This window comes from Homalodisca vitripennis, chromosome 4 (assembly GCF_021130785.1).
Source record: "Homalodisca vitripennis isolate AUS2020 chromosome 4, UT_GWSS_2.1, whole genome shotgun sequence".
Lineage (NCBI taxonomy): Eukaryota > Metazoa > Arthropoda > Insecta > Hemiptera > Cicadellidae > Homalodisca > Homalodisca vitripennis.
In genome coordinates this window covers 130,879,349-130,951,437 of record NC_060210.1, presented here as the reverse complement: position 1 = coordinate 130,951,437, position 72,089 = coordinate 130,879,349, and the positions used below count along the sequence as shown (strand labels likewise).

The window sequence follows — 72,089 nt, the reverse complement described above, 5'->3', positions numbered from 1 at the left end:
TTTATTTTTGTTTCATTCATCACTTTCTTTTTGTTATATTTTTTGTAAATATTTATACAATTTATATTTATCTTGAGAAATGTACTTAGATACATGAAACTTCATAAATGTTTTGAACCATTATACCATAGTTTATTTGTTAAGACAATAATCTGTTTCTGTGGAGATATACATATATGTATATGTAAAGTGAGAGATCCGGGTTCGAGTCCCGGCGGAGCAAGTACTTTTTGCGATTCAATGTTTATTGAAATTAAATAAGACTATTGCCATTTATACAAATTTAATGTGTATATATATATATATATATATATATATATATATATATATATATATATATATATAGGCTTCACAAGAGTTTGATAATAATAGCTTTAGTCAAATGATTGTTTATGAAAAGGCTAAGTCCCTCAGGTGGGCCAGCCCATGCCCATAAGTCATCTCAAATATCTATGTGCTCTGCAGGTATTAATATTAGTATATATGAAGATCACTGATTTATTGAGAATACAAACAATATTTATAAGATTTAAATTAAACATAGCCTCGAGTTGTAACTCGTTAAAACGCAACAGAAATTGCAGTCAGAATACCAATACCTAATGGCTGCACTAACTGCGAAGTATCCCGAAAGTTTCACAAGTTTCAGGGCGAGTTTACAAAGTGTACGATTAAATGTAACTAAATTTTAAAGAAATAAACCATAAGAAAACCGTAATAATAATAACTACATGCTAAGTCTAATGTTTTACCTTAAATTTGCAGTTTACAGTGGACAAGTGACCCGACCCTACTACTTCAGATAGACGTAAGATGAAGAACGATAATGGCTGCCACTCTTATACTACAGACTGCAAGCAACACAGCGGATATCCACAAAGCTTCAAATGACTAACAGGCGCCAAATAATCAAGATGAGACCAAAGAGACAAATTAAGATGTATAAAAATAAGAATACAGAATCGGAATATTTATTGGCATAATCATTTATACAAATGTAAGACATCTTCAAATGTAATATATATATATATATATATATATATATATATATATATTACAGGTAATCTTAACTAGGGACCTAATATAGTACACAATGCTTTGCATGAGTAAAATTATTGATAATGTAATTTATATGATGACATGCATCGATTAATACGTATTAAAATTTTGACTTACATTTATTGTAGGTAAGTAATATGGGTTTGTAACAAAACGTATACTTTCTTGCTTATAGAAAGTTTGGTTGTGATGTAAAATATTTTAAATTGCGTGTTAAAAGATTGTTAGTCTGCCTGCATTTTCAGTCGGAGAGCTCAAATGGTTCAGATCTGAAACCAATTTTCCAAACCAATTCAACAGACTTATGGAGTTCTCGAGGGCTTAAATACTCAGTTCGATCCATTTCTTGATGTACGTCAATGATGCACATTCATCGCTGCTGGATGATAAAATCGTGCAGTATGCTGATAATACGACTCTCTTTTTCAGAGAAAGCTCACAAGAAGTTTTGAAGCAACAAAACTTTAACGATATAGAAAGATAGTATATCTAGTAAATTTTTATATGACAAGAGCCAAAATCGAAACAAATCTGTGAACAGTGTAATATACAGTTGAATGCCCAAAAACTCATTTTTACAATTGGCCACCCTAAAACATGTTGTGTTTATTAAGATATAGGTATGACCTTTAATAATGATAATTTTGTAAAATTCAACACATTAGAGACTGCTGGGATCCATCCAGAAAAATGTAGCGCGAAAGCGACAAGGACATTTAAAAGTGAAGCCAAAGAATTGTTTAAAAAGTGGCCGAAATCTGAAATTGCTAAGAGAACGTTTGAGGAATAATTAAAAAAATTAATGACAGTGAGAATAAACCTTACTACAAAGCAAGTCTGTATAAAAAAGTTGTTTCTTAAAAATACTTGTTTTCCAAAACTTTACATTTTTAATAAATCTCAATAAGTTTTCAGAGGAATCGGTATTAAAATTAAAGTTCCATTAAAAAATTTATGTGCGAGGTAGTTTCTGAGGTAGGGTACATCCAATTAGTTTAATTTAACATGGACAAGATAGGGATGTACAAAACCCACTTAAGCAAGTTGTTTGTAGTATCTTGTATAACTTTACGTATGGAAAGATATATTTCTTGTTTTATAACATTTAATTTTTAAAGTAATATTCTTTTCGTTATATAATTCACACTTTACAAGAATGGTATCTAATATACCCCGAAAACGTATGGAATCTATTTAGGTGTTAGAGCACTGTAACGTGGATAGTAAGATGTGTCTTTGTACACGTAAAGTCTGTAATAGTTATTGGGAGAACCCATACCTAAACCATATAAAATGTTGCATGCTCTGAACTCAAGATCGATACGCCAATAATAACATATGTCCAAATAATTTGATAAGTATAGAATATTTTGAGTAATTCCTATCTTAACAACATAATCCATTTTGCTGAAAATGCCTGTAAGATTAGAACGGCACCAACATTAACTCTTTACAGTGGCAACATCTATCCATCAATTTGACTTAAATACGTACCCGGTGTCATGTGGCGCGCACACACACACACACACACACACACACACACACACACACACACACACACACACATTTTGTAATGAGGTTGGATTCAAAACAGTATATTTTTCTAAATTGTGTGGATATTGTTATTGAAAATTAAAAAATAAATCGACATCAATAATATAACACGTTGCAATACTTACATTATGACAGTTGCCATCAACATGTAAAGATAATACATGATAAAGCAAAGTTCTTGCTTCCCAATCCATGTTCAATACATATCATACATTGCCTCAGTCCAGTTTAGGAGTTATATCAGTATTTATATACTTAATAAGTATCGTATAACTCGTTAACGAAAAATAAATGCTATGTCACCTCGACGGTTATTTGACATACAAATTGTATTTAGTGTCTCGTGTACTGTTTTGTGACCGATATTAAATAAATAGGTCAGCCTAAAATGTTAAAATAATAAGTGTTGTTATTTGTGTTATGCTTTCATTCCATAATATTGTAAACAAATTGAAAATATTGGTTAAAATAATGAAACATATGGTCGTGCTGTCATAATACAATGTTTACACATTAGTTGAATACATTTAACTGGCTCTTTGAATTCACATTAGACAACTTTAGAGACCAAAAAAGGATATGAATCCCTAAGTATCTTGTACTATGCTACTGAAGGAGTTATACATTGTTAAGAGTTGCAGGCGGGCAATTCCCTTATTTAAGGGTAAGATATATGTGGACAATTTTTGTTAATTCAACTTAAATCTCCAACTCTTAAGCCAACCAGATAATGTGTTGTAAAAAATAAGCATAGTAGTTTGAAGTATTTCTGAGGTTTGAACTAGATCAGGATAAGAGGCTAGCATTGTTGTATCATCAGCAAAAGATGCAGTATGTTTCTAAATGAGTTGATATATCAGCCGTGTACAAAATGTACATAAAAGGGCCTAATATGCAACACTGTGGAGCACATGTTTGGATATAATTTCATTTTTAAATGGCATCACGAAATTTGATCTAAAAAGTGTATCTTTTGTATGTACAATTTGTTTACGTTATAACCTTTATAACATGAGGTTTATTACTAAAGCACACTGGTCTGAATATGGAGGTGATAAAAATATACAACGTATTAATTACCTAAATATATCATAATCCTTGTATATTGTTATGAGAATTAATTTTTTTCAAATGAACCGTTAGTTGACTTTTTAAAGGATAAATTAAATTTAACAATTTTAAAGAATAAGAATGCAAGTACGACGGGATATGAAACAACAATAGATGCTGTGCTTACAAAATATTTGGCAAAATTGTTTCCAGAATTTTATTTCTTATTTCAGTTCTTATAAACCCATAATTTTAGTTTTAAAATATAATGACAATAAAAATGAAGTAATTATTTCGGAAATACTAGACCGTAGAGAAAATTATACTGTCCAAATTGTAGAAACTAATATAAATGATAATAATGAGAATGTATAAATATGAATTAATTTAATATTTATTAGTTAGTGATCATCGAAATGTATGAAATGTAAAACATGTTACATGTAAATGTGGATAAAACTAATAGAAAATATAAAACCGTTTATGTCAAAGAATTAATTCTCTCATATTATTTTTAAATATAAAAGAATATAATTAAAATATTTAAAAAAATAAAAATAAATATTTAATAATAAATATTAAATAGCAAACGTACTTTTTCAAGATATATATTCATAGCCAGCTACACGTCTGTCGTTCAGTCCAACGACTGCCCTTTTATTTTTATTGTTTATCCATTAAACAATATTTGCTTCCGCAAGCAGTTCGTTATTTTATTAAGTTCAAATTTATTATGGAAAGTTAAAAGAAAGTAAATTCTATTTTCCATTTAACCCGTTATTTATACAGCAACTATATTCTTAATTAATTTTAACTTGTTATATATCACTCTCAACCACCAACTAAGGGTGCATGTTATTGAAAGTAACATGTTAATTAACATGGCAAGCAAATCCAAAGTGATTTTATAAACCCTTTAAACACGTTTGCACAGTACTAGCGTTTTAAAAATAAAAATGTATATATATATATATATATATATATATTATATATATGTGTGTGTGTGTGTGTGTGTGTGTGTGTGTGTGTGTGTGTGTGTGTGTGTGTGTGTGTGTTTTAAAATAATATGTATGTATACAGGGTGAGTCAGAAATATGGTAAAATATTTAAGACGTGATTCCAGAGCTAAAAATAAGAAAAAAATGTTATATAAAGGTAGGTCCGGAAACGCTCCATTACTGAGTAATGGCTGCCGAAAGATTTTGCTTTGTTTTCAGTTCACCTGGTGAAATTAAGCGATTCTGAAATGTTTTGTTCTTACTTTTTAACTCAAATAAGATGGATTTATAAGGAAAAGCACCTGAAAAATCAAATGAAACTACTCTAGAGGTTGTAGTGTGAACAGTTTTTGAGAAAAAGTATGAAATTTGCCAAAAATCTAATAACAAAAATACCGTCTTAAATGTTTGATGTCCAATAACATTGTTAAATGACATCATAAACAAATTGTTTTTCCTAATACAGATTGTAGAGAATTTAATTCTGAAAACAACCATAATAAGCAAAGTTAGCTAAATGTGTAAAAAAGTTATGAAATTGACTCCTCACGTATTACACTACACAGCAATGTTTCGCTGTTTTATAATAAGGAATGAGTATCTGATTGGTAACAGCTGGTTCAAAATTTTATTTTTAAATACAATAAACATCTACAATCGGTTTAAGTCTCTCCGGAAGATTAAAATGATGCTCTAAATGACCTCCATTGTTCAAAATGCACGCGTCCAGGCGTCTTCTCATCAAGTTTCGGACCCGTTCAAACACTCCAGGTGTCTGCTTAATGGTTTCTATTCCATTAAAAATGTTTAATCGGAGTTCTTCAATTGTATCTATTGGGGAAGAGTAGACTAATGTTTTTAAATGCCCCCAAAGGTAAAAGTCCAAAGGATTTAAGTCAGGTGATCTTGCTGGCCATGAAACTGGTCCACCTCGGCCTATCGATTGATTTGTGAAACTCTCATTTAGGTGTCCACGAACAGCCAGAGAGTAGTGCGCAGGTGCCCCGTCATGCATAAACCACATGTTTTGGCGAAAATGCAGAGGTACATCATCAAGCAGGTTAGGTAGCTCGTCTCTTAAAAGGTTCAAGTACACCACGCCATTAAGCCTGGGAGGAAGCACGAATACGACTAAATGATCTGCTAAGATTCCAGGCCAAACATTTACTGAAAACTGATGTTGTGGGCGATTAGGTTTGATAGCATGAGGATTTCTGTCTGCCCAAATGTGGTTGTTATGTAAGTTAATGATAGCTGTTCTTGTAAAGTGAGCCTCATTGGTAAACAAAATTGTATTTAAAAAGTTTGGATCAGCACATTTTAACAGAAGAACAACAACAACAAATCGACAAAAACAACATGGGGAGCGTAGTCTTGTGGCAAAAGAGTTTGGACATGCTGGAAGTGGTATCGGTTTAACTGGTACTCGTGTAGTATTCTCCGAATACTAGATTGGCTGAAATTGAACTGTAGTAACAATTCTCTAGTGCTCTTTTCAGGATAATCAGAAATTTCATTAAGAACCAACTCTTCTAATTCAACAGTCCTACATGATCGGGCGATGCCTGCATTACTATGCTCCGAAGACTTCAAGGAACCTGTTTCAGATAGGCGTTGATGAATAGTGGCAAAACTCTTGCGCTTGGACACCTGCGGTTAGGAAAGTTCTCTTGATACAGACGTCTTGCTGAAGTAATATTGCAGTGTCCCAAACCATACATTAAAATACATGTCTGCTAATTCAGAGTTTGAATACACATGAATATTACCGTCCATTTTTAATAAATGGAACACACAACACAAAATCACTAATAAGATGGATGGAAATAACTGGTTAAAATACTTAACACAAGCACATAGTACCTTTACAGTTTGTTGTTTTGTTCAACAATGAGGTGACATATGTCATCTAATAATAAATTCCCAGCTGATTATTTATTATTTAAAAATTTTTAAACAGTTGTTGCTTAAATGATTAATTATTGCCAGCTGTTACCAATCAGATACTCATTCCTTATTATAAAACAGCAAAACATTGCTGTGTAGTGTAATACGTGAGGAGTCAATTTCATAACTTTTTTACACATTTAGTTAACTTTGCTTATTATGGTTGTTTTCAGAATTAAATTCTCTACAATCTGTATTAGGAAAAACAATTTGTTTATGATGTCATTTAACAATGTTATTGGACATCAAACATTTAAGACGGTATTTTTGTTATTAGATTTTTGGCAAATTTCATACTTTTTCTCAAAAACTGTTCACACTACAACCTCTAGAGTGGTTTTATTTGATTTTTCAGGTGATTTTCCATATAAATCCATCTTATTTGAGTTAAAAAGTAAGAACAAAACCTTTCAGAATCACTTAATTTCACCAGGTGAACTGAAAACAAAGCAAAATCTTTCGGCAGCCATTACTCAGTAATGGAGCGTTTCCGGACCTACCTTTATATAACATTTTTTTTTTCTTATTTTTAGCTCTGGAATCACGTCTTAAAATATTTTACCATATTTCTGACTCACCCTGTATATAGTTTGTTATGTGTGTGTGTTTTAACAATTAAAATTGAGTTAGATTTTACCATTGTTAACATTAACATAAATAAATTCAAGAACCTAAGAGGTAGATCCAGGATAGCAGTTCGGTAGAATCTATACACAGTTTTAGAGTTATCAAGTATATTTTCCGCAAGGTGGTTTGGATGATCTAATCTTGAAAGATAAATGCGACTGAATTAGATAATTTCTTCTTTGACTGTTGGGATGTTTAAATCTTGATGTAAAGTTTTATTGGATACATACCATGGCGCTTTTGTAATTTTTCTTAACAATTTTGACTGATACCGTTGAAGTATCTACAGATTTGAGTTGCTTACTGTGCCCCACAACTGCACACAGTATGTCCATACAGGTTTTAGGATAGTTTTTATACAATATTATCTTGTTCTTCAAACTGAGTTTTGATTTATATCCGAGTAGCCAATTAATTTTATTTGTTTTTATATTTAGTTGTTGTCTCTTTGTCCAAATGTATGATTTCCATGTAAGCCTCCTATCTAAGCGCATACCCAGATAATTTACTTTAGTTACTTGGGGTGAATGAACGTCATTCGATGTAACTGGAGGACAAGGATTTTGATTTAATTTAAACATTATGTGAACTGATTTATTTTCGTTAATTTTTGATTCTCTTTGTCTTAAACCAATTAGTAATTGCATCTAAGCTTTGTGGTAAGTAATGAAATGCTCGAACACAATCTTTATAGACTGACATAAATACAGTATCATCTGCGAAAGTCGCAAATTGAGTTTGTTCATCGATATATAGTACGTATAAAAATGGACCAAGCACACTTCCTTGAGGAACTCTGGATACTATTGAACGTATCTGTTAGAACATCTTGGTATTTTATTTGAAAAGATACGATTACACGACGGGTGAGGTAATTAAATCTATCATTTGAATAGGAACTTCTCCGGATACACCGCAGAATTTCTCTGTAAGACCTTACGATTAATTTGTTAAGCGCTTTTATCAGTGTATCGCTGTGAGTTCGAATAATTGTAGACTGTAGTTAATTTTAGGTTTTTAATATGATATGTTCTAATTTTCTGATTGAATTATTTCTCTAGAATATGAAAATAAATAGTTTTACTAAGCCAAAAATACTGTTGTTTTTTTTTTTGCTGTTTTTAAACTATAGTTATTCATAATGCCACCATTTTGTTTCAACAATTGCTAGAGAGCTGAAATTTTCACAGAGTATTTTTAAAAACTATGTAATGAACTGTGTAGAGTATGAAAATGTCCGGTGTATAAATGGGCAAGTAATATAAAATCAAACGTTTAAACCTCTTCATGGGACACCCGGTATATACAACATAAATGAATTCAAACTAGTAATTAAATGATTTTTCCAGAGAAAGATGAATGTGTATGTATTGCTACTCTCGCAACAATCGAATCCCCTACTGATTTAGAGCACAGTATCTTCAAAACGGTTTTTTTTCTAGCAGGAATGGATGTTTAATGTTTTTTTTTTATTTCAAATAGGGAATGACTGTTCCATCAATGGTTATGATTATTGAATTACAATTCTCAAGGCCTTTAACACCGACACTTTTACCTCAATTCAGTATATCTTCCTGTATTTGGACGATAAATAAGTTTCATGTTTATTGTTTATATAATCGAATCACATTGACTATAATTTTAATTTAAATTACAAACATAGAAAAGCCATTCTTCCTGTGTATGACCGATCGTTCTTCCCTTGTTTAGACTAGAAGATGAAAACCGTTAAACACATATCTTTAGAAACAGAAAAAAATGTTTTTTTTTAATATGTAGATGTGTAGAATAGGTTGAAAATGTTTCGAAATTGTAGTCGTATTGTATTTATATATTGCAAATATAACCCCAATTAGCGTCAAAGTATCATGGATTTGAAGTATGAACTACCTAAGAATTGAATTGGTATGAATAGTGGATAGTACAAAGTACAGAATACAAAACATGTTTGAAGTACGGAAGAGCAGCTTTGGGTCTCTTCTGTATTTGTTTATAATGGCCATCCAAAACTTGAAAGGTGAAATGAATAAATGAACTTTCAGTTGTGTTCATGGAGTTTTCAGTGTCGGATGTGTACATAACCTAAAAACTTTTGTGGTGCGAGAGTTCAAATTCGTGTTGGATTTCGAGTATAGTGTATGGTTGCCGATTTCCCGTGACTAATTACCTTATACTTAGAGCCTTCTTATAGAACTTCTGTCTTCTTATGGTATTGTTGGGTAGTAAAATAATGTAATCTCACTTTCATTAATTTTACTTTAACAATTCTAACAATACAAGGCATTTATTTTACTTACATTTGCTTTTCTATTTAAACACCTTAATAGATACAGTTGAGTTTTTTGCTTGTCTCGGCTGGACCTGACATGTCTGAATCAGGTCTAGCCAACCCAGAGCAAGAGGTTATGAATGCCTCTGAGCTCGAAAGAGCGATTGAAAGTATCCTTACACCTAACATGGAAACAGATCATAATTACGGTCTAGTAAATACTAACACTAACGAAAATAATGTAAATGACTTAAAACGAAAAAGGCATGAAAGAGATCTAGATGAAAACGGTTAAAAACTACCAATGAGACTAACATTAAGAAAATGTATACAAAAAGATATTAAAAAGAAAGTAACAAAGGACCTTTTGAAATCATCATTCAGCACAAAGAAAAGTCAAAGTTAAACCCCTTTCAAATAGGCAAAATTATTAAGCAACATCACCATGATATAGATTTTATTGTTCGTGCAGGCAACAACTTGTCAGTGATGTGCAAAAATTACATTGCTGCAAACAATTTAATTGACTCTCACTATCTGACTAACTTAAATGTATTTGTTCCCTCTATAAGAATACACTCGATTGGAGTCGTTTATGTCGAACCAGACATAACTGAACAAGAAATGTTGGACGAGGTAATTAGTGAATATCCAATAGTACAAGTTCATAGGATTAAAAGAAGAGTCAATAATGACTTAAAGAATACCCATTTTGCAAAAATTATTTTTGAGTCAGACAGCTTACCTGAATATATAAAACTCAACTATGTACGCATGAAGGTTGAGACCTTTGCTATTCCAGTAAAACAATGTTTTAGATGCTTTTCCTTTGGTCACGTGGCTAGTTCACCTTACAATAGAGAGAGAGGTTATGTAGGGATTGTGGAGTTAAATTCCACTCGGAACCATGCACAAAACCCCTAAAATGTTTACATTGTTATGGCCCACATAGCAGCTCATCTAAGATCTGCCCAGAATTCAAAAGACAAAAACTCATTAAAAATCGGATGAGTTCGAACAAGGAAGATTATTTTAAGGCTAGTCTACACTACCCCATTACTTACAAAGCAACCAGAACCAATCAATTTAAAATACAATCCTATGCAGATACAGCTAAAACAAATTATGTAACTGATTATCCAGAATCACCCAACTTAACAAGTAATAGACAAATACACACTAATTTTAACAATAGGTTTTCACCTTTGAACGATTTGGAAGTAAATGATTACAACTCTGGCATAAACACGCATGTTTATAATACAAAACCTATATCTAGGTAAAATTCTGCTAGTTACACTAGCAATAAGAACTACAGGCAACATACTAGCAATAGATACAGTACTTCCAAAAATACTTCCCCATCAGAAAATATAAGTAGTCATACCTCACTTTCAACAACAACTTCTGTAAATTTGACAAATACGGAAAACAAGGAACTGCTGGTAACTCGTTTACACGAGAAAATTAAGGAAATGAGAGGAAAATGTTTAAAAATTAACTATTCTAATGCTAACTTAGCAAAAAAACAAGTTGATGAACTTTTCCTTACGTGGCTCTCAAGCGATAGCCTTAACTCCGGGAAAAATGCTAAACCCCCAGATAAAGTAACCAAACCAGCCATTAGTAAAGGTACTAATATTAGCTATAAGAGATAAAAAGTATGCAGAACTATCTTAACCTACTACAGTGGAATGCTAGGTCGCTAAAACCTAAATGGCCAGAGGCCATTCAATTATTTAATAAACAACAAATACATATAGGACTAATACAAGAATCATGGTTAACTGATAATGATACTTTAGTTGATAGTAATTACACCATACTTAGAGTAAATCGAGATGACAATTACGGTGGAGTAGCCGTAATTCTACATAAAACTATGTGGTATAAAACAACTTATGAGTACAGTGACAATTCTTTACAATTATTAACAATTCAAATACTTAATTTTAAAGTACCCATAAATATATATATATATATATATATATATATATATATATATATATATAATGTATACTGTACGAACAAATATATACCCCGGTCCTTCTGGGGGGAAAGGATTTTTAATAATGATCATGGTTATACTATTATATCTGGGGACATGAATGGTCACCACCCCCTTTGGAGTTTTCAAAGGGCTAATTCTAGAGGTAATGTTATTTTTGATGAATGCAGCAATTCATCCTTTATTTGTATTAACGATGGTAGGCCTACAACTCTACCAACATTATTTCACCAAGCTACTGCTATTGACCTGACTTTAGTCTCGCCTAAATTGCACTCAATGTTGGTGAGTTGGGAAATTAATAAAGATTCACTAGGAAGTAATCATCTTCCAATTTTAATTCAATTTGACGTGTCTAGCATAAGCAATGATAGCAACTTCGATTCTTATGTAAATAATTCAAACAAGTATAACTTTAAGAAAGCAGACTGGGGAAAATTCAATAAGGTAATAGAAGATAAGATTAATAATATTCCAAGATCACGGTTAAATATAGAAGTTGAAGGCCTGTATGATATTATATTTTATGCCGCTGAGGTGGCTATACCCAAGTTCAAAACCTGTAATAACCAAAAATACAACTTTAGGCATAAGGCTTGGTGGACTGATGATTGCTCTCATGCAGTAGCACGCAGGAGATTAGCATTCACCACCTTTAAACATAATATGTCAGCCCTCAACTACCACAAATTCCAAGTGGCAAAAATGGAAGCTAGAGAAACAATACAAAACGCAAAACGATTAGGTTGGATCCAAGTATGTAATGTTATAAGTGAACAAAAGTCCTCATCTCTTGCTTGGAATTTGGTGAATAAATTAAAGTCCAATAAAGTACCACAAATCAATCAGAATGAACTAGCCAAAAATGAAAGTTTATGTCATAAATTTATGAAAAAAATTGCATCAGATTATGTCCCAAATGAAAGAGAATTGGTATTAGACCAGTGTTCAACCAATAATAGTAATAGCATTTTAGATGATAATTTTACTATAATGGAATTAGAACTAGCAATATATTCTAAGAAGAAGAGTACCTCCCCAGGTTTGGACGGTATAACCTATAGAATGATTAACCTCTTCATGCATGATTTTTTTTACGTTTTTTTTTAAAGCGCAATGTTATGTTGTAAAATTAATTTAATAAACCTAAATATACCATTCTAGTGCAATAAGGACCTTCTAGGACTTAAAAAAATATGTGTCATCATATGATGCCAGTATGCGTAAAAGGTAGTTTTAATGGTGGCATCATACGATGCCAGTTAACCTACAAAGGGTAAATAATAGGCAAAATAACTGATTGAAAGTAGTTTATTTAAATTTTTAGATATTGTAATCTAGTGTGGAATATTTCCATGCAGCTCGGGCACACTGGTTCCAAACACTTGCCACAGGTGAAACGTGTACGACTTGTGCATCCCTTTTCGTGGCATCTTGGTGCTTGATTTGTTTCTACCTGCAATTGCCAGACTAAGTTACTATTACGAGAGATATAAAACACATCTATAACAAAAGGACTATTCTCTATTTCTAAGTAATAAATTAAAAAACAACACTTGACCCAAGAAATTATAAAATAAATACCTTTTTGGGTAGTGTCCAACGCCATCATATCTCACTTCTAAGTGTACTTTAGGTGGAGCAGTGCGTTTTTTTTATGGGCCTTGCTTCACTGTTGCTTTCTGACGGTCTTCCCCGCTTCCTATTCAGTGTGGCAGGAATCATAAGTGAGGCAGAAACAGAAGCTTTGAATGCCAAGAGTGGGTATGTAGGCTGTAAAACATACTTGAAGTAGGTACTTACAATCTCGACCTTAATAGCTTTTAAAATCAAAATTAATCAATAAAAAGCAGTATTAGGTTAAAATGTCTATATTTTTATCAAAGTAAATCTATATTTACTTTCCAACACAAACATAACCTCAAAACCTACTACATACCACTAATGCATGCTGGCATCAAGTGATGCCAGCAACATTTCTCAACTTGATATAAAAATAATACCTGTATGATAAAATAAGCTTTTATATTTGAATTCTGCAGGTTCTAATGGACAAGAAACATATTTTTTTCTTACCTGCACACTTTATGTAATTGCCTCAAAACAATGATGATATCTGCACAACATCCAAACAATGTAAAAATGTGTTTCCATAGACACTAACCAACAAATTAGAAAGAAGAAGAACTAGCAATGACTGGTGGATTTTTTTATAATCTAAGATGGCATCAATTGATCCTTCCATGCATTAAAGTAACTAAAAGTACAATAAATAAATTGTCTGGAACAAAAATAATATCTGGCATCGGATGATGCCACTATGCATGAAGAGGTTAAACATTTACCACCAAATGCACTACAAATTCTGTTGAACATATTCAATGATATTTGGAATGGCCATTTAGACATCCCACCAAAGTGGAAACAATTTCGAATTTTCGGACTCTTGAAACCATCAAAAGATAAATATGATGAATCCTCATATAGGCCTATATCGCTTATTCCTTGTATGGTTAAAATTCTCAACACTATGATTAAAAATAGGTTGGAGTGGTTCACAGAAAAAAATGAATATTATACCTGACACCCAATATGGCTTCCGGAGGAAAAAAGGTTGTAATGATTATATCTTAACATTTTTAACTGAAATCCAGACTGCACTATTTTTGAATGAGACACTAATAGCCACATCATTGGATATTTCGGGTGCATATGGCAATGTTGACATTCCGACTTTATGTAAAAAGATGCTTGAGTTTGGCTTTACCAATAAACTAGTTAAGTACTGCCACCAATGGTTATCTGATAGGACATTAATTTTAAATTGCTCAAATTCAGTAATAAAAAGACATGTTTATAAAGGCCTTCCTCAAGGGAGTGTCCTAAGCCCTATATTGTTCTCAATTTATATGGCACAGATTAATCATTATATTCCAAAACCAACCAAATCATTACAATATGCGAATGATGTTCTTATATATACATCTGGTAAAGATTGTGCTCAAACGCAATGTAATACTCAACATGCACTTGAATCACTCGAGGCATCTTTTAAACAATTACACTTACAATTTAATGGAGAAAAGAGTAAAGTTATAATTTTCTCAAGAAAGAAAAATGTTGGTAGCATAAAACTCTTAGTAGATGGTAGTTTTATTCCTGTTGTCGAACAATGAAAAATACTTGGAATCATATTAGATAGTAAACTTACTTTAAGATCTCACATTGAGAATATAAGTAGGACTTGTTTAAAAGATATTGATATAGTAAAATCTATCACATGTGGGAAAAAAGGTGTTCACCCAGAACTGGCCTTAAAAGTATATAAAGGTCTTATAAGACCCAGACTTGACTATTGCAGTTTTATATTAAGTACGGCTTCAAAGAAGGATTTAAGAAAATTAGACCTTATTCAAAATCTAGCCTTAAGAATTGCAATTGGGGCTATGAAGAGCACACCTATCATTGCTTTACAAGCTGAATGTAGAATAGGGCCACTAGATATAAGAAGACAAATGTTGACTGATAGGTTAGTTTATAAGATAAGAACTAACAAGGACAATCCAGCCTCGTATAAACTAATGTACTTAAGGATGTTAACCTCAAACCTGGATTATTGGCGGAAGAAAAAACTTCCCTCATATATAAAATCCTTGGAGAACATAGACAACTATTGTGGAAGTCCTGAAAGGTACAGGGAGTTCAAAAGTGAACAGGATTTTGAAAAACCCCTGGTCAGAAGCAATGTAAAACTCACTTGCATTCACACGATTGGCGGAAATATAAGTAAAAGACAAAATAGCGAAATGGTTTTAAAACAATGCTTCCTAGCTAACAACATAACCTCTAACCAAAACTTTCCAAACAATCATTGTGTCAAAATATTTACCGATGGATCAAAGACCATTGAAGGCACAGGCGCAGCCTTTTACATACCTGAGATGAATGTTAAATGTAAATATAAGCTAAATAAGTATGTGTCAAACTATACGGCAGAATTAATAGCAATATTAATTGAATATTCAAATGACAACGATTTTGACCATGTTATCATTTACAGCGACTCTCAAGCAGCTATAAGAGCACTAGAGAAAACAAGACGCGGTTTCAATGCTACTGATTGCTTAGCCCTCAGTGTTTTATATGAAGTAGTGAACAAGGACAAACATTTTGTAATACATTGGGTTCCAGGACATTGTGGTATCCTACATAATGAATATGTGGACAAATTAGCTAAAGAAGCTATAACTGATGGGCTTGACGTAGATATCAAGGTACCATTACTAGACCATAAATCATTGACGAGCAACATAGCATTAGAACAATTCAAGCAACTCTTCACTGCTAGTGCAACAGGTAGATGGTATAAGAAAATAGTTACTGTACCTCCTAAACAACCTTGGTTTAGAAACATTAAGATAAGTAGATTTGGTATAATAAGTATATGTAGGCTAAGGTTCGGCCATGCCAGAAATAACAGTAGATTATATTGGATGAAGCTATATTTTACATCATTGTGCCTAAATTGCACCTTAGGTGTTGAAGATACACTGGATCATCTAATTCTAGTTTGCCCAAAGCACGAATATATTCGAGAACAAACCTTTTTTCATATTAAAAATAAATGCGGTAAGTAACTCCATAGTTTAATAGACATTCTAAGCACAAATGATTTAGATGTTTATAATGAGATAATTTCATACATTAAAACTGCTAAAATAAATCCATGACTACTAATACAAAAACATACACTATTCAGCCATAAATGTTGCAATTCCCTGGGTGCTAAAATCCGTGGTCCACCTTTTCGAATTAGAAATGCCTGATCGGCCCCAGGCGAGAAGATGCCTAAAACCAAACCCCCTAATCTTCCTATGCATTGAAAATCCCTTCTTTAAAAACTTTTCCAACTCTATCTTTAGACTAACAATAACACTTTGTGAACAAATAAACATAAATGTAATCCATTAACCAATAACAAAATATAGAATTTAAAACCCTCAAAGGATCTGGAAAGAAAGAATCGGCAACCACAACACTTAAATATATGCAATAGTTCAGTGAATATTTGAGAAATCAAGTGTACGTCGCGGCTTCGTGGAATTTCCAAAGCCTAAGAGAAAAAAAATGAACTTTTTTCACTAGTCAAATTAGTCACTAGTTCTTTGGATTTGGATTATTTCAAGTCCAATAAGTCTTATCACTACCCAATACACTTCAATAAAGCAATAACTAATTGCTATTCGAGGATTTATAATTGGATTGGGGTTTAAATGTTTATTGTGTCTGAAATATTAAATTCAAAATTAAAAAATAGGTTATGCCAGATGTTATCGTTATCCTTCAATAGCAATTAGTTAACTTGAGATTAATCAGTTATCGCCAAATTTTATTACAAAAAAATAATATGTACATTTTTTCAAGTGGAGGAATGCTATGTAAACATTTTCTCAAGATACCAAAAAGTACCAGTATCTTTGTACAAAGGTGCCCACAAAAGGAACGAAGTGTAGCTTGCTGGTCAAACGTTTTAGTAGATGTTTCAGAATGTAAAGTTAGAACATTTTCAAATTGTACTGTTCCATCTTTAGAAAATAAAATTAGATTTTTGAGTTCTACGAACAATTCTTGGTCAAGAATGTCCACGTTTGTAAGTAAACCTACACTCACTCCTAAGTTGAGGTTAGCAGATTATGATTGTATAGGATTCGATCTAGACAATACTTTGTGTGAATACCACATTTCCTCTAATGTTGAAATGGAGTACAATTTATTAGCAAAATTTCTTGTTGAAGAAAAAGGATATAGTTCAGACCATCTTTTACAACCATTAGATAACACTTCCCATGATTTTCTTCAGAAGGGGCTCATAATTGATTTTGCACATGGAAATATATTGAAAGTAGGCGAAAATGGTTTAATTTGCAAAGCTAGTCATGGAACAAAGCCCATGACTGTTGCAGAAGTGGTAAATACATATGGTTCGGATAGGAAATGGGAAGTAACAAATGATTTTTGTAAAAACACACTTGCCGCTTGGGAAGGCCCTCTCTCGGAGAGAATGAGGCCCTTATGTGATTATTTTGATATGCCAGCTTCTCTTGCTTTTGCTAGAATTATAGATTCCCTTGATCAAAAGCTTGGGCGACCAGCTGATCTGTATAATGTTTGGCCTGATGTTAAAGCAGGGCTTGTTAGTATGTACTCCCGAGAACATTTCAATAAGAATGTAGGGTACTTCAAAGAACTGAAGTCCAACCCTCAAAAATTTATTAAAAAATGTGATCCAGCTGTTGTAGATTGGTTAAAAAGTATAAAGGATTCAAAAATTACCTTTTTGATTACTGGATCCAACTGTGATTTTGCTTCAATGACTGCTGAAACGTGTCTTGGTAAAAATTGGAGAAGTTTATTTGATGTTGTTGTTTGTTTTGCTCGAAAACCTGGATTTTTTACTGGTTGCAGACCATTTATTGATCTAAATGGATTTGAAGAAACTGATCCTGTAAATGGGGATTCTCTTGAATTAGGGAAAATCTACAGTCAAGGTAATTGGCAGGAACTTTACCAGTTATTCGGAAGGCACAGTGGTAAAAAGGAACCTAAATGTTTATATTTTGGAGACAATTTAATTCAAGATGTATATGCACCTTCGGAATACACTAAATGCGAAACTGTGGCTGTTGTTGAAGAATTAAGTGTAGAGTGTATTGAAAAACATACAAATCTACCATCAGAATTGTTTTTGGCGTCGAAATTTTGGGGATCCTACTTTTTTGATGACCAGGAACAAATGAACACTGTATGGGGTGGTGTTGTACAAAATTATTCAAAGGTATGCATCCCTAATATTTCAACCATTGCAGAGTATTCAATGAACCATGCCTTTTCAACATTTCACAAAACCAGTGCTGATGGGTTTTTTCCAGCCAACCCTGCCACTATCAAAATTAAAAAGAAGGCGTCAACTGCATGAGCGGTAAATATACTTAATTTACTCATTTTGTTCTTGAGGTATGAATTTGAGTTTAAATAAGTTGAGTTACATTTATTATTGAAAAACATTTTTGTTAAGAAATATGCTTTATAAACACATAATATGCTTTAAATACAGTTGTTTATTTAAAAAAATTGTATTGTATAATTTTATAATGCTTTTAAAACTATATTTTAAAAATTATTGTTATCTTTGTATTTTGTTTCATCCTGGTTTTGACATAGTTCTCTCTCACAGAAAGATTTGTAATATCTAGTTCAATATATATTAGAGTGATCCAAAATTACCTACTTAATTTTGTAGTTGCAGTTTAACGGGATATTATCTTTACTATATGTGTACTGTGTCATTTATTTAAGTACGGTAACTTTTATAGTAGTTGAGACATAAGAAATCAAGCCATGTCAAAGTTTAAATGACACTATCAGAGTGAATGTAGTTTCATTACGACCCCCAGAGTCTTTTGATTCATCTTACCAGAATAAGCAGGTAATACTGTAGACATATCAGTTATAATAAGATGGTGACTGTACCAACATATTTTCTTGTATTCAGCATATTTAACCTTATCTGGAGACAGTTTCATCTTCTATTCCATCTCCGAATCAACTACATTTTATCTCTGTACAAACATTAATATAGACAATTTTCATAACAATTTTAGTCTAAAAAATCAATTAAAATTGCAGTATGAGCATTACTTATATATTGCTTTTTGTACCTACCACAAATAAAACGTTTATTTGGCTGAAGACTTATTACTGGGATATTGAAGACTTGGAGTTATTATGAAAATCTAAAACTAGTAGTTATTAAGACATTAAGACAACACTTTTCCAATATTATTTATTTTTGGACGAGGTTTTTTGAAACCAAAGGTTTCATTGTCATGAAAATACAAAAATTTGGAAATATTTAAGCCAGTATGAAAAATTATACATGAATACAGTTCAGTCTTTAATAAATTAAAATAAAAGTGGAATGGAATTTTTAATAGGCCATCTTCATTATTAATAAGTTTCTTTGTGGCTCTTTATATGAAGTGATTCCCAAGCATATAAGTCCATTGCTATTGTGTTTCTTGATTAAATGCTACAGCAGATTTTTCAATTCTTCAATATTTTGTGTGTGATAAATGCTTTTTATATGTTGTTTTTATTGCTCTTCTTGTTTGTCCAATATACATTTTGTAACAGTCATTGCATCCAATTTCATAAATTCCTGTTTAAATTCATTAAACATTTTATTTTTAAGTTTTCCTAATATTTGGCATAATTTTCATTTCTTGTTTTGTGAGTAACAGTTTTTTTTTCTTGATATTTGACTTGAGAAATATGATGTATTCGAAAAAATACTGGGATATATATGTTGTACCTGAAAATGTAAATATCCGAATGGTGTTAAGCTTGTTTTTAATGGAAAGTTTAAGTAAGGGTGACAGGATTTTATTGGATCATTGCCATTGTTCAGTGATACAAAAAATCATTAACAATGATAATAGCTAAATATTTGCATTAGTTGAACAATTACATTAGTTGAAAAAAGTAATATTATACTTCAACCTGTGCATGATATCTTCCTCAGGTGTTAAGTTTAAGATAAGTCCAACATTTTACAATAAGATTAATGAATCATACGTGAATTATATGTTTCATTCTTAAATGAATTCAACCAGGAAAGTGCATGATAGTATGGACTTAGATATGATGTATGGTAACAGCCATAGATTTAACATAAAGATTGTTTATATGGCTTATGCAAAATATCAGAAAAAACACCACAGAATTATTCCAACAATTGAATCTTAACATATTAAGAACATATCTACAGGTGCCAACTTAAGAAAAAATAGATGCTTTTTTTTATTAAAATACTTAACGACATAAAAAAAAACTTAAAACCAAAATGTATATACTATTTTGATGGCACAAAAACCATCTTAACACAACAAACTAAAAAAGTCACACACAACTACAAATTAATGTTACCATCTTTAAAGATCCAGAGCATGTAGAAGGGCAACTATTTCTTCACAACAATAGCAAAAAAGACACTTCAAGATAACATTAACTTAAATCCACTTATATACAGTACAATTATTCCATCAACAATAAATCTCAGTTTCAAGTAATAAATGGTAAAGAAGTACAAAGAATCATATACAACTTAAAAACCCAAAATTTCATCATATGTATGTAGTATGCCAAGCTGACTAAAACTTGCAAACATGAACTGGCTGAAATCCATTTATGTTATAAAGTATGTTAACAGTTTAAGTATGTCTTGCAGTGAAGATAGTTATGGTTTATCTAATAGAGCCATGAAGTAAATTACTGACGTAATAGTGGAACCATTCACAAGGTATATATCCTAAAATGCCTAAAGTAAGAAAGATGACTTTAGTTTACAAAAAAAGTAAATGGCTTTGCTGTCTAAATAAAATAAATGACACCGCGCATATATGCCTAAGAACTTCGATTTTCACTCAATGTTCATAGTGAAAATGTTGGTACAGAAATATTTTAGAGCTAATATTAGTCTTTTTTTAGTTATTAAATTTTTTAACATCTTTCTGTTAAACTTCTGTGCTTTATAATAATTATGTTTACTGACTTTTTATACTTTATTAGTATATTATTTAATACATTAGATACACCTAAAACAGTATTATACTATTAAAAGAGTGACCATCCTATAACCAAAACAGGATATATCTAGGATTTGATTGCCATATTGTTCATGTGAACGGGAAACAGGATACAAGTCAACTCAATAAGCAGTTAACTCCCCTACTTGTATTTATGGTGTTTGTCCCTTAAGTAATGATACTGGGTATAATAAAAAGAATGTATTAATTGTACTGGTACATACAAGGTGACTTACGAGTAGTATACAGTTACTTGTACATAATTGATTGTACCCTTTCTTTTGTTTCTAGGGTAAACAATGGCTGGACCAAACAGCCTACTTTTAAGCTGGCCACTCTATTGTTTGTCTCCTTGGGCATTATATACTGCTGCTAATGCGATTTCTCTACTGAAAAGTTCTGGAAGTTAGTCTACTTAATCATCATCTTCAAAACTTACTTCTCAGTGTTCTCTCAAGCCTTCAGAACAGAAAAAGTCTGTCAAGCTCACCAAAGTTATACAGTGACTGCAGCCATAACAATGAACAATGAACAGTGATGTTCATAACAGTTAAGTATTCTTGCATGAAGCCATGTTAATCCATGCTTCTAAACTTTGCTATTTTAATTATTTGAAAATGAGAGTAGTTACAATAATGGTATAAATAATAAAAAGTAAAAATAATTAGAATTGGTTAAAAATTGGTATGGATAAAACTATTATGGAAACGAGAAAGATATGAAAAATGAGACAATTTAATATAATATGGTTTACTTCACTTTGTCTGTTAGTAATATAAGCTCCAACATAATAACAAGATGTAATGTGCTTAAAAATACAGTTTTATATTACTGTAGTTTTCTTTAAAAATACTACATTTAAAGTTTTTACTTAGGTAGTTTACTATGAATTTTTGATGTATTATTAATTTATTACAATGTTTGTTGTTTATTAGGTTTTAAATATCGTCTTTGTACAAATAATTTTATATACATTAGTATCATTAAAAGTAGATTTTTTTCTGTATATTAAAATGTAATTAATTCAGTTTAGTACAACAAACAACTATCACTGCCATATTAAAACCAGGTAATTTATTTTTACTATATTTTGTTATTTTCTACAATTATTTATGTTTATGTCTGTTACTGAAAAGGTTGTGAAAACAATGTAAATAAACCACCATAATAGTTTATAGAGATTGTAAACTTACAAGGTTAGTGAGGAGCAATATGGATGTATTTTAGAAAATAACTTAGTTAACAATATGTGTATTGTAACAACATAGTGTTATCTTTATGTAATATATGTTATTTGTTCAAAAACATGTTCAAATATTTTTTTATTCTTGTCATCTTGTTTTATATATATATATATATATATATATATATATATATATATATATATATATGATGTAATGTAACTTCCTCTTTTGAAATGTGTGCCATTCAGGCTGTAGAGTTCTTAGCAGGCTCTAAATTTTCTTTTCTTATTTCGTCAGTCACCCCATCTTGCGTTGAGAAGGGGCGTGCAAGATTGTTGGTGCAAGACTTACCAACAAAGCCTGTACGAGATTGGTGTCAGGCCTCATGTTGATTGCAACACTGAACAGGGTCGGTGTGTCTCCATCTAGCCCAACGTGTTTTTAGTACTTTGAATAAGATTGGTTATATATTTTGGCCTCAAATAGATGTAGGCAATTGAAAAGTGTTGGTTTTGTATGAGTGTGTGTGAGAGAGATCGTGTTATTGACTCATGTCTGTGCCATCTGTGTGTGATTTACTACAAATGATTTGACTGTATCCGCCCGCCAATTTCCTGCGAACTCATTTGAAACTTTAACTGTGTAATACCAATCTGTTGCAAGCCATTTGTGTTGTGTGATTGCAACCCAGCATATTTCTGAAACTGCTTCATATATTACTTTTGGGCCCTGTCCCAGACCAGAAATCAATTGTTACGTAAAATAACACGCTAAACAGAGATAAAAGAACTTTGTGGTTGTGTAATTTACATATTACTGTATGGAATATTTATTTGAAAGAATTGAGCAGTGTGGAGATCAAGTAGGGGAGTACATTGAAGGGAATAACATGAAATTGTAAAGACAATTTGAGACCAAGTAAAAAATTGTTTTCAGCCTCCATCCAATTATTTTCTAGCCATATCTCGTAGGTATTAAGAATAAATTAAATTTCATTTTAAAAGTTTAGGAAAACTAATCATTACATTTATAAAAATTATTACATAGTTGTTTTTAATAAAATTGATCTATCAGTTTATTAATTGATTTGCATCTAAAGATGGAATCTTTCATGTTGAAAGATCTTATGCCATACTATAGATAAATATATTTGACACTCTGCAATACAAAACCTCTGAGTTACTTGATATAGTACATCAACCAATCTGAATATCTATGTTACAGCACTGTGTATAACTTATATGCAATTCGTGTCTGCCTATTGCTTCAAACAAAGTTTTTAATGGATGCAGCATTGTAGAAGCTCTTTCTTATTGAAATTCTTAATTAATTTTAAAACAAACACTCCAATAATACAATTTTTATTTTTGTGAGGCCTTCCGTTTTCAAAGAAAGTATCATCAGACCCATAACTGAAATAAAGTGGTTATTGTAGTAATATAGACAATTTTGTACTAAAATAAAAACACATGTGCATTAGTTATGGATGCAGCAGTTAACTATTAATATTTTTTTAGCTGAGGTAATGAAAGGGAAAGTGACATGTAAGTATTTTTCACAATTTGGATGTAAGTGCATATTCATAATCTACTGTCTATTAGAAGAAATAATGGTGTAAGTCACACATGTTTTCATTGGTTCCTAAACAGCAGCATGAACTTAATTGCCAAACAAAATCTGTTATAGTAGCGGCAATTATTGCAGTGTACTAGTAGTGCAATTATGAATTACCACTGTTTCTACAATTCCTATGCCAGTTATTTAGCAGATGTAGTTTCGGGTTTCATTTGTGGGTTGGTAGAACAAAACAAAAGAGATCATGGTATAACAGCTAATAAAATACCTGAGAATATATGGACTGTGTTAGTTAACATATTGAATACTCTCCGTCTTACCAATTACATTGTACAAGAGTTAAAATTCTAATGGTAGGTATTTATTATAGGTCTTCTGACTATAATGTTACCCTGCTGCACAGCTTGTACAGAGAATACTGTGAGGGAATTGGTTTTCTGATTTCTATATAGGCTATTTGTTCAACCTCCATTTCATGTACCACAAAGATATATACACTATGTGTTAAAACCTGTGTAAAAATAGATGAACACAAGATTAAATGATCTCTAGTCTTAGTAAAAAAATACAGTATTTGTCAAAGGTATACATACAGATTTAATTATAATCTTTCTAATAAATTATTTTATACCTCGGAAAATGATGTTTAGACAGTGTTCAAAACCTTACTTATTGGTTAGAAGATGTTCAGATACCAATAACTTACGGAAAGGAATAGTTTGGTTCATGTAGTCTTTAATGTTATTTCACAGATAGATGTTATAGACAAGATAAGTTAAATGTGTTTCTTAAAATAATAAATATTGAGTTTTTCCCTAATTTGATCAAATGAAGCCATGATATATAGTTAGTAGGATAGGTTGTTTAATGCTAGAAGGGTTGTAATAAAACATCCTCATATGTAAATAAGCGTTTTTAATAAACATATAATATACTGTGAGAATTTATAACAAATTTATTTATTGATAACAATACTAACAAACACAATACTTCACCAATACTGAAGTTCAAACAATACCACAACCCAACTCTTTTTCTTTCATTTTTTTCAGAGTGTAAAATTGTAATGGAAGTACAAATTTAAAATAGCATTAAATTGCTCAATAAATGTTTTATTTGTATAGTATGCTGTTATCTTTTATACAAAATAAGACAGCTCTGTGACTCCTAATTCTATCTTCAGTAAAGCTGATTTTTCTTCTTATAATATATTTGTTAATTATAAGGTAAATCTATGCATGCTTTTGTATTTTGCAATACCCTAGTCTTGTCTCAAAAACATGCTAGGAAGAATCAAGTAAACCCTTAAACACTCTTCTTTGAAATTCATTCATTAAATTTTTATTCAGATTCCAAATATCAGTATTAAAATCAGATGCTACTTATATTTCCTTCTTTTTTCTTTGTGTAGAGTTTCAAACAGTCTAATCTCATTATAGTCAGGGATTTATATACCATATTAGTTTACAAAAATTACAATTTATATTGTATGTAAACATGTGACAAGCAAAAAATGTACTAGGCCTAATTGTACAAATCTATTTTAAATTAAAAAATATTATATTTAATTAATTGTAAGAAAATTAAAAACTAGATAGTATTTCAGTTTGGTTTTAAATTATTGTAATCAGGCACATATTTCATGTACTCTCCCACGTCACTGAATATTTTCTTCCCATATACATAGGCCCCTTTTCACATACCTGTGGGTGGCATATTGAAAACCAGATTTATGTCTTATATTATAATTACACATATAATAATAGAATAAAAATAATTCATATATTTATATAAACAAAAACTAATTCCAAAATTCATATATGTATAATTAGAAATTTTAAAATTACCTATTACTATGGACTCTCTATATAGAGTTATACTTTTACAAAGAAATAATACAATCATACACGAGTAGTTCTAAACATGAAGTATCAAATGTCTCAGTATATTTAAATTAAGTAGACCTCTTCTTACTGTAAAAGCTAAATGGTCTTAAACCTTTATACAAGAACCTTCATCTTATTGGTTGAGCATTAGCGAAACATCACTCGAGGGACTGCAAAAGTTTTACATCCTGCTATAGGCTTAACATGTTTCATGCAACCTCAGTTAAGCCTGTTACACAACACATTGTGTGACATACTCCTACCTTGAGTAGACAGGATTAACTGTAACTAACAGTTAATTTACAATTCTCTATATATACAATATATCTACATATTGTTTTGGGACAAGCTTTCTAATTTGTCTAAGTAAGTAAATTACTCTGGAGAGCTTGACAGAAACATTATTTACATGGGCATTCCAAGCTAATTTAGAATCCAAGGTTATACCTAATATTTGACACTATCATTAATCTTAAAGCCTAAGTCAGTTTCACGATTACATAAACTAAAAATTATAGATTGAGTCTTAGACTGGTTTAGCATAAGACCGTTAGACTGAAACCAAATGAAACTTTCAGTAATATAATTATCCATTATACCAGATAGCATCTCTAGCTTGTTTCTACAGAAAAAAGTTGAGTCATCGGCAAATACAACAGAATTACAATTAACATTTACAGGCAAATCATTTATATGTACAAGAAACAAAAAAGGGCCCAAGACCGATCCCTGTGGTACTCCGCAATTTATATCTACTATTTCAGACAGTTTGCTGCCAATACAAACTCTCTGAGTGCGACTGCTTAAAAAAGACTGAAAAAGATTTAGCTCCACACCACTTATGCCGTAATAATGTAATTTTTTGAGAAGAGTCACGTGCGGAACACAGTCAAACGCCTTTGTGAGATCGCACAAGGTTGCTAAAGTGCTACAGTGAGTTTCAAAACCCTCCAATACAGATACCACAAGACCCTCCACTGCATCCACAGTTGACCTACCTTCTCGAAAACCAAATTGAGAATTTGAAAAAAGAGAGTGCAACTCAAAAAAATCACTCACCTGGTGCTTCATCACTGTTTCTAACATTTTTGAAAAAATTGGCACAACAGAAATCGGTCTGTAGCTACTAGGAGATGACCTTTCACCCTTCTTAAATATAGGGACCACCTTAGAAACTTTTAGAGCTTGAGGAAAAACACCTTTAACCAGACAATCGTTGACACAAGTTGTTAGGGGCTCCACAACACACGGTAACACTTTCTTTAACAGGCCACTACTGATATCATAGATATCTTTACACTGCTCTTTTTTTATGCTATTAATGAGAGATAAGACATGCTTTTTTTAATAGTATAATTTCTTATGGTATTATTCTTTGGGGAAACTGCAGTGATGTACAGAGAATCTTAATTCTACAAAAGAAAGCTTTAAGAATTTTAACAAACTCTCCTTATAGGGCACATTGCAAACCTCTTTTTGTTCAAGAAGGTATTCTTACTGTGATAAATCTGTATATATTTGTTTGTTTATGTAATGTTAAGAATAACTTGCAGGACTATTACACGAGGAATGAATTTCATCATTACCATACTAGATTTAATGCGCTGTTAGATTTACCATATGTTAGGTTAGCAAAAACTCAAGCATCACATAAAGTTATAAGCATCAAATTTTTTAATAGATTACCTTCTAGTGCCCGATCTGTGCCTATAAGTAGATTTAAAAGAGTGTTATATGCCTGGTTAAAAGAAAACCCATTTTATCATGTACAAGAATTTTTTAATATGCCTGACATTGATGTTATTTTTTAAGTCTATATGTTATGTCTTTTAAAGTTTTATTGCTACATGTTGTGTTTTTAAAGTAGTCTAGTCATTGTATTTTATACGAAAAGGTTTAAATCATAACTTAGGCTGTGACGATGTCTATTGCACTGTTTCTTGTGTTAAATGACAAATAAATTTTCTGATTTCTGATTCTGAATTAGTGTCAAAAATAAAAATCTCATCCTAAATTATTTGAAGTTTGTTAATATTAAATGAAATTGCCATATTGTATGTTTAAATGCATTAAAGAAATATGGTAAGTAACCTGCTTGCAAAAGATCTGTTCGTATTGATTTACTAAGAATATTACAATTTGAATGTGAATAATTCACTTAATTACATTAGTTGATTAACAATAGATTAAGTAAAGAAAGTTATACAATTTTGATTATTATAATTCATTTGATTATGGAATAACTTATGGATCTCGCTCTCATTTGCGTGCGTTTTAAAATGATGGATGTATTGCAGGCATATTGGTCACCATCCCTCAAATTACTACTATCTTTTACAAATAATGTTACATTACATTTAGTACTCTAATATCTTTCAAAGTACATTTACCACGTCACTATTTAAATTATGGTACTTTTAATACTTTCTGTTACTAATACTGTTAATACTATTATTTTTTGTTTGTTTAGTGCTCTCTAGATGCCCATAACGAGGGACGTTTGGAAAATAAGTTTTCAAGGCATATGAACGGTGAACATAGTTTAGCAGGTCTACCAGTATTAGTGGCAGGGTTTCTGACTGGCCCATAATCCTTGGAGTTAATAGGATTAAATACTGAATTCCAAATAATATTTATGTAATACATAACAGATAATAAAATAAAAAAATAAATTGTGATTAAATATACATATACAAATCAAACTCTAAGTTTAATACTAGAGCAATCAAATCAAATCAACTTATGTATGAGAAAGACAAGAAGAAAATATGAGATATTAAAGTAATAAGTAATTGGTACAAAGAAAATAAGGTACATAGAAATTAACCATAACCAATACGCATGGTTTTGACAACATTAAAATAAGTATACTGAAATACTCAAAGTGTGTTCTATAGTGCATTGTTAAAAATGTAATTATTAGTCTTACAATCAAATTGTTAATTTTAATATGCTAAGTCAAATGGGCATTACAAATACAAAAAACACAACTTATTTTTTTTGTGAAGAATGTTGAGTTTAACTCCATTTCACCTTCTTCTTAATGCAGCATATAATAGATTTGTATGGACTCAGTATAACTTATATTAGATTTCCTATAGTATCTCATGAGATTTTTTTGGCACTTCTGATGAGTATTTCAGATAGACTTTCACACCACTGACAACATAGAACTTGATAAAAGAAATACCCGTAAGCAACCTGAACCTCAGCCTAAAAATCAAATCATGAAGACTTTATATGATAAAATATGTTATACTTTTAAAAGAATTTTCTGATACTACAGGAGGTAGAAAGGCAGTAGAATCAGTCCCTCTGGATGGCAATAGCGATGCCCATCCCGCCTCCGATGCAGAGTGATGCTACTCCTCGCTTACCTCCAGTCCGCTGCAATCCATATAGCAAAGTGACGAGAACTCTGGCTCCTGCAACCCAATCAATCATCACTTACAGCATGCGCAGGATATGCTAGTTTTTGTAGGAATTGAAGATACACTAATATTGACACTAATGTAGACAGGATTGCACTTTTTCCACATCACTCAAGTTAAATCAAAAAGGAATCACTTTTAAAATACCTTTAAGGAAAGTTTTGGAGCTTCTAAGTTGGTTATTACGGGACAGAATATCTCAACTGAAAATATGGCAACACATTGTACATATCTCTCAACATGGCCAACCACTACCGTCATAACGAATTAGCAGTAAACATCATCAAAACTGCCTAAATGGCTTTTGGAAGGAGATACGAATGCATGCCATGTATACCAGAGATCCCAATGAATGATGAGGTCAAGTATTTGGGTGTAACTCTTGATGAACACCTGTCATGGACTTCTCATGTAGAAAGTTCAAATGTAGACATTCTCTGTACAAAGTTGAGTTCCAACCTCTTTGCAATCAAAAACATCAGAGCTACTACTGGTGAAACAACTACAAGAGTTGCTTATTTTTGCTTTATTTGAAGCTCACATGAGATAAGGTTTAGTAGCATTGGGAGGAACCTAAGCTAGTCAGATTTGTTTTCTCCAAAACAAAAACTCTCATTCAGAACACTTACAAGACTGCAACCACCTGACAGCTGTAGAGAAGCCTTAAAACCCATAAGATCCTAACTATTGTATCACTATACATTCAAGGAAATGTATGAGGCCAACCAGTTTACGGTTTTAGCAGTTCTACAAACCGTAGTAAACAACCAATCAGGTCCTCCTTGGAAAATTCACCACCTTTGTCTAGACTATCAAATATGGCGGAGTGCTCCCTTGCTATTGCAGGACAGTCAAAGAGCAGGTTTCAACAGAAACCTCATGCTCATCACACATTCTACAGAGCACTGGAGAATACAAATCTGTGATGATGCTTTCTCAGATGAACAAATATAAATAAAATGAAAATAAAATCAAGTATACAAAATTTTAAACCAATCTGTAGTTATTTTCTCAAGAATTCTAAGACTTCACATACCTGAAGCTCCAATAGGATGACCCAGAGCAATGGCACCTCCACTGACATTAACCTTTGAGGAATCGACTCCCAACTCTCTTTCAACAGCCAGTGCTTGAGCAGCAAAAGCTTCATTTAACTCATACAAATCCACATCATCCTTGTTCCAACCCGCTTTCTCCAGCTGAAAAATTTTGATGTATTAGTATTGTTAATAAATATTTAGACATTTTTTCAATTAACATCTACTGAATGAAGATTAAATCTTTATAGTGACGTTGAAATACCTCAATATAGTAACTGTGTTATGTTAGTAAAGTTTTGAGGCATTATGAACCAGAAAACTTTGAAGATATAAGTAAATATTATTGCAATTATGTATTTTACTCGACTATAGTCTACTTACTTCAGTGAGTGTTAAGAGTAAAATAACCACTTACAGACATGATGGGAAATATTGTTTGAACAATACTGTGATTAGTTTGAATAACTGTCTCTCTTATTTAAACAAACTGCATGTAAAACTTTGTTTATACAAAAATACATTACATGTACTGTACAATCTGATGTAAATTTACACTATATGAGAGATCACACTTGATACAAGTACTTTTAAAGCATATAAATAAAAAAATGTATATTTTAAAAGAAAATAGTCTATTCAAATTCGAAAACAAATGAATTTTAATTTGACACTGTCTCTCAATGAAACCTTTGATTGTATTGGTTTACACAGGAGATAAATCGTCCATGAGTACAAGGTGTATTAAAGGTCCGGGGGATTATTTCTGAGATCTGGTGCTAGGTTAGCATAACATAATTTTGATTGTTACCGTTTAAATATTTATTACCTGAGTCTCTCAGTCCACAAAGAGTAGTCAGAATAGATGAGTTATCTCTTGTGTAACTAATACAATCAAGGATAGCACTTACCTGTCTCATCAATATCTCGAGGGAAAAAATAGTCCACATGGAATCAACTTCCCAAATAACACTCTTATTTTAAAAATGCAAGCAAAATCTTTCTACTTAATTTTAAAATTTGTTTTACAGAATTATTTTGTATTTAGAGTACAAGATATTTTACAATCTAGGCTATTTTCACTGCAAATAATAGTGATGAGGATGGTATGACAAGAGGAATTTGGAATAGACTGGAAAATAGATAATGAAAATATCACGTGAGCCGTACTTGGACATTTATGGTACATCTGTACCTACATCATCTTGTGTATTTATAAATATTTACTGACCACCCGCCGCCTGACAGCAGGAACAGGACCATAGCCCATGATCTTAGGATCACATCCACCTTCAGCATATGCCACGATACGAGCAAGAGGAGAAAGTCCTCGCTTCTGAGCTTCTTCTGATGTCATCAACACCACTGCGGCTGCGCCATCGTTGACTCCTGACGCATTGCCTACTGTCACACTGCCATTCTGTGTGCCACAACACATAATACTCCATCAGAACAAAAAATGTTTTATTTGAAAAAGGTGTTAGTGTTTTTTTTATTAATAAAATAAAAAATAATTACACTGTAAAATATCAAAATTAAATAAATTTATTATACTTATAAGACCTTGGGGTATTTGACCTCCCTTAATATGATAAAAAAGATAATACTAACAGGGGATTTTAATATAAATAAAAGAATAGTTTCTCCAGATAACGCTTAATTTTTAAATTTAATTAATTATAGATAATTTAATACCTATTGTCAGTTTTACAACTGAACTAGACAGGATGCTTGCCTTGATCATATAATAAATAGTTTAGGTAAAAAGAATGTTAAATGTCAAATTCTGGAATTTCTGATCATGATGGTATTGCTTTAAAATATTATGGCTTAGATTTTTAAATTAATTATATGACAAATCAAAAGCCTCAAATCAATTTAAACTGAACCAAGCAGACTGGCGGCAACAAACTTTGTTTTTTTTTTTAAGAATGCTGTGTAGTTATGGGTATTATGATCAAAGTCAAAGTTTAAATGTTTTACACCTCAATTGTATAAACTAGAGATCTAGTAACAATACTTTATTATAGTTTTGAGTTAAGTAAGGGTGTAGAAAATGAAATTACTAACAAGAAAACACACACACACATACACATATATATACGAGAACAGAATCAAGGTAGAAAAGACATTTTCCACTGGCAGATATGTTACAAGTGCTACAAATAACTGTACAAACAAACCCTAAACCTGAAAGATTAGAACACATATACCCTGTAGATTTCAATAACAATATTACGTAGTTCCTAATTGGAATTCAAATTATTATTTAACATTATTTAAAGAATCTCAAATTATGACATTCACAAGCCTGTATATCGTTTGTTACTTCAGGTAAAAGAAAATGTAAACCGCTTTAAAAATAGACACGATATTCATAGGCATCACACAAGAAGTAAATACTTGTTAGATTACATAAAAATAATTTTATGAATAAACTATTTAAGAAGTTACCAGAAAGAGCATGGGATGTTCCAGTCAGTAAATTTAAAGTTACAATGGAAAAATGGCTGAAAAGTAAGGCTTTCCATGCTAAAATGCAAAACTGACAAAATTGCATGCATAGCCACAGATAACTTCTAGTTATAAGATAGTTTTCTTATATTATGTATGTAAATAGGTTTAAAAGATGTAACATATTTAAAGATAGATGTAATATATTTATAGATCTTACATCTTATAAAGTAACATATGTTGACTTTGTCTATAATAGAACCTTTAATCGTGATATGATTTTCAATATTTTGCACAACTGTAGTTATTTATTGTGAGATGAGAGCAGAGCACTTAAAAGTATGCAATACATGAAAATCGAAGTACGGGAATGTTTTGTAAATGGAAAAATCAACAATTATGTACATGAGATTTATATTACATTTACTTAGGCGAACACACTAAATTTTATTATGTTAATAGCACTCACAGCATTACTTTTATGAGGCACTCCCTGGCATGTATCTTTCACTCTTTTGCTTTAAATATCTTTCACTCTTTTTTGCTTTAAATGTAACTGGAATATTATCTCTAATTAAGAAGAGTTATTTAAAATAAATATATTTTATTTAAATAATCCACTGAATGAAATTTGATGACATTGTAGAACAACACCTGAGCTATAAGAGTACCAAAGACTGTCCATTCAATCAGCTGACTGCAAAACGTGACTTATTTTAACATGATTGCATGATTGATCATATCACGCTATTGCCTTGTATACAAATTTAACCCATTAACCACTTATCACAGTACCGTCTCGTGACGGCTGACGTGGTACCAAAACACTGATCACAAGAAGGTACCGTGATGAAGACATACGTTATTAAATATTTGTTTAAACAATAGTATGGGCTCAAATAATTAAATGTATGTATTAAAACTAAACAAAAGTACATATACTATACATATAAATATGTTTTAATCCCAGAAAAAATGTGAATCAAGGTATAATATTAATCCATCGCGCTTTTTGCGTATTTGCTATGATTTGTGTAAGGATTATAACTGTGTTTTATACTAAACACAATTTCTTGCTTTTAAAATTAATTTTTTTCACTTATTCTCAAAATTAAAAAATTTGTATATACTTTAGTGCTTATAAATTACAGTATATTATAACCTGTTTCATTAGCTAAAAAAAATGGCTGTCAACCAAATAGCAATAAAATTTTTATGTTTTGTGAGAGTTTTGCTAAACCCTTGCATTTTTTGCATATTTAATTTAATTTGTACAAGGAAGTTAGACACAAGAATATTGAGTGGCTAATGGGTTAATATATATTTCTTGGTATTGAAAAAAAATTGTATATGAAAATATCTTCAATATTTTTACTAAGTGTTGAACTTGAAATTTTAGTTCTGTTATTAGTAACATTTTTGTTTTCAATTCCAACGACAAATTTCACAAAAACCACTGTTATGGAGGATTTTTAAAGATCAACATATTTTAAAGGTATCAAAATGCAATATGATGTGAGTAAAAAAACTCAATTTATTTATAAACTTGTAAAATATATTTTGTAAAGGAACAGAGTCCTGCCAATATAGAATTTCTGACTTGCAGATCTACAATCACCACTGTTTCAAAATAAAAGACTATCTTTGATTTGATAAACATGTTTTAAAGTCTATAAAAATGAGTTATTTTATGAGACCAAACTATATTATCTGATGATAACACTTAAAATCATATGTTGATAGATACCTTAACAAAAAATGGTTGGAGTTTAGCCAATCCTTCTAAAGTAGTGCCATGTTTAGGATATTCATCCTCTGATATCACTTTGTCTCCTTTGGAGCTTTTTACCGTTACTGGTACTATTTCTTTTACAAAGTGACCTTGCTTTTGTGCATTCTCAGCTCTCCTCTGAGATTCTACAGCTTGCTTATCTTGTTCTTCTCTTGAAATTGCAAACTGAGTAGCCATGTTTTCCGCTAAAAATAAAATAAACACATGAATGTTATTAATTTTTATATATATGCTTCTCATTGCTGAAAATTAAAAAAAAATATTAAGCCTATATTACCATGTTAAATTAATGTTAAGAAATCTTCTTTACATCTTAACCTGAGGACCACCCTTAATGTTGACTCTAAACCTCCATCAAGAGAATGCTTTATAAGAGCTGGATTACTCAGTCGTGAACCATCCAAGGGGCAGCCATTCTTGAAGTTGCTTGAATTGAATCTTGTATACTCTTGGATAAAGCTTTACTCATTTTACAAATTATTGGGTTAAGCATCCATATTGTTCATCGAAATTAATATTGGAATTATAAATAAAATTGTATTGTACAATATAATTGGATGGATATAACAGACAAGACTACTAGATGCTGGAATAAATCACTGTCAACTTTTTACGGTACCATATCATCTTATTGCTTTATAAAATATTTTGAAATAAATTAGTATTACTGCAAAATAATTACATTAAGCTTAATTTAAAGTTTAAATTTAAAACATTTAACCCTTAGCACGCCGTAGACGGAATAATCCGCGATGTTTTTAGGTCTTATAATGCCAAAGACGAAATAATCCGCAGATCGATAAAAATATATTTAATTACTGTTTTTGAAGTTTATAAGCTCAATATATAAGCCACAATACTAAGTAATGTACTGGCTTGACCAAATAATCCAGTTGCAGCTGTCAGCTGGCCGCAGTAGGTAAGCAATAAATTGTTTTGTTGCTGGCAGCTGTTCTCCCACTCCCGTCTGTACGCCAATGACGATACTATCCGCCATTACCGACTGTCAATGGAGCACGCATTGTGCCTTTGGGAAGTGTTCTTGCGTTGTCATTCCTTATACAAACAGTTGTAAAAAGTTATTGTTACCATGTTTTCGGTGTTATAATCAAGTTTTTATTGTTTCTTTTCTGTTGTGTAATTATGGCTGATCACCCAGACGATTCTGATTATGACGATTTTGTTGCTAAAGTTTTGAATGCTACGTTTTCTAGTGCTTATAATGATGTGGATAAAGATGATATTAGTGATATTCTTTTAAACAATTATACTGACAGTGACGATAATGAGGATGTTTTCATATTTTTCATCACATGTATGATTACTCTGTAACCTGAATTTGATTTTTATTTATATATTCCATTGTTATGAAAAAATATAATTATTTTAATGCAAGTATTACATTATTGTAAAATTTTTTTTGTGTGTTATTAGTCATTAGGAAATGAATAAAAAAATTAGCTTTAAGGAATTTTCATTTTCATTTTTTCACCTTAAATGAGCGTAATCTGAAAAAATGCTAAATTTAAATCGGCGTTCAAAGGGTTAAAGTATAATTAGCAGAATTTTAATATCCCATCTCTTATAGAATTCAAGCTATTGCTGTATGTTTATCAAATCAGCTAAATCATGAAAAATAGGAATTCCTAGGGGCTAAAACTCAATTAAAAAGTAGTATGCACGCAATTCTTTGTGAAATAATGGATTTCTGTATAATGTACGGATAACTTTTACAACATCAGTAAAGTTGTGCTGTGATACGTCTCACATTTACCTACCAGTCTCTCCCATGTGCAAGTTGAAGAAAGCATCTGTAAGTCCGTCGGAAATCATGTGGTCAGTGAGGGTCGTGTTGCCCATCTTGACCCCGCCACGGAGATGTATGAAGTGGGGGGCCTGACTCATGGACTCTTGTCCACCACACACGCACACACACTTGAGTCCCCCACCTGCAAAGACTGGCTGCCCACCACCACAGACCTGCAAATAGACTTTTTATAGTTACTGTTCTTCCTTATTGAATACAGGAGTAGCCAATACAGCTTTTAAATATTCAATACTTCAACAGCCGCTTATGAAATATGGTTTATAAGATTATATTTAGATAATAAAACCCTTTAAAATTATAATAAAATTATTGCTTTTTTTATTTACACTAGCTGTTACCTGCGGCTTCACTTGCAATTTTAAAAATCAAAGTCTGTAGCCTACTTAGTCAAATGTAATATAATGGTTCTCGATGATAATTTTTTTGTAGGTATAGGAGCATTTCTGGTTTAAATTATTTAAATTTCTGATGCCACAGCTGAGTTTGCCTTGTTGCCACAATCAAGAATATTTATATATATATCTCAAAAACCTATTTGGGCAAAATAAAAAACGCTTACTTCCAGTTCTTGTGATCTACTTCTAGTGTGATGTCTTTCCAGTGGCAGAGATGAGTTTGCCTTGTAGTTCTGATGAAGGCAATACATAACCTACACCTCGGTCTAAAGATCCGGGTGTTTCAATTCACTTCTAGTTTATTGTATTTACTCCCCAAGAACCATCACCCAAATGTCCCTACATTTGTGTGATGATTATTACATAGAAAATCATTAAGCCAGGGTATAATATTGTGCAAAATTTATACATTTTATATGTTAAAATTTAGAAAAATATTGTAGCGTTACACTTCCACTTTACACTTCCTGTATATAGGAAAACAAAAAGAAGCAACAACTCTTAAGGATCATTATCATACACTCTCTCAAAAGTGACCAGTGCCATTTGGGGGAGCTGCTGCATCCAGTATATTGAATTAGTAAACACAGAACTGTACTGTTTTTATGTTTCTAATTAACTCTTTGGACGCAATCATATTTGAGAGAAATGCCATAGTGTTTTTTGCCATAAAAATATTACAAAGTTATTATTTTCAAAGATATCAACTTAATTTGTTATATTTCTACTTCAAATAAACGGTACATTCATATGTAAATTTAAAACTAAATTTCCTTTCCAAAAATAAATAACCTGTAAAAATTTATTAAAAACCATTATTGGTTTTGTGCCATATAAAATCTTCAATAAAAAAATCTAAGTTGACATTAGTAAGGTATTTTACATGTATTTATAAGTCTATACAAACAAATTTTTAGGGCCAACATCAAATTTTCCATTTTTTGAAACCGGTCCAGATTTGTACATTTTTGACCAGTTTTTCGTTTTAAACATAAAATTTATGTTTCATACATACATTTGCTCAAAAAGTAAATCAAAACTGAAATAAAATATTGGGTTCATGACAATATCACATGTTTACTTAAAAAAATAAAAAACACCAATTACAAGACAAAACAAATACAAAAATGGACAGAAGCAAGTCTATCTTTTTCCCCAATTTTTATTCACTACTTTAATACAATAAAAAGTAATAACAAATAAACAATGCAATTGTAACTAGAAACAGGTATCAATTACACACAATGTAAACAATCACAGACTGTCTGCACTGGTGCTAGACTGAATCACCTGAGCTTTGTTATCAAGCCCATGGACTACCAAAATACGAAACCTAAACAGATAGGATTTTTCCGGGTATTTGCCATTGTTCAGAGAAAGAAAAAATCAGTAACACAACATTTCGAGATCTGCAGTCTGATCTCTCCTTCAAATACAGTACTAACCTAACATATAATTACAAACTAGGTTAAAATAAACAAATCATACCAGAGCGTTGTGACACGAATATGTCAGGAATCACGACCACCATGTTGTGTGTCAACTTTACTAACTCTCAAACATACACTTAATAAAAAACTAAACACAACACTAATTATTAAAACTGAACTAAAGAATACAGGTTACAACCTCCTACATTAGAAACTGAGGCATTTCTATGAAAACTGCCAACATCCGTACTGTACAGACGCTGGCACTGAAAGGGTTAACTATAATCTCAGTTAATTAGGGTATTGGCTTCCTACAATTTTGAATTATTAATTTAATTTAAAAGTGTAGCATTCTTACTTGAGTCCTGATCCACAGAGCATGCTTACAGAATACGCTGGTACTGAGTATGATAGTCCGGCCTTGATGGCGGCTTGACGAGCTGGATTCTGACCCTCACCAGCTGTGAGACCCTGCATCATATTTCCTTCTTACAAGATGAATTTATGATATGCTTAGGATTACTCATTAGGTGAACTCTTCATTCAAATAAACAGAATCTTTTATTATCAATAATGATTGGTAATATGTTGGTATATGTAATAGGTCAAATGTTTGGATCTTTTATGGGAGTATTGAATTTGTTTACAAACTTATTTATTCTGCTATTTTCTTGTTGCTATCATGATAACCCATAAGACCAATGTAAAAATTTTTGTAGACCCCCAGCCAATTCCCATGAAGTGACATCCACTATAATCAAACTCATATAGAAATGAAGTTCATGCACAAGTTCAAGTCTATAGGTCAGTTTGTTTTTGACATATAGTGGACAGACAAACATATAGACAGAAATAATAATAATAATAATAGTAATATTATTATTGCACAAAACATTTGATAAAATTCATATTGTGCATTTCAAACTGGTACATTGTCACAAACAACTGTAAGTAGCTAAACCTAAAATAATAAAACTACAAGTCATAAAGGTTGTCATTGAGAGATTCATTGATACTGTAGTCTCATTTCTAAATAAATGCAATGTTCAAGATTTTAGACAATGGTCTTACTTCAAGAAGTTTCAATTGTACTGATAACATTTTGTATAGATGTATACTTATGTATTATGAATGGACTTTATTCAAACATTACCAGATTATGTGATGAGTAATATAGCAGAATCTTATCTCTTGTGTTATAAGAAAGATTCTAAGAAATAGACGTCTGTTATGGAGTGCCTTTTGAAACATTTTAAAGATATTACATTTCTCAAGAGGCCACATATTTAATGTGACATTTCCATGATGTTGTTATTGAGACATATAGTATGATGGACCAATAACAATCAGCTGACATAGTTGTTTGAATGTCAAAATGGTGACATCATTTTAACGATTTTGTCTAAAGCACCTTTTAAAATATAGCAACAAGAGCATATGTTTTAAAATTAAATCTTAATCTCAAAACAGTTTAAAATTAATATAATATTGCTAAAATGAAATAATATTCAAAGAAGTCATTGAAACAACAATAAACACTTGAAAAGATAATGCCCTCAGTGAGGTTTGAACCCTTGCCAGTGATCACTACAATTCAGGGAACCACTTCTATTGTAATTGAGATGTCAAGTCTTATCTCTAGATAGCTGATTATGTGAAGATCAGCACAGTTTGTAGTGATAAATGAAGGGTTTACTATATTTAGTTTAAGTCAATCCAGTTGAATTAAAGATAAGAGATTATCTTGTAATGATTGGTCGAGTACTGCAAGTCCAAGGATAAGTTACATCAGTGATAATACTTTCTTATCTCTAACTGAAAGTGTGGAGGACAATAATTCAAATTTTTTGAAAGATTTTTAAGATTTCACACTTCAAAATTAGCTTATGCGTCAAACTAATACCTACCAGCTGTAACACCTAAAAAACTGTTCAGTTTTAACTGAAATTTTCATGTAGAAACATTTTTAAAAATCACTGTAATTTCATAAATTTTAAGGAGCTATACTAACAAACGACCTTTCACCACATAAAACATGCTACACTGTGTCATTGTTGAATGATAGACTTCACTAAAGCTCAGTCACATAGGCTACAGTTTCCAAAACCAGTGTATCGTGAAAACACTAAAAAATACATGCAATTATTGGAAAATAAATGTAGAATGTTCTATTAAAATGACTATCACCAATGAGGTTAAATAACAGATGTACACTAAAAGTATGCCTGTTTACCTGAAAAATATACTACACCTACACTGTTAATACTGGCTTCATGAAACAACCTTTCCCTTCACTGTTATTTTCACAGAAATGTGAGCTCTACATTACTGACAACTCCAAACCCAAAATAACATTGCTGTTGTAACATTTTTTTTTTGTGAACCTTAAATTTTTATAACAGAGAGTAAGAGTTAGATTTTATTAACTTTGGCAGACAGGCCTGATCAACCTGGAAAATCCATATCAGCTGGCTATTAAACAGCTGCAGCTCCAGCTGGCCAAACAACAATTGACTCCTACTTCCTGTTGGACTTTGTTACTGACTGTCAGGCTTCACGAGGCTTATTCTCTCTCTCTCATGGCGATAGTTTGAAGATTGTTTCAGTTGGAAATTGAGTCTCCACGAGGTTATATATAATGTCTTTACCTACATTGCTCCCTTCCTGGCCCATTACTGGATTGTTGCCAAGGTGAGTTTATTTTAATATTCTTTTTAAGTCAAATAATGTGTGCTACCAAGAAATTATAAATACTTTTGAATACAGATACTTGGAATTAATTTTTCTTTTCTCAAACCAACCAGAGTAAATATATTAGTGAAATTAAGAAGCAGAAATTACTTGAGCCTTTATTAATTTGTAAGTTGTAACTCATAAATATAAATCCTTTCAAATTGTAAATATTATCATAGTGTTTTAATGGTTCATATTTTCTTAGATCCAAACATATGTTGTTGCAATGGTTAGAACTTTTATTTTAAATAATGCATTTGAAATAACAACAAAATGTACTTTAGGTAATAAATAGTGTTTGTGTGGCCTATAAGTTAAAAATTATCTGTTAGTCTGTTTTATTTTTGCTGTTGTTTGTAAATTCAGGATAATAAATGTTGGTAATTTATGCTACGTGCTTTGTCAAAATGTAAGTAAGAAAAGGCAATTTGTAGAATAGGAAACAAATATGAAAAGATGTTTTCAAGTGAATTCTATTTAAAGCTTATTTTAGTTAATAATTTATTGTTGGAATTTAATTAACAATATCTCATTATATTGACTACTGTATATTGAGTAATTGATGACTAATAATTAATTTTTGGGGTTATTTACATTACAAACCGATTATATATCTCTCAAAATACTTCATGTTAAGATTATTTCACGGAATATTTAGGTTTCATTGTTATTATTGTTAACATAAAAATTTTACGTGCTATTCTGAAGCAACTATTATACATCTTTTAGTGTCAAATATTTTTGTAGATTCTATTGTCTGAATTGTGCTCAGGGATTTGTTCGGAAGCGGTTTGTGTGCCTCCACATAGGTCTGCGTACCACTACCCACCCAGTGCCCGTGCTATACCTGCTACTGTTCCTTCCTCCCTGACCGTGAGCCCTTACGGAGGCGTATGGTTGTGATCTACGTAGTTGAATAATATACTTATAAATATCTTTCTTTATTGGATACATATTGATGTTTAATGTGCTTTGTGTAAAATATGTGTCTAGTTTATGTAAGTATTGTTTGATTGATATCTATGGGTAAAATACCAGAGTACTAGTGGCCAGCCAAGGTAATGTTGTTTAGTGTATAATTACTGGTGTTTAGGGTATATTGTATTGATAAATCTAAGGGTTACCTGTACCCTCAGACTGTTGAGATCCAAATACAGAAATGGTAATAAAACCTTTTTTCCATGATATGAAATGTAAAATTACATAATTTTAATAAATATTTCATTTGATAAATGTTTCTTGTGCAATAAAAAAAAAAAAAACAGGCTCTTAGAATTTTTATAAACTTAATGATTACATTGAATGAGTTTAGCTTTCTTACATGTATTTCCTTTTCTTAAATTTACCTTGTATTTAACTCACTCTTACTTTGGTTGGTTATAAGGTCATTAATTTTACAACATCATTCAGTAACGGGTCTTTTCCTTGTTCTGACTCCGTTCTCCTACCACACTACTACTGGGAAACAAGGTGGCGCCCTCGGATAGTACCGTTAACAGTTAACTCTACTACGCCGTTAACTTTGTGAAAACCACACCTACCCTTCCCACCCCCTAGACTGAGCAAACTGGGACTGCTACACTGTACACCAATGCATTCATTATCTCAATAGCTAACTGGTCATTTTTATATAACTGCTCAATTAATAAACCTGTAAGCAAAGATTACAAAGATAATTGACCTTCGTTTTCAATTATTCACTCCGTCCATTCAAACATAGATTGGAGCGTATTACCTATTGGTTTCTACAAATTCAAATCTCCTCTATCAATTGGTACCGAAAACACTGCGTCTCATCCACAAAATTTGATTGGACACACCAGATTATAAATTTACAAGCATTGACCATAGTCATGTATAAAATGATGATTAGTATAGAATAAATAAATAAATAAATAAATAAATATATATATATATATATATATATATATATATATTATATATATATATATATATATATAAAATAGGTTAGTATACTTTCTCACTGATGGTTAGTATAGAATTTCTACCCTTGACTTTATTAGTTTACACAGAGTATGTGGTTTGTTTAACCATTGCTATACTATACACAGCTAAAAATTACAGTTCTTTACTCTATGGGTGGACTGACCTTCCCCAATTTCATAAAAAATTGTTTCAATTTAAAGAAAAATACCACATACCAAATGCTGTTGTTCAAGACATTTTGAATATTTTCATAAAGATGAATGGAATTTTCTAAGTATTCTGTCTACGATTTATAAGTTGCATTATAAATTTATTAAGATCATGATAAACCTTATGGTTTACAAAAATATAAGTTAACCAGCATGATAATTAAAATGCTTACTTGTCCAAAAATCACTTCTGAAACATCTGAAGGGTCAAGGGAAGCACGTTTTAAAACTTCTTTTATGACGACACACCCCAAGTCATGAGACTTGAGAGTTGACAGTGACCCACAGAATGTACCTGAAAATAAAAAAAAAATCAATTTTCAACAAACTGAAGAAATATAAATGTGCAATTATTAAATTTAAATGTACCTGATTACACATACAATCTAGCCAAATTTACTACTACACATTTATTTACCATACTTCCCCATCTTACTTCCAAACTGCTTTTAAATTGCATTTTATCTAATATGGTCAAATCCATTTTAATCAAAATTTGCACCAGTTTGACTACTATTAAATGAACATGATGGAATAATACGATGTAATTATTTTTGAACGATTATGTTAAATACTATTATTTATAATATTTATTACAGTTATGAATATAACTGTAACTTATAATAATATAATATAATAATATTTTGAATTTATTTTATTTGGCTGAGTGTTAGTGAAGCCTATTACTTGGTGGGCTGAAAAAATGTCATTTCTCTCTGAATGTCTGCACAATATCCCTAAAAGGAACTGAGTTCGGCGTGGGTGCATTTCGCTTCCTAGTGAATATTTCTGTGTTGGACTTAGGGAAACCATGATGACAACAAGAAAACAGCAGGATATATAAATTTATAAACAAATTAAGAACACCCACATGAAATTTAAATATTTCTTTCAGAAAATAAAAATAATAGAGTGAAAATCGGAGACAAGATTTTATTTTGAATCATTCTTGTGTTGTAGTATTCTCCTATATCATACCAGAACTGTTATTAATTAAACACTTTGTTACTAAACATAAATAAACAAAAATGAGAATGTATCATGTGGCAAGAGATCTCAAGAAATATTTTATCTGTTAAAATTAAATTTTGCATGAAACTTCATTTCTAGATAGTCAAGAGTGAGTTCTATGATGGTGCATGTCCAACCAACGTTTCTGCCAGGGGGATGTAAACAATTTCTTTTTTGTATGATTGTCTGTCCGTTTCGCAGAATATAGACTTGCAATTTTTATACAACCTCAGTGAGGCCTGTTACAAGACACATGGTGTGGCATGTTGCTACCTTGTATTATGTATTATTATTAAAGGACTCTATTTCACAATTAGGGCAAAAATCTTGCTATTTACAACTCCCAGTGAGCAAACAGCATTTTGTTTCTGCTCTAAAACTGGTACATCTACACAAACAACCTTGAGCTGTACAATCCAGTTATGCTAATGAGGAAGGCACCTCAAAACAAGGCAAATTGGCATACTGTATATATTACGTTAAACATACTGATCATACAGATTAATCTCACACATACGATTAATTTATATGTTTTTATTTAATACTACTATAGTAGTTAAACTGAATTATTATACAAATTAGTATATAGTAATTATAATTCATAAAAGTTGTAATCTATTGTCAAATTGGTACGTAATATTTGTACACAGTTTCTCTATTTTTTTCTCACCTCAATTTCTTACAAAAACACAGATAATTTTGGCCGTTTGTTTTTTTAAACATAGAACTTGAAATTTTTGTTCAAAACTGGTTAGTAGTGGAAATTGCTGTTATCTCTCACCGATTTTCTACATGACTTGGTCTTAACATTTTTATTATAAAACCTAAATTAGTTTTCTATTTATATGTCTATAACTGATTACAAAGCTCAGACTGTGATGATGCCCTAATCTGTAAGATGACCTCCTGAATATTTGTCAAGCTTAAAATTGCATATAATTTATTATGATACCTGTGGTTAGATGGAGGTGTTAGGAATTATCTGAGCTTAGTATATATTCCTTAAGTTTTTAAGAGATATTGTAACAAAATCCTACCAATTCTCAAAAAATTTTGTATTTAAGTTGAATTGAAGCTCTTACAAAATATTTTCAGATGTGGAATGAAAAGTTGTCCTCTTCATTAGTGACAAACTAGAGAGGTATTTAGATGTCCAAAATAAAAATACCACATTAAAGGTTATCAATAAAGTAATTAAACACAATGTTTAGTTCTACAAAACACAAAAAAATAAATGCTAACACTGTATTTTCTTGCAATTATATATTTAATTAAATATAACAAGAAATAATGAATGGTTGGAGGAAAGAAAAAGATTTTAATTACTTTTCAAATATAGTGGGCAAAAGATTAACAAATGTCAAGGGCAAATACAGAAATATATGAGAAGAGATAAGGTTGCAAGCTGCTAATACAGTATTGTTATTCTTACTAATATTACCTAATTTCAAAAGATGCAGCAAATTAATTGTCCAGGGTGTGATTGTATATGTTAATACTTAACCTATTAGCAAGCTAAGACAAGTGTTAACCACCAGAGATAGCCTACTGGTACCACAACCATACTGTGACGATAGTCATAGTCATAGTCAATACACTCCCGATACACTTCCACAATATAGTTATAACTACACAGTTATACTGTTTTCTGTTAGATAGACTGAACAGGCTGTGAATTTTTACCTAATAACATGCTACGACGATTGTTAACCACCAGAAATACCGGTACCACAGAACCATACTGTAATGATACAGTTTAACAATGAAGCTATGACTACGAAGTTTTACTGTTGTGTACTAGATAGACCAAACAGACTGTGAATATTTACCTATTAGCAGGCTATGACAAGTGTTAACCACCAGAAATACCGGTACCACAGAACCATACTGTAATGATACAGTTTAACAATGAAGCTATGACTACGAAGTTTTACTGTTGTGTACTAGATAGACCAAACAGGCTGTGAATATTTACCTATTAGCAGGCTATGACAAGTGTTAACCACCAGAAATACCGGTACCACAGAACCATACTGTAATGATACAGTTTAACAATGAAGCTATGACTACGAAGTTTTACTGTTGTGTACTAGATAGACCAAACAGACTGTGAATATTTACCTATTAGCAGGCTATGACAAGTGTTAACCACCAGAAATACCGGTACCACACACAGAACCATACTGTAATGATACAGTTTAACAATGAAGCTATGACTACGAAGTTTTACTGTTGTGTACTAGATAGACCAAACAGACTGTGAATATTTACCTATTAGCAGGCTATGACAAGTGTTAACCACCAGAAATACCGGTACCACAGAACCATACTGTAATGATACAGTTTAACAATGAAGCTATGACTACGAAGTTTTACTGTTGTGTACTAGATAGACCAAACAGACTGTGAATATTTTACCTATTAGCAGGCTATGACAAGTGTTAACCACCAGAAATACCAGTACCAGAATCATACTGTGAATTTTTATGTTTTTCAGTTACTATTATATACCAAATCAAATATAGAGAATTTTCTTATTAAAATTATATTCACCAGTATAATACTATAGGTGGAATTAAACTTAATATACTTCCTCAAAGACTGGCTGAACTGACACCTCTTTCAAACTAAACTGTATGTATTCTTTTAATAGGCTATCTGATGGTGCAAAATCCGGTAGTTTAAGACTAAGCATAATATCTACAACCAGAATATTCAAAACCCATGTTAAACTAAACTGTATGTATTCTTTTAATAGGCTATCTGATGGTGCAAAATCCGGTAGTTTTAAGACTAAGCATAATATCTACAACCAGAATATTCAAAACCCATGTTATAGTTTAAATGATTTTTTGAGTTGCAATTTTGATATTTAATTTTAGCTTAATAACTCTCAACTATTGTGACTAAGTAGTTTTACATAATCACATAGTTTATTGATTTATGTTACTGTTATTACATACACACATAATATGTATGTGTGTGTGTGTGTGTGTGTGTGTGTGTGTGTGTGTGTGTGTGTGTGTGTGTGTATATATATATATATTTTATATATATACAGGGTGTATATTATGTCTGGAAACACCCAAATATATCCTTTAATAATTTATATATAAATTTGAAACCTCTTACAATCGTGATAGAGATTGGGCATCTACTTTTTGGAACAATGTTTTGTTATGTCACACCCAACGGGGGACGTCCTGCCGAGGGTATCGTGAATATTCTTAATGGAAGCCTATACCTTGTGATACATAATTTTAAAGGTAATAGCTTACTGAATTGAATGCCACAAACCGCATCTCAAGGGAATTATTCTATCAGAAAATAGAGCATTTTTAGTATTGAAAATTTACTGATGTTCAACAATGTAATTTTTAACATGGTTCTTGCCACAAAACGTGTTACACTAATTTTTTAGCATTTTTTTAAATGTTCAATTAAATAAAACAAAAATTTCATTTTAAGCTGGTTCTATTAGCACAAATTTGCCAGTTTTTATTACAGTACAATTATGGAAATACTTATGTTATTGATTTCTTATTACAAATAAAAAATAATGTATGCTGTTAGAAAAGTCTTACAACAAACGTTTTACCTGCATTTGGTGTCAAAGCAATTGTTCGAACTGTGTTCCTTCTACGGTTTGACAATGAGCCAATCTTGTGTAAAATGATTCGACAGAGTTGCCTAACATTTCTTCAGTTATCAAAGCAATCTCCTCTATAATCCTGTTTCTTAGGTCTTCCAAATTATGAGGCTTTCTTCTATAAACATTGGATTTTAAATGACCCCATAGGAAATAATCGATTGGTGACAAATCCGGAGATCTTAAGAATGGAGGTATAGTGCAGAGCACAATTGTAGGCTCCGTATACTTGCCATATGATGCCAGGGAACTCCCTCCATCAAGAGACCTAGAGCTCCTGGTGGAAGAAGCACAAGCCAGACGTCAACAACTTCTTCTAGGTTGTGACGCCAACGCCCATCACTCTGCTGGATGGGGCAGCACCAACACTAACCCTAGAGGTGAGGCACTTTTACAATTTCTTCTAAGTAGGGACCTATTTATATGTAATAAAGGTAACCGCCCTACGTTCGCAACACGAATTAGACAAGAAGTTATTGACATAACAATCTGCACACAAGGAATACTTGGAATGGTTGATAAGTGGCACGTAAGCGAAGAGGCCTCATTATCGGATCACAGGTATATCCTCTTTAACTTGCAAGATGAGGCTGCAGAGGTCCTCTATCGTAATCCCAGGAGGACTGACTGGTTGGGATATAAGTCTGACCTTCAGTCACAGTTGGGATCGGTAGGCGGAAGGGTGCGATGCTTCACAGACATAGATCAGATAGCTTCTGACCTGCAGAATGCTATAATCAATAGCTTCCATGACAATTGCCCATTGCGACGGGGGAAAGAGTCGAACCAATAGTAAGTGGTGGACTGCAGACCTCGCTCGCAAAAGGGCTAATGTCAGGAAGCTGTACAATCAATGCAAAAGGAGCCGTATCTGGGAGTCCTATCATAGAGCTCTAACAGAATACAGCCTAGCAATTAAAAAAGCAAAACAAAGTTCCTGGAGGCAGTTTACACAGAAGGTAAATGAGTTAAGCGCGGCAGCTAGACTGCAACGCTTGCTAGCCTCAAGTCCAACCGGTCACTTGGGATCTTTAAGGTCCCAGGGAGGTCAACACACTTCCGGGTCTAGTGATAGCCTCAAACTTCTCCTTGAGACTCACTTCCCTGATTGTATCTTTGAGAATGACGACACTGGAACGTCTGGTAATCACGAGGCAGGCTCACGGCCAAGAGCTTGTCGTGGTAGCTGGGCCATTGCCAGAAGGATTGTCACTCTCTCTAAAGCCAAATGGGCAATTTCTAAATTTGCCCCTTTCAAATCTGCAGGAGGGGGATGGAATCTTTCCCGGCCCTGCTTCAACAAGGGCCGGAGAATCTCCTTACCCTTCTATGTGAACTATTCAGGGCGAGCCTAGCCTATGGGTACATACCACAAGTCTGGCGTCTCAACAGGGTGGTCTTCATCCCTAAAAAAGGGAGAGCGGACTACTCTGTCCCTAAATCTTTTCGTCCCATCAGTTTATCTTCGTTTCTACTGAAAACATTAGAAAGACTGGTGGAGAGGCACCTGAGAAGGGGAGTTCTCTCAGACACTCCCCTTCATCGCAACCAACATGCATACCAGCAAGGCAAATCCTGTGAATCAGCACTGCACCAATTAGTCAGTAGGATTGAGGATAGCCTGTCCGCCAAGGAATTGGCATTGTGCACCTTCATAGACATTGAAGGAGCTTTCGACAATGCCAAATTCACTGCAATGGTAAGTGGAGCACAGCGACGTGGCCTCGAGCCAGCTCTGTGCCGGTGGCTTAGGGCCATGCTGTGCTCCAGACGGATCAGGGCCGATCTCAATGAAGTATCGCTTGTGATCGCACCCACAAGGGGATGTCCTCAAGGAGGCATCCTGTCACCTCTACTGTGGAATCTAGTAGTAGATGGTCTACTTGAGGACCTTACTAACAACGGAATCTATGTCCAAGGATATGCAGACGACATAGTCCTTATGGTACAGGGAAAATACACAAATGTTGTTGTTGATATCATGAATACCAACCTTCAACATGTACACAACTGGTGTCAGGGAGAGGGACTGAAAGTAAATCCCTCTAAGACAGTAGTTGTACCATTCACTAGAAAAAAGAACCTAGAGTCTCTTTCTAGGCTGAAACTCGCATCCACTCAGCTGGAGTGGTCAAAGACAGTCAAATATTTAGGACTGACTCTAGACCATAAGCTTACGTGGAATGATCATCTTAATAATATCCTGCACAAAGCAAAGTGGGCGCTCATGACGTCCAGGAGACTTGCAGGAATCTCATGGGGCGTAAAACCCCATATAGCACTATGGCTTTACAAAGCAGTTGTAAGGCCTCAAATCACTTATGGTTCATTAGTCTGGTGGACAAAGGTGAATCAGGTAACTGCCAAAGCCAAGCTTGAAAGCTTACAAAGGCTTGGCACAATCTTTGTAACCGGAGCATTCAGGAGCAGTCCCTCAGCGACCCTCGAGGTGGCTTTAGGACTTCTACCTCTTGATGTTCATATAAAAGCTGAAGCGCGTAAGTCAGCTTATCGGCTGATGGTTGCTGGCTTGTGGAGGAATGGCGCGTCTAACGCGAGCCATGGCGCCATCACTGAAGCTGTAAACCCAAGCGCTATTCTCGAAATGGTCTCCGACACAATGAGAACGGAGTTCGTATTCAATAAGCCATTCTCTGTTGACTTCTACTCCAGAGATGAGTGGAAATCGCAAGATAACATCCCAACAATAAGAAAGAGCTTTGTCTGGTACACGGATGGCTCGCTTATTAAGGTAGAACTGGATATGGAGTGTTTAGTCAATCCCCTAGAACTGCCCTTAGCGGCAGTTTGGGTCGGAACTGCTCCATATTTCAAGCCGAAATCTATGGTATCCTAGCCTGTGCCAACCTAGGCCTCACCAGAAGGTACCAGGAAATGAACATCTGTATAATGTCAGACAGTCAGGCAGCTCTTAAAGCTCTTGACTCCAACAGCATTTCATCCAAGCTTGTGTGGGAGTGCTTTAACACTCTCTGCAAGCTTGGATCACGCAACTGTGCGTCTTGGTTGGGTACCGGGCCACACAGGAATAGGTGGCAACGAATGCGCCGACAGGCTTGCCAAAAGCGGAGCAAGCATGCCATACACCGGTCCAGAACCGAGTTGTGGTATAAGCAAGTCAGCCGCTTATCAAAGTATAAACAAATGGTCCAGGAAGACACACCGCTTGCGGTGGCAGAGTCACCAAGGACAAGCACTCGGCAAAAGACTGCTTGCCGATTCTAGCTCCGGATTCACCAGATGGCTGATGGGGCTGGGGAGGGATCGGGTTTAAGCAAGTGATTGCCTTGATCACTGGACACGGCCACTTCAGGAAACACCTAAACACTCTAGGTTTACGAAATGAGGACTCGGAGTGTAGACTCTGCAATAAGTCTGAAGAGACTGCAAAACACATAATACTGGACTGTGAGAGACTGGGAGCAAGGAGAAGGGCTCTTTTCGGTGATAAACAACCAGGCGACGAACCAGATGCTAGTATCGGGGAAAAGCTTCTTAGCCTAATTAAGGGCACGAAGATAGGCTTACCCCTCTAACATCAAAGGGGCACACAATAAGCTCAGGTTGACGTGTGAGGATCTAGGAATCCACCCCAATATCCCAAAGGAAGGAATCCGGAGATCTTGGAGGCCATTCGATTTCTCCTCTTCGGCCAATCCATTTATGAGGAAACCTTAAATCCAAATACTCTCTTACCTGTCTCCCATAATGGGGTGGAGCACCATCCTGCTGAAACCATACATTATCAAAGTATTTCTCCTGATGCAATTTGAATAGCTGGGATTATTTCATTTTGGAGCATATTGTAGTAAAAGTTCGGCATTTAAATTTCCATTGATGAAAAAGGGTCCAACAATTTTGTTACCTAAAATTCCACACCATACGTTCAGTTTTTGTGGTTGCTGTGAATGGGACTCAGTAATCCAATGTGGGTTTTCACTAGCCCAGTAACGGCAATTGTGCCTGTTAACATTGCCATTTAGGAAAAAAGTTGCCTCATCAGAAAATAGTATGTTGGTCAGAAAATCTCTATTGTCATCACATTTGCGCATCACAAGTTCACAAAACTCAACTCTTCTGTCGTAATCATCCTCACTTAACTGTTGGACTAAATGAACTTTAAATGGTTTGTATTTATTAATTTTCAAAATCTTACTCACAGACATAGGGTGCATATCATGTTGCTGTGCAGCTTTTCTGAGCGATGTATGTGGGTCTTCAATAAATGTTTGCAAAACATCTAGTGCATGTTCTTCATCTGTTGCAGATTGTATCCTACCCGACTTTGGCCGATTACGTACACTCCCTGTCATTTCAAAACGCTCAATAGTTTTTGATATTGTTGAAACACTTATGGGATTCCTTTCTGGGAAAGTGTCATTAAACAAATTACAAACTTCCCGATAAGATCTTTGACGATCGCCATATCCTCGCATCATCAACAGAGTAATTCGTTCTCTTTCAGACAATTCCAAATGCCAAATAAAAACTGAACTACTGTAATTAGATAACTTGTTGACAGCAATGCTTCAGAGACACTGATTAACTCGACAGGAATGATATGACCTTTGTCCATTTGTAATTCCTAAGCTTAGACCTGTCTAGTGAAAGCTCCATGCTCAACAAACTGAAACCTGTAGACCAGATGATTAATAACACAATAATGTTTCTCATAGGCTAGTGACCTTTGTCTCTTTAAACCTTCCTGCTGACTGGAAAACACCAAGTACAGATTCATAAGTAATCAGAGAAAGTGACTCATAAAATTTGTACTAATGAAACCAGCTTAAAAATAAATTGTTTATTTTATTTTAATTGAACATTTAAAAAATGCTAAAAAATTAGTGTAACACATTTTGTGGCAAGAACCATGTTAAAATTACATTGTTGAACATCAGTAAATTTTCAATACTAAAAATGCTCTATTTTCTGATAGAATAATTCCTTTGAGATGCGGTTTGTGGCATTCAATTCAGTAAGCTATTACCTTTAAAATTATGTATCACAAGGTATAGGCTTCCATTAAGAATATTCACGATACCCTCGGCAGGACGTCCCCCGTTGGTGTGACATAACAAAACATTGTTCCAAAAAGTAGATGCCCAATCTCTATCACGATTGTAAGAGGTTTCAAATTTATATTTAAATTATTAAAGGATATATTTGGGTGTTTCCAGACATAATATACACCTTGTATATATGAATGTATGTAATAGTACACATATTTTACGTCTTCATAATGAATTTAAATGCAATTTGGTGGTTTTATAACTATAACTAGACTGAAGCTGTTGTAATTGGTATGGAAAACCAGTCAAACTATGAAATAAATTAGAATTCAGGAAATAATGGAGAACAATACTTTGAATTGAAACTTATTGGAATGTATTATCTGTACAAAACTTTACCTAAGTTATTAAAATGTTATCGTAATAGGATGGAACCTTGATTTAAAAATGTTTTTATTCCTAAAACTTTAAAAATCCAAGATAGCCAAGTTTAAAAAAATTGTATAAAGGTTGTAAAAATGTATAGGTCTCCAGGAGTATGTGAAAAGATACTGAAGCAATGTATAGAAATTCTATGGAACTTGTTTGAATTCTAATAATGTCAGTGATTTTCACCTCCTATCCCACCATACAACACTCTTTGAAAAGAGACCAGCACACATTTGTCAAGTTCTTACCTTTCTGCCTGCTGAACTGAAAGAGTTGAAACATTACCCGCTTAAATTCAACTAAAACTTTGATATCAAACTACTTGTACCCTGTGGATGAGTTTCTGTTCTAGAGAGACTTAATATTTCAAAATACTCAAATACTGTATTTTACTCAAGAATACTTGTCAAATTTTAATGATTTTGTAAAAAGATATTCTCTGTCTAAAACAGAACTAACTCAAAAATACATAGGCCTAATCAGGAGTATAATACTAAAACTACACTTAATAATAAAAACCATTTCTACTGCCAAGTAAAATTCACAAGTTCAACACTATACATGCCACACATTTTCCATAGGGAAAAACAATGTTTGTATGTATATAAGACAGAAACTGGTGATTTAAATGACGATTGCCACGATTAGGGTTAAAAATGCGCATGCCAACAGGTTAAGGATTAGTCTAGATAGACTTAGGACATAAAATAGATCAAATTGGCTGTTACCATTATATAGGCTATACCATATACTACTTATTCTATTCATAACAAAATGTAATTATGTTATATTAGTAAACTTAAGATGTTGCAACATGTGCTATTATTTTTTATTTAAAAAACAAACCTAAACATAAATTCTACTTACCTATAGGTGTGCGTGCTGCAGATACAATAACAATGTCTTTTAGCATTTCTCCTCGCCTTAGTAATCCTCTGCTCTTTTAAGCTTAGAAAGTTGAGCACTGACGCAGAATCACAACAGAGTACATGTCACTTTAATTGAAAACCAAACGTATTCTAACAAAAATAACAAACAAATTTTGAATTTGTTTGAATTTGTTCTCATAAGACAATTCCTTAAAATGTAACAAGTTTTGGAAATTATGTAACAGTGTAGCAGGTTATGTCACATTTAAAAGAAGTCTAGATTAAACCAATAACTTCAGCAACTCTTCATCTTATTTATTCTGTATCATTCTGTCACAACAAGACAAATTACAAAAGGTCATTGGACAAGTTTCAATTGAACTAGCATGATAATCTTGTTAAACTTTAAACTAGCCTAATGACAATATTCTTGGTATTATTTAAGTTTATTTAATGTACATAGATTATCGTAAAACTCCAACACTGAAAAATGTCCTTACAAATAAATTTTTGAAAAATACTTTTAAATACAAATTGTAGCCTAAGTTAGTTTGAAAATTGTGCCTACTTGGGTTATCGTGGAGTTTTCATTTTCATGGGATATTTATGGGGTCACTTTGGTTGTTATGTGGAAACTCAGGGTTAGAAAATAACCAAAACTTGTCAGAAAATCTTTTTCTTAAACTGGACAATTTGTAAGAAATAGCGAAGTGAAAAATAAAACATAATTACTTTTGGTGAAGTATCAAAGATTTGTAAAGTGTCAATTGAAAGTTTCATACTAAATTGGAAACATACCAATCACAAATGTCCCCAACCATACACCACTCCACATTTTTGATAAAAAAGGTCTGCCTTTCACTTTACCTTTATTTGAGAAAGAATATGTTATTGATAAGAATATAAGTTATTACAAATTGAACGTAGAATATGTAACATTTCAGCTTCAAATACTAGATGAAAGCAAAATATTTTAGGTTGATTTTTTTACTTTTTAACACTTAAAAGTATCAGAGAATTAATAAAAAATTACTGATAAAGTAATACTAGTCTTACTGTTAAAAATCCTACACAAGAGCCAACCATTCTACCTAAGGGCCTACCACCTTGCCCAAGAGGGATTTTTTCTGTTTAAGAGGAATTTTTTGTATTTTACCACTTTTTAACAATTACCTAATATTTTCTATCCTATTCACAACTTAAGTGTTGTAATTGTTCATTTGAAAAATAAAAAAAACAAGAAAATATGCTTAGTAAGTATATTGAGACACAAAACATTTATTGTTTAATCCCTTAAAACTGAAAGGAATTTGTAGTCTGAAAAATGATAGGAATTTATGGGTTTAAGCCTAATTCATATAGATATTTTGTTTGTTGTTGTGTATAATGTCTGCATTAATTACAATCTTTCGATATTATTATTTAATTGATAATCATTTCTAAACAGTACCTTATTTACTGGTTACTTTAATAAAACTTGTTAAAATCCTCAGAGCATCCATCATATTTTATGAAATGCACACAATCTATTTTGAGCTAGTGTTTTCAGGATTTTAATTATATTGATAAAATCCTAATTATAATTTGTATATACATGTTAGGCTATATGCAAAGTGGCAACAGCGACAAACAAGTGAAATATAACTTAACAAAAACACAAAACATTGCACAAAAATTACAGATGTGTTCTGAACAAAAATGTAACAATGATGTAAAGTTTGTATAAGTAAACTTCTTTTCTATAATTGGAAAATTTTTTAGGTACCATAGTCTACTTACGGTTTCTGAGTAACACAATAGTAAAAGCACATTCTTTCCCTTTTATCATCAAATTGTAGTTATTTAATATTTTATAACTTTAATAGAGAATTATACTGTAACTATTTATTTCATTTTTTCTATTTTTTTACAACAGCTTCTAAAAGTATAACTTGCATGAAACTAATAGAAAAGTGTTAAAAAAAAATACTACTTACGATAATATAATCAGAGATGTTATAGATAGTCTATACAAAATTCTAAATGACTGGTAGGGTACGATAAGCGGACCCGGTTTTTTATATCGAAATTGGGAAATGATATTACTTAATCATAACCACCGATATAATCAATCGATACTGATTAATTATTTTGAACAAATAACTTAAATAATCTATATCAACAGCTGTAAACTCTTTCAAATAATACACGTAAGGTAATATTTCAATTTTACATATAAGTAACATATTGATGATTAAAAATGGCAGTCAATTTTAGAAAACTACACGACATTGCTTGGAAAGATGATAAGACATGTTTTACATGGCTTCAACATGTTGGACTCGTACCGAAAAATCCATTATGTGAAATTTGTGGAAAAGAAATAACTGTAACTGTGAGAGGAGCAAATATGGTCGTCTTCAGTTTTCCTAATTTTGTTTATAATTTGTTTCATGACTGTAAATATTAAGTCCATATTTTAATTTAAAACACATGATTGTTATAATTGAGAACTGTTATAGATACTTTTAAATCGATTGATAGTCTAGGATTTGAGATGCGAATATTAGGTATCGATGATTACATTTTTCGATATAAAAACCGGGTCCGCTTATCTTACCCTACCCAATGACTGAAGCAAATTTTACTATTAATACAAAAATGCATAATGTTAAATGTTCTCTGAGTAATTTATATGTGTATGTAATATTTAAATGTATGTGGAAAAGGAATACATAATAAATATACTTTCAATTTTGACCAATAAAAGAAAAGTATTTTCATGTATTGATATAAGTTTCCCATTCACATTGTTACTTGAAATTGTAATAAAATCATTTTATAATAAGATTAGACTGGTTATTGCAGTCTACCAACATCAACAAAAAAAAAAAAGGATGTGACTCTGGGTCCAATTAGGAATTGGGTAGAAACCCATCAATTAACTTAGTACATAAATTTCCTTAAAACACACATGGCTGTAGAACTGTTAATACAAAGCTTTCGACAACTTATATAATTTTTGATTAAGGTCACATTTCCAGAATGTAATATAAAGAAGATCTTAATTTTTTTAAATAATTATTTATCTTTATTAAGACATAAACCATTGACAAGCCGTGCAAAATACCAAATATATGTTACACTAATAAAAGTCTAATTTTTTGGCATTCACATTTTACTTCGATATAATCTGACAAGTTTTATGACCTAAGTTCAAGTTACGTTTACAATAAAAGTTGCCTATTATTGTAACTAGCTAGACTTTGCGTAATTGACAAAATTTGTTAGATCCATGTAACGAAAAGTAATTTGAACTTATTTCAACCAACTTACCCAAAGCTCTAATCTTGTATCAGTGACAGTCGGCTCCAGATATACTGAGTCGGACGTGACCGAAACCCTAGTTATAGCCAAGCTATGTTGCCGCGTTTACACATTGCAAACATTGTTGCCAACAGTGTTGTCAACCTTTTCTTTGTATTGGCAAGATTACCCACCAATAGTCGGTAAATATAAAACCTGTTGCCATTACTTTTTTGCTAGCTTTGTTGATATATCTCTACCGAACATTATCAATGTTGGCAACATTACTCTTTCCACTTTTCCACTCAGATGGTCGATGCCAGTTTTCAGTCCAGAGGCGGATTAAAGAAGGCGTATAGGGTAACCTATTCTCTAATTATCACGAAAGATTACATTTTGAATAAAAAGACTTTATATAGTTTTAAAATTATTACATCTTAATTAAAAAAGCTCTATTTGTTTTTCATGTATATATATATATATATATATATATATATATATATATATATATATATATATATATATATATATATCTGTCTTCCAGACAGCCAATTCCTAATGTTCCAAACTTGCCAGTAGGGCTTTGCAGCATCCAGTTATCAAATTTTGGAACTCTACACTGTCATACTTAGCCGTTTCGTTTCAATTTATAACTGTAAATGCTTGTAGTCAGAAAGTGGTTCTTCTCTGATCACATGGTAATTGTGTACCAGTTTTATGTGAAGGAATAGTTAGAGTCAAATCTAAAACCTTATCCTGAACCACATATTATAAGTTAGAGCGTAGTCGAGTAAAGACTCTCCCTATGGTTGGTGTCCATGCTGTCACAATTACTTGATAGACATTGAAATGACATCTGATGACGAAAGGTTTCACAATCGCCTGGTAATATTGGTTGAGGTTGCTAACTGCAAAAGGATGTGCTTAATAACTAAAACCTGGGAAGTAGGCAGAGGCTACAATCATCTAATTTTTCCCTTTGGTGTCTGCAACCGTAAGAGGTCTACAGAGTAATATTAGATTTGATCCTTACTCATAGATCTACAGTATTCAGGATAGAAATGAAGTAATGTTTACTGAAAATACTAAAAGACTGACTATAGATGTTACAGAAAATAAGTATCTTTTGATCACTGACAATTGACATCGTATTGAACTTCACTTTAATTTTAACTAACCAAATCTTACTCGTTTTTCTAACGTAAGAAATATGGCTAGCTGAATAACATAATTACATTCTCATAATAAAAAATATAATTTCAAAACTAAATATTGTAATAATGCCTTACTTTATTATTGTGTCTTATTTAATAGAGGATTATTTTGTAGTTTGTTTGGCAGTGATTATGTTATTTGAACCAGACAAATTTGAATTATTGTCTTGGAGAGATTTGAATTAGTATTATACCTACATTATTTAAACATTTATTATTGTTTATGTAATTAATTAATGGTCGAAATAATCAATTATTACTTTCCAAACAACATTGTTTTCTGGTATACATTTTTGCCACTAAAATTAAATGCCTACTCACACATTAGCTAGGGGAAAAAACAGAGGCCTTCCAATCCAGTTTCACAATTACGTCTAAACGATTTTAATATAACATGTAAAAGTTAAATATTCAACTAAGAGCTGAAATAAGTATTGTTTTTGTTTGTGGGTTATAGCCTACTTTAAATTTGTTGGTCTAGTGGAATTTTCATGTATTAATTTACACTAATTCAACCCATTACTGTAAATGCAAGCTAGTGAGGCTAGGAACGGACCATTTCTATTTCTGGTAATGCTTTTCTGGTATTACTTGCTGAGAAACCAATAACGTATTGGAGTGAGCTGGATGGTGCTTGAGGGATAGGGAATAAAATATCGGATTGAAATAAATAATAATAAATTAACAAAATATATTTATCAAAATAGAAACGTAGACTTGTTTATGGAAAAATGAAAACGTTGTCTATTTAAAAGTAGCCTACTAATCTAAATATTATATTTTAGTGAGTTAGTTGAGTGTTTGTATCTAGACACAACTGCTTGAATTGTGCAGTGACATTTTAAATAACCAGTTTATAATTAGTATAATTATATCATAGTAGTCTATCAGTCTAAAATTAAATTGTTACTGACAGTTTCCTATAATTCACTCAGTTTACTTGCAACTTAACAATGTCAGTTTGGCTGCAGTATAATAAGATGCCACCACCACAAGAGAATCATAATATATCCTTAAAAACAGTAACAAGTAACTAAATGTTAAACTGTTTTGTCTGTTACATTTTATAGATACACATGACAGATATTTTTTTCATGTACCACATAGATATATACACTAGGTGTTAAACGCCTGTGTAAAAATAGATGAACACAAGATTAAATGATTTCAAGTTTTATTTAAACAAAGTACAGTTTTTGTCAGTCAGATTTAATTATAATCTTTCTAATAAAATATTTTATACCTAAATAAATTATGTTCAGACGATTTTCACCACCTTAGTCATTGGTTGGAAGATGTACAGATGCTCAATAACATTGATTCATGTATGTATGACATTAATGTTATTTTACAGATAGATATTATAAACAAGAGAAGTTAAATGTGTTTCTTAAAATAATAAATATTGAGTTTTTTTCCTAATTTGTTCAAAGAAGCCATGATATACTGGTAGTAGGATATGTTCCTAATACTTGAAGGTTGTAATAAAACATCCTCATATGTAAATAAACATATAATATACTATGAAAATTTGTAACAAATTTATTTATTGACAAATGACAACAATAGTAACAAACACAACAATACTTCATTAATACTGAAGTCCAAGCAATAGCACAACCCAACGCATTTTCTTTCACAGTGTAAAATTGGAATGGAAATACAAATCAAAAATAGCATTAAATTAATCAATAATTGTTTTTATTTGTGTAGTATAATGTAATCTTTTATGCAGAAAAAGACTGCTCTGAGATTCCTAATTCTATCTTCAGTAAAATTGGATTTTCTCGTAATATATTTGTTAGTTATAAGGTTTTGTATTGCCACGTATACCAGAGATGACAATGAATGATGAGGTCAAGTTTTTGGGTGTAACTCTTGATGAAAACCTGTCATGCACATCTCATGTAGACATGCTCTGTACAGAGTTGAGTTCCAACCTCTTTGCAATCAAAAACATCAGAGCTTCTACTGGGGAAACGACTATAAGAGCTGCTTATTTCGTTTTATTTGAGGCTCACGGGGTAGCACGAGGAGGAACCTGAGCTGGTCAGATTCAAAAGGTTCACAAAAACTCTGTCAGAACACTTGTAGGACTGCAACCACCTGACAGCTGTAAAGGAGCCTTAAAACCCATAAGATCCTCACTATTGTATCACTATACATTCAAGAAAATGTAATGCACGCAATAGGAGAGGGCCTACCAAAGTGAGGTGAAGTTTATCAGCACAACATCAAAGACACTACTTTGTATGACGTTCCAGCACAATGACTGTCACAGTTCGAAAAGAAGACCACATACACAGGGAGGAAGCTTCCCAACCACCTGCTATCAGAGGTGAGTGAGAAAGGAGAGAAGGAACTCAAACCGGCACTACTCAAATGGATTGCTGACCGCCCCTTGTCTGTCATCAGGTAATGTTGTTGTTATTAAGCTTCTTCTTCTAGGGTGCCTTTTATGAGGCCACCCAGTTCATGAAGTATTCGCGTTTATTCATGAAGTAGTCGCGCTCCTCGAACACTCTAATATTCATGGGGTAGTCGCGCTTCTCGAACACTCTAATATTCATGAGTTACCATGAGACCAACCAGTTTAAGGGTTCAGCAGTTTTACAAACCGTAGAAAACAACCGATAGGTCCTTCTTGGAAAATTCACCACCTTTGTCCAGACTATCAAAGATGGCGGAGTGCTCCCTTGCTATTGCAGGACAGTCCAAGAGCAGGTGTTTAACAGATTCCTCATGCTCATCACATATTCTACAGAGCAGATCCTCCTGGAGGTTGCAAAATCTGTGATGATGCTTTCTCAGGTGATCAAAAGTAAATATAAATAAAATCAAGTATACAAAATTTTAAACCAATCTGTAGTTATTTTCTCAAGCATTCTAAGACGTCACGTACCTGAAAAGCTCCAATAGGATGATCCAGAGCAATGGCTCCTCCACTGACCTTTGAGGAATCGACTCCCAACTCTATCAACAGCCAGTGCTTGGGCAGCAAAAGCTTCGTTTAACTAAAACAAATCAACATCTTCCTTGTCCCAATCCGCTTTCTCCAACTAAAACAATCTGGTGTATTGTGAATAAATATTTAGACATGTTTTCAATTTAACATCACTATTGACTGGAGATAAGTCTTTATAGTGGAGTTCAAATACCTCAATATAGTAACTGTGTTATGTTAGTCAAGTTTTGAGGCATTATGAACCGGAAAACCTTCAAGATATACATAAATATTATTGCAATTATGTATTTTACTTGACTATAGCTTATTTACTTCGGTGAGTGTTGAGAGTAAAATAACCGCTTACAGACATGACGGGAAGTATTGTTTGAACAATTCTGTGATTAGTTTGAGTAATTGTCTCTCAGAATATATTTATTTAAATAAATTGCATGTAAAACTTTGTCTGTAAAGAAATACATTACAAGTACTGTACAATCTGATGTAACACTATATGTGAGATCACAATTAAGCAAATTGCTGCCTGTACTTTTTAAGCATATAAATTAAAAAATGTATATTTTAAGAGAAAATAGTTTATTCGAATTTGAAAACAAGTTAATTTTAATTTTACACTCTTACTGGCACCTTTGATTGTATTGGTTCAAGAGATAATAATAATAATAAATTCTTTATTGCATTTGTTACAATTTTACAATTGTGTTGTAAGCGTCATATTCTTCCTAGCCAGTCATACACATTGAAGCTCACTCAAACATACATACATCTCTCAACAATCATGCAAACAATCACACTCTCAACACCAGAATATCGGGTAGGGGGGTTACTAATTGTCCCAGCGGTATTGAAAAAACTCCTCAATCGTGTAAAAGGCACTAGACACCAAAAGATGCTTTAAACGAGTCTTGAAAAGATTCAGGTTTTGATTTTTGATTTATTCAGGAAGGTAATTGATTACTTTGACACCAACTTGAGATGGCAGCCGTTCAAAGGCTGTACTTCTGTGTAGCTGAATTCTGTAGTTGTCCCTACCTCTATACCAAGTATCATATGAGTGAACATATGAGTGCCTTGAGTCAAAGTGCACCTTGACCTGCAGTACAGGGCGACCTCCAAGATATAAAGAGAGGGTAAAGTCAATAATCTAAGCTCCTTGAATGCTTCTCTACACGACTCTCTTGTTTTCAATTTCAAGATGGTTCTGACAGCTCTTTTCTGAAGTCTAAATACCCTTTCCAGCTTGTATTTAGAGCAGCTTCCCCAAACTCTGATTCCGTACTCCAAGTGAGTATGGACCAAGCCAAAATAGGCTATTCTTAAGAGTTCAAGGGAGCAGAATTGTGCTAGGTTACGCAAAGCATAAATGCCTGAGTTAACTCTAGAGCAAACCCTGTCAATGTGACCGTTCCAAGTGAACTCCTTGTCAAGATGTATTCCAAGGAACTTTGTGGAAGATGTTTCCTCAATGAATTCATCATCCACCATCACAGTGATTTTGTTTTGTTCATTGCGCTGCTGAAAACAAAATTTGATGAAATTTGACTTTGAATTGTTTGCTTGCAAGTTCATTTCATTGGAATGTCGAATGCAAAAATTTAGATCAAGAAATGATTTGAGTTCTAATTCGGCAGCTGATTTTGCCTTTAGTCGTGTCGTCAGCGTACTGAATCACTTTACCACGATAGATGATTTCAGTCCGCTGACATAGATATTAAAAAGAACTGGGCCAAGAATTGATCCCTGGGGAAAACATTGGGTTACTTGTGTTTTGTCTGACAGGACATTCTCGATCTGTACACAATGGACCCGGTCACTGAGATAAGACATGACCCATTTGTGCGGCAAACCTCGAATGCCGCATTTCTCTAACTGGTGCAGCAGTGTCGCATGGTGCACGCAGTAAAAGGCTTTGGAGAGGTCAAGAAATATGCTGAGCACATGTTCTCTTCTCTCCAACCCATCGACAACGAGTTCAACAAGGTTTGTGACTGCATCGACTGTTGATCTGTTTTTTCTGAATCCATATTGTTCTTGATCCAGAATTTCAAATCTTGAAAGGAAGGTTTCCAGTCGTGCCAAAAAAATTTTTTAAAGACTTTACTGATGGCAGGCAAAACAGAAATTGGACAATAATTGCTAGTCACACAAGGATCGCCCTTTTGAAAATCGGAGTGATTTTCGCAATTTTAATTTGTCTGGAAAGGTGCCGGTTTCAAATGAAAAATTTATCAGTTTGGTCAATGGTGCCAACAATTGCTTGGAGCATTGTTTAACTAACCATGACGATGCCCCATGGATGTCACAGGACTTTTTCGCCTTGAGACTCCGCAAGACGCGAGCCACCTCCCCCCCACTCACAGGGGCCAAAGCCATGGACGTCATAGGCCGCCGGGAAACTCTTACGCGGGGGAGAGGTCCCTCCGCCCATCACAGTCATCGAATCGTAATAACGACCGAATAATCCAGCAACCACCGAGGGATCCTCTACTTTTGTACCGTTGTCGATAATATTGATTTTGTTGGGTTTTTTAGAAATGTTTGATGCATTATTAATAATTGACCAGGCCGTTTTAGAAAAGTTGTCACATGTTTTTAAGGTTTTTTCAATGTCATAGGCCGTTGCGGGTTTAATTACTCTTCTATACACTCTTCTGTAATTTCGAAAAAAATTTTCATTTTCAGTGCATATGTAGATAGAGTGATAGAACTTGATTTTGTCTCTGGATATCTCAATACCTTGAGTAATCCATACAGCTTTTTTTGAAATTTTGAAACCTTTTTGATTTTTGAAAGGGCATGAACTGTTCAGATAAAATAAGAAACGTTCGTTAAACGCATTGAACGTCCCATTTACATCACGGAAATGATCCAGAAATATCCAGGATTCACCCCCGAGAAAACTCCTGAGCTGTTCAATGTTCTGCTGTCGAGTTACTCTTAGAATTTTTGGAGCCTGGCCCTCGACATTCGGGGATTCGGGGAACACCCAATGACCTCGACCACCTGAGCGCGGTGGTCCGAGATGGCGGCATCAAGCACGGAAACTCTGACTTGTGAAATGTTAGTGACAACGTTGTCGATGGCTGTACTCGTCGTGCCAGATACACGAGTTGGGGAGTTCACTGACCAGATCAAGCCAAATGAAGTCAATAAATCGCGAAACCGCTGGGTATTAAGGAGGTGGGTATGATCTAGCACGTTTATGTTAAAGTCCCCCAAAATAAAGAATTTTGTTTGAGATGTGTTGAAAAAATTTAAAAGAATTTCAAGCTTTTCAGAAAAAGCATCAACACAACCATTGGGTGACCGGTACAACCCAAAGACCAAGATTTTCCCGAACTGATTTGTTTTTATTTTTATTCCTTCAACCTCAAAGTTCAGTTCACAGCTGTAACCGACTTTGATCGGTTGAAAAGTAATTAAACGTCTAGTAAAGATTGATACACCACCCCCTTTGGACGTGTTTCGGCAAAAAGAACCAGCCTATTCAAACTTGTTGATTTTGAAAAATTTGTTTTTCTTTAGTGAAGCCATGCTCCAAGATTATAAATATATCTGGCGCAAGTTCTTCACAAAAGAGTGTCAGCTCATTAACCTTGTTGGTAGCAATTTGAGCAATAAGATGAATCAGTTTAAAAGTTTCATTTTTGAATTTTGAAAATTTGGAAGTTGTTGATTTTGAATTTCGACTGATTGAATTTAAACCGTATTCTGGTGCCCCTATCCTACTTTCACCTCTGTCAGTAGACAATAGTTATTTTGACCTATGTATGCCATTGGTGGTAAGTTCCTGAGCGGCGGTCTCGGAGTAGGCACCGACAGGGTGGGGCCCCGGTGCAGTGAAAGGAGGCTGCATAGACGATGTACTGTCCAGGGTAGCAGCAGGAAGGCACGGCGGAGAGGAATGAGACGGGGCAGCGGCAACAGGCGAGGCCGGGAGACGCGCGGCAAACACCAACTCCAACACCAAATCAGCCAACAGCCGCTTGCCAGGCAGCCGCAAGTGCATTCCGTGGCGAGTGAACCACCGTCTTCCAATCAAATTGAAGTTTAGCAGCTCCACCCCCTCATGTCGAATAGACAGCCCCTCGATGTAAAAGTTGACCAAGTCAATTCGCTGGCTCATAGGGTGGTCTTCAGGGAGATCATGCCGGTGTGGAACCGTGGAAACGATAACGGCCGACGAACTGAGACGAGCAGTTAATTGTCGCTCGAGACGTTCGAGGATGTTGTCGGACTCGTCAGCAGCGACATCGTTTGTTCCAGCAAACAGAATGCAGCAGCTCCCAGGCGGAGGCAGATCACCAGAAGTCACTGTCAGAAGCAATAAATTGTCCATGTGTACAAGGTGTATATTAAGGTCCAGGGGATTATTTCTGAGATCTGGTGCTAGGGCAGCATAACATAATTTTGATTGTTACTGTATCTATTACCCGAGTCTCAGTCCACAAAGAGTAGTCAGAATGGATGAGTGAGTTATCTCTTGTGTAACTAATACAATCAAGGGTAGTACTTACCTGTCTCATCAATATCTAAAATAGTCCACGAGGACTCAACTTCCCAAATAAAACTCTTATTTTAAAAATGTAGGCAAAATCTTTCTGCTTCATTTTTGATTTGTTTTACAGTATTACCTTGTATTTAGAGAATAAGATATTTTACATTTTAGGCTATTTTTACTGCAAATAATAGGGATGAGGATGGTAAGACAGTAATTAATTGGTGTGGATGGTATGATAAGACGAATTTGGAATAGACTGGAAAAGGAAACAGAATATCACAAGTCGTGGAACCAGAAATGAGTAAAGAATTCAATAATACAGTATTGAATAAATGTTTTTAATAGAATTGCTTACGAAAATATGTGAGCCGTACTTAGGACATTTATGTACATCTGTACCTATATCATCTTGTGTATTTATAAAGATTTACTGACCATCTGCCTGTCATCAGGCACAGGACCATAGCCCATGATCTTAGGATCACAACCACCTTCAGCATATGCCACGATTCGAGCAAGAGGAGAAAGTCCTCGCTTCTGTGCTTCTTCTGATGTCATCAACACAACTGCGGCAGCTCCGTCATTGACTCCTGATGCATTGCCTACTGTCACACTGCCATTCTGTGTGCCACAACACATAATACTCCATTATAACTTTTTATTTGAAAAAGGTGTTAAGTGTTTGTTTTATTAATAAAATTAAAAATAATTAAACTAAAATATAATTAAATAAATTTATTATATTTATAAGACCTTGAGGTATTTTACCTCCCTTAATATGATAAAAAAGATAATACTAACAAGTGATTTTAATATAAATCAAAGTTTCTCGAGACAACGCTTCATTTTTTAATTTACTTATAGATCATTTAATATCTACTGTCATTGTTATGACTGAACTAGACAGGATGCTTGTCTTTATCATATAATAATTAGTTTAGTTAAAAACACTTTACCAAGCAGACTGGCGGCAACAAACTTTGTTTTTAGAAGAATGCTGTGGACATATAGGTATTATAATCAAATAGATAAGCAGGTCAAAGTTTAAATGTTTTACACCTCAATTGTATAAACTAAGAGATCTAGTAACAACACTTTATGATAGATTTAAGTTAAATAAGGGTGTAGAAATGAAATTACTAACAAGAAAACAAATACAAACACACACACACACACACACACACACACACACACACACACACACACACACACACACACACACACACACACACACACACACACATATATATATATATATATATATATATATATATACCGTATATATATATATATATATACAGGGTGAGTTTTTTAAAGTGATCCAATAGCTAACTTTTTAATTACATGACTTAGCACCACACTTTAAATTTGGAACTTGCTCAATTTTAAGTTTTACTCAGGAATACACTTTCAAATTTTTTGAAGATGACCGCCATTTTCCAATATGGTGGCCAACTTTAAAATCTTTTATGGAACACCTTGTATTTTATGTTGTTTTTAGATTCTACTCTACAAAATAAGACATTTTTGCTTCTGAAAGTTTTTCTATATCTCTAATGGTTCAGGAGCTACGTGGACTGGAAGTTTTCGGACTTTTTCGGACTGATGGTGAAAACTGTGCTGGTCGACGGTCGATGAGCACAAGTTCACGAATTTTCTCAACATTTTCGTCCGTTCGAGAGGTTGATGGACGTCCAGAACGAGGTTTGTCTTCAATCGACATGTCGCCATTTTTAAATCGAGCGAACCACTCGTAGACCTGAGTTTTCCCCATAGCATCATCTTTGTAAGCTGTATTCAACATTAAAATAGTTTCTGCAGCATTTTTACCACGTAAAAAAACAAAATTTCACAGCTGCACTTTGTTCACTTAAACTTGCCATGACAAAAAACGAAACAAGAACAAAACAGGGTTAGCGAAAACAGTCACTACGAACGAGCAGAATGCACTAGGACAACGGAACTGGGGTCACTGAGCTCGCAATGGGTTGCGCCTAGCGGCAGGAATGTGTACTACACGCTGCCGGCTGCCAGCAATACAATTCCGGTTACTTTTGGGTACCCCCTCGTATACCTATATAAATAAAAGAACAGAATCGAGGTAGAAAAGAAATTTACCACTAGCAGATATGTTATGAGTAATAACTGTAAATAACTGTAAAAACAAACTCTAAACCTGAAAGATTAGAAAACAGAGACCCTGTTGACTTCAATAATAATATTATGTAGTTCCTAATTGGAATTCAAATTTAAATTCAAATAACTTTAAACCTGTTATTAAGTTATTATATATAAAATTTAAATGTTGTAAATAAAACTTTTCAGTGAAATATAATTATTGAATCTAATATTTTAAAATACATTTATAAATTAAGTGGTTTAAATACTGAAGTTTACTATGGATTTTCAAATAATGTTATAAAATATATTATACATGACATTATAAAACCAACTGAAAAGCTGTGTAAGTCAGGAAATTTTGTTAATGTGTATTATGCTTTTTTCTATTCTCGAAGATGTAGTGTGATTATTTGGGGGGTCAGTACAAATTAAAAAAAAGATATTCATCTGGCAAAAAAAGACTTCAGAATCATACAGAATGTTTCTAATTGTGTTAAATCAAATCACATATGTCATTATTTAAGGAATCTCAAATTATGACATTCACAAGCCTGTATATCGTTTGTTACTTCAGATAAAAGAAAATGTGAACAGCTATAAAAATAGACAATATATTAGTAGGCATCACAAGAGAAGTTAGATTACATCTAAACAGGTAATTATGTAAATACCTGTTAGATTACATAAAATTAAAAATAATTCTATGAATAAACTATGTAAGAAGTTGCCAGAAAGAGCATGAGATGTTCCATTCAGTAAATTTAAAGTTACAATGGAAAAATGGCTGAAAAGTAAGGCTTTCCGTGCTGTTCATGATCACCTGATCTGTGATATTAGTTTACTAATGTTTTGAACTTGTTGTAACTTAGTTATAAGATTTCAATCAATTAAAATATGTTAATCATTTCTTTATTATGGTTACGGTTCATGACAATATCACATGTTTACTTAAAAAAAATAAGAACGCTATTTACAAGACAAAACAAATACAAAAATGCACAGAAGCAAGTTGGATGGACTCTCTTTTCAAATTTCTTGTAAAATTCTATCTTTTCCCCCAATTTTTATTCACTACTTGAATACAAAAAAAGGTAATAACAAATAAACAATACAGTTGTAACTAGAAACAAGTATCAATTACACACAATGTAAACAATTACAGACTGTCTGCACTGGTGCTAGACTGAATCACCTGAGCTTTGTTATTCAAGCCCATGGACTACCAAAATACGAAACCTAAATGGACAACCGATAAATGAATCATAAGAGAGAACATGACAAAATCCAAATATCAGGCATTTTGGTTAATCATGCATTCTATAATCTTGATAAAACTGACCGTCCGTACTATACGGGTACGGGTGTCTGCATTTCAATGAAAACTGCCAATGTCCGTACTGTACAGATGCTGGCACTGTAAGGGTAAACTATAACAGTTAATTAGGATATTGGCTTCCTACAATTTTGAATTATTCATTTAATAAAAAAGTGTAGCATTCTTACTTGAGTCCTGATCCACAGAGCATGCTTACAGAATACGCTGCTACTGAGTATGATAGTCCAGCCTTGATGGCAGCTTTGCGAGCTGGATTCTGACCCTCTCCAGCTGATAGAGCCTGTATCACATTTCCTTCTTAAAAGGTGAATTATTTATGATATGCTTAGGATTACTTATGAGGTGAACTCTTCATTCAAATAAACAGAATCTTTATTATCAATAATGATAAAGTTGTTCATTCTTACAGAACTGGAAGTTATGATTTTTTATAATATTAAAGTTTTATAATTTCATGTAAAGAATGACAATATTTTTTTATTAAAACAAAAATATTTTACTATACAATTTTAAATCAACATTAAAAAATGCAATGTTTAGGTTTATGATATTCTTTGAATTTCTACTGTCTTTGTGTTTTATAAGCTTTAAAATGTGCCAACAAATATTTTTGTGAAAATTAATAGAAACAGCAAAATAAACATATTAGTGAACCATAAAATCCACTGAATTTGCCCTTTTTTAACTCAAGGTCTAAATTCAAATTAAAGTGTTACAATGGTAAAAAAATCATGAAACAGTAACAACAAATGTAAAGACTTGTGGAGTAATATTTTAGCATGTTATGCCATGCCAACCTGATCGGGCTGGCGAATTTTTTGTTGCTACTATGCACTGCCGACATAGTTTTACTTTATTGCAGCTATGAGCATTGCTCTGGTGGCAAACCAGTGGACTAAATGTTCTAAATAGATACAAGAATGAACATAGAACGTTGTTTTGAAGTTGTTTCGTTATTTTTTAGGTTCACTAAAACGCTGTGGAATATTATGAACTTTTATCTCCCGATCGGGTCAGCAAATTTATTTTTGCCAATTGTTGATATTTTTTTCTTCTATACTTTCGTTAATTGATTTTATTATGTGATTATATTGTTTTATTAATTGTTCTCGTTTCATTTACCTCATTATTGTTGTGAATGAAATTAGAAAAACAATTTTGGGAGCGTTTATATTGGAATTATTGGATATAAAATAATATATAATATTTCAATATTTATAAAAACAAAGTTTATTTTTAATTGGATACATAAAAGTGGATTAATACTTTTGTAATACAGATTAAGATCTACTTGTGGACTTTCTTAAAACAGTCTTTGCAGAGGTAAGGCTTTCCTGAGCACAGCTCACAGAACGTTGTCACTTTCTTCAGATTTTTTGATGCTTGACAACCTCCCTCACGCATAGCCTTGTTGTAGCAAATCTTGCAATTTTTCCTTGATCTCCGTTTGTTTTTTCTCTCGCCTACGAAAGTTGTTGACTCAGAAATGTAGTGATGGCACTGCAGACAGGATTTCGTCTTCTAGACTAACTTTTCTCTGAATGTTATGATGGAATACACATGACTTCTTCTACGTTGAGCAGTAACTTCTACATCATTCTTGTACGCTAGCCACGCACTGACAACAGCTGTTCCAAGAAGCAGTTCTTCTGCAATCTTGTGGTACCAGCGCATCGACAATTTCTTCCAAATCAGAAAACTCAGATCCACTATAATTTTCCAATTCACCATAATTATCTCCATATCGCGTTCACTACTCATCGGTTCGTCCAAAAACATCTCTATATCACTTTCATCCAGGTTTCCATTCATCTCTGATATTTAATAAAGCTTGGACTAACATAAACAATCATACAACTATTTAACGAATAACCACAATGAAAGCAGCGAGTGGAAGTGAGGTTACATAAATTGGCGCAAACTATGCGACGTATCGGCTGTGAGCGGGAAGCAGTTGGGAATGTTTATTCAGTCATCCTTTAAATATTCCAATGTGTACTGAAATTTCTATGTCAGCCCGATCGGGTCGGCAAGAAATTTTTTCAGGCAATTTCGGATGAAAGATAAATCTGCTGACCCAATCGGTCCAAAGTTAAGCCATACAGCCCATATCATATAATTTGCATGTATCGTTTTCATTTACTGTTATATTCTCCACAAAAACAATATCACAGAAAACGACTACAGAAAATGTTGGCAATACAGGGAACTCTAGAATTATTTATGTTGGCAGTTAATGTGTTAACATAAAAATTAATTGTTACAAAAATATTACAAGATTCCTTTTTTAATTTGAGGGTCCACCACTATTAGTTCATTTCAGAAAAACAGAGGTAACAGTTTGTGATATTCAGTCAAGAAATAAATAAATGATACCTAAAACCATAATGCATATAAAACAAATCTTATCAACTAAACAAAAGGTAAAACTCATTCTTGTAGAAATCAAGTTTCATATAAAATTTGAAGTTTACATACAAAATCTTTCTCAGTATGTCTTGTAACATGATATAGTCAGATTTTCTCATTAAATTTGTTTTAACATCAGTGTTAATAAAAGTCTACAAACCGAGTCTCTCTAAAATGGTGTATGTGTTGGTATAGTTTGGCTAATCTGTTGAT

The 72,089-nt window shown here is 32.8% G+C and overlaps 3 protein-coding genes across 4 annotated transcripts in view; 1 reads left to right on the top strand and 2 right to left on the bottom strand.

The window, feature by feature from the left end:
• The window catches only part of LOC124360170 (RNA-binding protein 1), a 23,103-nt gene extending 22,198 nt beyond the window's left edge, over positions 1 to 905 (bottom strand). For both annotated transcript variants that reach the window (XR_006922218.1, XM_046813549.1), the window contains exon 1: positions 753 to 905. The gene's annotated coding sequence lies outside the window, so the exon portion shown is untranslated. The remainder of the gene's footprint in view (positions 1 to 752) is intronic.
• A 15,749-nt stretch (positions 906 to 16,654) lies between these two features.
• Positions 16,655 to 22,465, top strand: LOC124360169 (5'-nucleotidase domain-containing protein 1). Its single transcript, XM_046813548.1, has 2 exons — positions 16,655 to 18,491; positions 21,448 to 22,465. The coding sequence occupies exon 1, from the start codon at positions 16,920 to 16,922 to the stop codon at positions 18,486 to 18,488; it is 1,569 nt and encodes a 522-aa protein (XP_046669504.1). The 5' UTR covers positions 16,655 to 16,919; the 3' UTR covers positions 18,489 to 18,491; positions 21,448 to 22,465.
• A 2,348-nt stretch (positions 22,466 to 24,813) lies between these two features.
• LOC124360168 (acetyl-CoA acetyltransferase, cytosolic-like) lies at positions 24,814 to 57,461 on the bottom strand. The gene is given in 10 exon segments (XM_046813547.1): positions 24,814 to 29,226; positions 30,269 to 30,431; positions 31,504 to 31,689; positions 34,471 to 34,700; positions 36,294 to 36,447; positions 36,450 to 36,495; positions 38,527 to 38,639; positions 43,231 to 43,352; positions 54,044 to 54,140; positions 57,361 to 57,461. Coding segments are annotated over 9 exon segments (1,179 nt in total). The 5' UTR covers positions 54,090 to 54,140; positions 57,361 to 57,461; the 3' UTR covers positions 24,814 to 29,107.
• Between the last annotated feature and the right edge of the window lie 14,628 nt (positions 57,462 to 72,089).

Coding starts and splice junctions, on each gene's coding strand:
- LOC124360169 (XM_046813548.1), top strand. CDS start 16,920: ATGTACATTTTTTCAAGTGGAGGAATGCTATGTAAACATTTTCTCAAG.